The 56682-nt window shown below is 50.3% G+C and overlaps 1 protein-coding gene across 1 annotated transcript; it reads left to right on the top strand.

Moving 5' to 3' along the window:
• The first annotated feature begins 7310 nt into the window (after window positions 1-7310).
• On the top strand, window positions 7311-52448 carry CRKL (CRK like proto-oncogene, adaptor protein). The gene is made up of 3 exons (XM_038763257.1): window positions 7311-8081; window positions 32762-33218; window positions 51340-52448. The coding sequence occupies exons 1-3, from the start codon at window positions 7771-7773 to the stop codon at window positions 51472-51474; spliced, it is 903 nt and encodes a 300-aa protein (XP_038619185.1). The 5' UTR covers window positions 7311-7770; the 3' UTR covers window positions 51475-52448.
• Window positions 52449-56682: the final 4234 nt, after the last annotated feature.

The following is a 56682-nucleotide window of genomic DNA, read 5'->3' as shown; positions in this document are numbered from 1 at the left end:
TCCCCGTGAGGGACAGAGACTGCGACCAACCCGATGGGCTTGTGTGCACCCCAGCGCTTAGCACGGTCCCTGGCACGCAGTAAGCGCTTAACAAATACCGTGATTGTTATTGTCCGGAGAGCCAGCCCGATGAGCGCCCGGGGATTTCCGGTCCCTGGGGGAAGGTGAGTTGGGTATTCGTTCATTCAATCGTATTTATTGAGCGCCTACTGTGTGCAGAGCACTGTACTGAGCGCTTGGGAAGTACAAATCGGCAACGTATAGAGACGGTCCCTACCCAACAACGGGCTCACAGTCGAGAAGGGGGAGACAGCAGGACCCGACCGCTCCGGGTTCAGCCCGGCAAGTTCGGAATTGGCGCCTCTCGGGAGTTTGATCACTTCCCTCGGCCTTCGCAGGTGGCCTGCTTCAACCCGAGTACTGGCCAGTGGCCGTCAGTCCAACCGCTCCCGGCCGGCCACGGGGAGCCTGGGACCTGGAATACGAGGAGGACAACCCCCAGGACACCGTGGCCGACATCCGGAGCTTATCCGACCCGGACTGACCGCACCAGCGAGGGCCGAAGGTGACCACGGGGACGTAACGGACGCTCGTTCCCGCGTCGGAGACCGCACCGGGGCGAGACCGAAGGCGGGAGAGGCGTCGCGCTCCTCCCGGAGGTTACGGGACCACTTGGCTTTGAATAATCCACGAGCAGCTGGTATAAAAACTTCCCAAGCGCTTAGTACAGTGCTCTGCACATAGTAAGCGCTCAATAAATACGATTGATGATGATGATGATGATGATAAAAACGGCTCCTCTCACCATCTTGCCTCCCCGCGTGGGCTCGGGCCGGCCGCGTGAAATCCATCAGAGAGCAGATGAAGCGACGTTCGTTACCTAGAGGTAGGGGGAAGGACGAGCAGAAATAAATAAACGAGCAGATGCTGATGGGGGTGCCCTGTATTTTTATAATTACTACATTTTATTTTTAGAGAAGGGGGTCGGGTTTTTTTTTTGGAAAGGGACTTCGGCGGGCCCGGGCTCGGTTCCACAAAAAACATCCCGGCTTGGGTCATCGGTTGTCCATCTCTCCAGGAACAGGCTTCCATCGTAGCAGGCGAGAGGGGCCAGGACAACATTTGGATTTGACCACCCCCGAGATCCGACTGAGTCGGTGACCTTGGAAGGCCGGGGTTGACCCCCTCTTTCCACCCCCAATTTCCCCTCTTGGGAAGGGTGACCTGGGGGCCTTGTCACAGCAATCAATCAATCAATCAATCGTATTTATTGAGCACTTACTGTGTGCAGAGCACTGTACAGCAGCACCGTGCTGCACACAGTAAGCGCTCAATAAGTACGACTGAATGAATGACTCTTGGTGGAGAGTAATGGAGAGTCATCCGGCTGGCTGCCGATTTCAGATGTTCATCAGGGGCTGGGGGTTGTTTCTAAATGAAATAAAAGATTTCTCCGTCAGGATGTCATCGCATTCCTGCGCTGCCTGCTTCTTTTCTTCCCGCTAGATCGGAGGAAACTGAAATCAGTTGAAATCTCGCAGCCCGTATTACTGACTTGATTTTTTTTCCTCTGCTATAAAAGCCAGCTCTAGTTCATTCATTCATTCATTCAATCGTATTTATTGCGCGCTTACTGTGTGCAGAGCACTGTACTAAGCGCTTGGGAAGTCCAAGTTGGCAACATATAGAGACGGTCCCTACCCAACAGCGGGCTCACAGTCTAGAAGGGGGAGACAGAGAACAAAACAAAACATATTAACAAAATAAAATAATTAGAATAGACATGTACAAATAAAATAAATAGAGTAATAAATACGTATAAACATATATACATATATACAGGTGCTGTGGGGAGGGGTTAGAACTGGGTTCTAATTCCCTGGCGCATAATAAGTGTTTAACAAATACCACAATTATTAACTATCATCAATGGAATTATTTACTGAGTGTTGACCGAATGCAACACACTGTACTCAGTGTTTGGCCTTTGTTTTGCTTTGTTTTGTTGTCTGTCTCCCCCTTCTCGACTGTGAGCCCGCTGTTGGGTAGGGACCATCTCTATATGTTGCCGACTTGTACTTCCCGAGCACTTAGTACAGTGCTCTGCACACAGTAAGCGCTCAATAAATGAGATTGAATGAATGAATGAATTCCCGTCCACCTCTTACCTATTGGGTGACCTTGGGCAAGTCACTTCACTTTTCTGTGCCTCGGTTCCCTCATCTGTAAAATAAGGATTGAGACAGTGAGCCCCACATGGGACAGGGACTGTGTCCAACTCAATTTGCTTGGGTCCACCCTGGCGCTTGGTACAGTGCTTGGCACATAGTAAGCGCTTAACACATAACAGCATTGTTATCATTATTATTATTATCTTTAAAATGGGAATTAAACCCTCCTCCCTCAGATGTAGTCAGTGAGTGATTATTATTATTATTATCTTTAAAATGGGAATTAAACCCTCCTCCGTCAGATTTAGTCGGTGAGTGAGCCCCACACGAGACAGGGACTGTGTACAACCCGATTTGCTTGTATCCACCCCAGCGCCTAGAGCAGTGCCTGGCACGTAGTAAGCGCTTAACAAATACCATCATCATTATTATTATTACTATGGGTGACGGACTGCGTCCAACCCAATAAACCTGGGTCCGCTCCATTGCTTAGAACCGTGTTTCACACCCAGTAAGCACTTAACAAATATTCTAATTATTATCATTGTATTCACCTCAGCACAGTCCTTAGCGTAAGAGTAAGCGCTTAACACAGGTCACATTTATTTGTTCTGACGATTTTTTGTTCTGACATGTTTTGTGGTCCATCTCCTCCATCTAGACTGTGAGCCCGTTGTTGGGTAGGGACCGTCTCTATATATGTTGCCGACTTGTACTTCCCAAGCGCTTAGTACAGTGCTCTGCACACAGTGAGCGCTCAATAAATACGATTGATGATGATCAGACAGTCTGTTGAACTGTATGGACTGTGTCCAACCCAACTCTTCCCCTCCAGACTGTAAGCTCATTAGAGAAGCAGCGTGGCTTAGTGGAAAGAGCCCGGGCTTGGGAGTCAGAGGTCGTGGGTTCTAATCCTGGCTCCGCCACTTGTCGGCTGTGTGACTTTGGCCAAGAAACTTCACTTCTCTGGGCCTCAGTTCCCTCATCTGGAAAATGGGGATTGAGACTGTGAGCCCCATGTGGGACAACCTGATGACCTTGTATCTACATCAGCGCATAGAACAGTGCTTGGCGCATAGTAAGGACTTAACAAATGCCATCATTATTATTATTATTAGCAGGTTGTCCTACATGGGGCTCATAGTCTTAATCCCCATTATACAGATGAGGTAACTGAGGCCCAGAGAAGTGAAATGACTTGCCCAAAGTCACACAGCTGACAAGTGGCAGAGCGGGATGAGAACCCACCACCTCTGACTCCTAAACTCCCTTCAAGGCCCTAGTGGCTCAGTGGAAAAGAGCCCGGGCTTTGAAGTCAGAGGTCATGGGTTCAAATCCCCGCTCTGCCAACTGTCAGCTGTGTGACTTGGGCAAGTCACTTCTCTTCTCTGGGCCTCAGTTCCCTCATCTGTAAAATGGGGATTAAGACTCTGAGGTGGGACAACCTGATCACCTTGTAACCTCCCCAGCGCGTAGAACGGTGCTTTGCACATAGTAAGCGCTTAATGCCATCGTTATTATTATTACTGAGATTTCACCTCCTCCAGGAGGCCTTCCCAGACTGAGCCCCTTCCTTCCTCTCCCCCTCGCCCCCCTCCATCCCCCCTTCTTACCTCCTTCCCTTCCCCACAGCGCCTGTATATATGTATATATGTTTGTACATATTTATTACTCTATTTTACTTGTACATATCCATTCTATTTATTTTATTTTGTTAGTATGTTTGGTTTTGTTCTCTGTCTTCCCCTTTTAGACTGTGAGCCCACTGTTGGGTAGGGACAGTCTCTAGATGTTGCCAATTTGTACTTCCCAAGCGCTTAGTACAGTGCTCTGCACATAGTAAGCGCTCAATAAATACGATTGATGATGATGATGATGTTTGTACAGATTTATTACTCTATTTTACTTGTATATATTTACTATTCTATTTATTTTGTTAATATGTTTTGCTTTGTTGTCTGTCTCCCCCTTTTAGACTGTGAGCCCGCTGTTGGGTAGGGGCCGTCTCTGTTGCCAATTTGGACTTCCCAAGCGCTTAGTACAGTGCCCTGCGCACAGTAAGTGCTCAATAAATACGATTGGATGAATGTAGGAATAATTAAACCCGGGCTCTTTCCACTGAGCCACACTGCTTTTATGGAGGTAGGTAGGTTTTGGGGAGTTACTACTAAGCGCTTAGTACAGTGCTCTGCACACAGTAAGCGCTCAATAAATACGATTGATTGATTGATTGATTGAGGGAAGGCCTGCCCTTCGCCTCAGGCCACCATAACTCTGGCGCGCGGGGGCCGACGGGAGCCGACGAGGTCGCGCGCCCGCCCAGCGCATGCGCCCCCCTTCGGGGCGCGAGGGAGGAGAAGCGCCCGCTCTGCGCCTGCGCCCTCCCTCGGGGCGGGGGGGAAGGGAAGCCTCGGTTCTGCGCCTGCGCCGTCCATCGAGACAGGGAAGCGCCCGATCTGCGCCTGCGCCCTTCGACGGGGCAGGGAAGCGCCCGCACTGCGCCTGCGCCCTCCTTCGGTGCGGGCGGGAAGGGAAGCGTCCGCTCTGCGCCTGCGCCATCCCTCGAGGCAGGGAAACGCCCGCTCTGCGCCTGCGCCCTCCCTCGGGGCGGGCGGGAAGGGAAGCGTCCGCTCTGCGACTGCGCCCTCCCTCGGGGCAAGGAAACGCCCGCTCCGCGCTTGCGCCCTTCGTCGGGGGAGGGAAGAGCCCACTCTGCGCCTGCGCCCCTCTCCCAGGCGGGGGTGGAAGCGCCCGCTCTGCGCCTGCGCTCTCCCTCGGAGCAACGGGAAAGGGAAGCGCCCGCTCTGCGCCTGCGCCCTTCGTCGGGGCAGGAAGAGCCCGCTCTAAGCCTGCACCCTCCCTCGGGGCGGGCGGGAAGGGAAGCGCCCGCTCTAAGCCTGCGACCTTCGTCGGGGCAGGGAAGTGCCCACTCTGCGCCTGCGCTCTCCCTCGGGGCAAGAGGAAAGGGAAGCGCCCGCACTGCGCCCGCGCCATCCCTCGGGGCGGGCGGGAAGGGAAGTGCCCTCTCTGCGCCTGCGCCCTCCATCGGGGCAGGGGAAACGCCCGCTCTGCGCCTGCGCCTTCCTTCGGGGCGGGCGGGACGGAAAGCGCCCGCTCTGCGCTAGCGCCGTCCATCGGGGCAGGGAAACGCCCGCTCTGCGCTTGCGCCATCCATCGGGGCATGGAAGCGCCCGCTCTGCGCCTGCGCCCTCCTTCGGGGCGGGCGGGAAGGAAAGCGCCCGCACTGCGCCTGCGCCCTCCCTCGGGGAGGGCGGGAAGGGAAGCGTTCTCTCTGCGCTTGCGCCGTCCATCGGGACAGGGAAGCGCCCGCTCTGCGCCCTCCGTCGGGGCAGTGAAGCGTCCGCTCTGCGCCTGCGCCCTCCCTCGGGGCGGGCGGGAAGGAAATGATAATAATAATGTTGGCATTTGTTAAGCGCTTATTATGTGCAAAGCACTGTTCTAAGCGCTTGGGGGGATACAAAGTGATCAGGTTGTCCCACGTGGGGCTCACAGTCTTCATCCCCATTTTACAGATGAGGTAACAGGCTCAGAGAAGTTAAGGAAAGCGCCTGCTCTGCGCCTGCGCCCTCCCTCGGGGCGGGCGGGGAGGGAAGCGCCAACTTTCAGGTTGCGCCCTCCATAGGTGCAGGGAAGCGCCGGCGCTGCGACTGCGCCCTCCCTCGGGGAGGGCGGGAAGGGAAGCGTCCACTCTACGCTTGCGCCCTCCCTAGGGGCGGGCGGGAAGGAAAGCGCCCGTTCTGCGCTTGCGCCGTCCATCGGGGCGGGGAAGCGCCCGCTCTGCGCCTGCGCCCTCGGGGCAAGTGGAAAGGGAAGCGCCCGCACTGCGCCTGCGTCCTCCCCCGGGGCGGGCGGGAAGGGACGCGCCCGCTCTGCACATGCGCCGTCCATCGGGGCAGGGAAGCGGCCGTTCTGCGCCTGCGCCCCCCCTCGGGGCGGGCGGGAAGGGAAGCGACCGTTCTGCGCTTGCGCCGTCCATCGGGGCAGGGAAGCGCCCGCTCTGCGCCTGCGCCGTCCCTCAGGGCTAGGGGAAAGGGAAGCGCCCGCTCTGCGCCTGCGCCCTCCTTCGGGGCGGGCGGGAAGGGAAGCGCCCGCACTGCGCCTGCGCCGTCCCTCGGGGCGGGCGGGAAGGGAAGCGCCCACTCTGCGCTTGCGCCGTCCATCAGGGCGGGGAAGCGCCCGCTCTGCGCCTGCGCCGTCCCTCGGGGCGGGCGGGAAGGGAAGCGCCCGCTCTGCGCCTGCGCCCTCCCTCGGGGCAGGGAAACGCCCGCTCTGCGCCTGCGCCCTCCTTCGGGGCGAACGGGAACGAAGGCGCCCGCTCTGCGCTTGCGCCGTCTATCGGGGCAGGGAAGCGCCCGCTCTGCGCCTGCGCCCTCCCTCGGGACAAGGGGAAAGGGAAGCGCCCGCACTGCGCCTGCGCCGTCCTCCGGGCGGGGGGACGGGAAGGGAAGCGCCCGCTCTGCGCCTGCGCCCTCCCTCGGGGCAGGGAAACGCCAGCTCTGCGCTTGCGCCGTCTATCGGGGCACGGAAGCGCCCCTTCTGCGCCTGCGCCGTCCCTCGGGGCGGGCGGGAAGGGAAGCGCCCGCTCTGCGCCTGCGCCCTCCCAAGGGGCAGGGAAACGCCCGCTCTGCGCCTGCGCCCTCCTTCGGGGCGGGCGGGAACGAAAGCGCCAGCTCTGCGCTTGCGCCGTCTGTCGGGGCTGGGGAAACGCCCGCTCTGCGCCTGCGCCGTCCCTCAGGGCAAGGGGAAAGGGAAGCGCCCGCTCTGCGCCTGCGCCCTCCGTCGGGGCGGGCGGGAAGGGAAGCGCCCGCACTGCGCCCTCCCTCGGGGCGGGCGGGAAGGAAAGCGTCCACTCTGCGCTTGCGCCGCCCATCAGGGCAGGGAAGCGCCCGCTCTGCGCCTGCGCCCTCCGTCGGGGCGGGCGGGAAGGGAAGCGCCCGCACTGCGCCTGCGCCGTCCCTCGGGGCGGGCGGGAAGGGAAGCGCCCACTCTGCGCTTGCGCCGTCCATCAGGGCGGGGAAGCGCCCGCTCTGCGCCTGCGCCCTCCGTCGGGGCAGGGAAACGCCCGCTCTGCGCCTGCGCCTGCGCCCTCCTTCGGGGCGGGCGGGAACGAAAGCGCCCGCTCTGCGCTTGCGCTATCGGGGCAGGGACGCGCCCGCTCTGCGCCTGCGCCCTCCCTCGGGACAAGGGGAAAGGGAAGCGCCCGCACTGCTGCGCCTGCGCCGTCCTCCGGGCGGGGGGACGGGAAGGGAAGCGCCCGCTCTGCGCCTGCGCCCTCCCTCGGGGCAGGGAAACGCCAGCTCTGCGCTTGCGCCGTCTATCGGGGCAGGGAAGCGCCCGTTCTGCGCCTGCGCCGTCCCTCGGGGCGGGCGGGAAGGGAAGCGCCCGCTCTGCGCCTGCGCGGCGGGGGGAGCGGGCCGCCATTTTGTCGAGGCGCCTGAGGGAGCGGGGCGGCGCGGCCCTCAGCCCCGGCCGCCGCCCCTCCTCATCGTGGTGGTGGTGTTCCCCGGTGCGGACGATGCCCCGGTGCCGGTGACGGCAGCCCCGTCGTTCCCCTCCCTCCCCCGCCGCCGCCTCCGTCATGGCGTCGTCCCGGTTCGACTCGACGGACCGCGGGGCCTGGTACCTGGGTCCCGTGTCTCGGCAGGAGGCGCAGAGCCGGCTGCAGGGCCAGCGCCACGGCGTCTTCCTGGTCCGGGACTCGTCCACCTGCCCCGGGGACTACGTGCTGTCGGTGTCCGAGAACTCCAGGGTCTCCCACTACATCATCAACTCGCTGCCCAACCGCCGCTTCAAGATCGGCGACCAGGAGTTCGACCACCTGCCCGCCCTCCTCGACTTCTACAAGATCCACTACCTGGACACCACCACCCTCATCGAGCCGGCGCCCAGGTAACCGGCGTCGTCGTCACGGCATTTATTCAGCGCTTACTATAATAGTAATAATAATAATAATAATAATATCTATCAAGCGCTCACTATGTGCCAAGCGCTGTTCTGAGCGCCGGGGAGGTCACCGGGTGATGAGGTGGTCCCACTGGGACTCACAGTCTTCGTCCCCGTTTTACAGATGAGGGAACTGAGGCCCGGAGAATAATATTAATCATAATGACGGCATTTATTAAGCGCTTACTATGTGCAAAGCCACCCAGTCTTCATCCCCATTTTGCAGATGAGGGAACTGAGCCCCAGAGAATAATAATAATCATAATGACGGCCTTTATTAAGCGCTTACTATGTGCCAAGCGCCGTTCTAAACGCCGGGGAGGTCACCGGGTGATGAGGTGGTCCCACTGGGACTCACAGTCTTCATCCCCGTTTTACAGATGAGGGAACTGAGGCCCAGAGAATAATAATAATCATAATGACGGCATTTATTAAGCGCTTACTATGTGCCAAGCGCCGTTCTGAGCGCCGGGGAGGTCACCGGGTGATCAGGTTGTCCCACTGGGAGGACTCCTCACAGTCTTCATCCCCGTTTTACAGATGAGGGAACTGAGGCCCGGAGAATAATAATAATCATAATGACGGCATTGATTAAGCGCTTACTATGTGCCAAGCGCCGTTCTAAACGCCGGGGAGGTCACCTGGTGATCTGGTTGTTCCACTGGGACTCACAGTCTTCATCCCCGTTTTACAGATGAGGAAACTGAGGCCCAGAGAATAATAATAATCATAATGACGGCCTTTATTAAGCGCTTACTATGTGCCAAGCGCCGTTCTAAACGCCGGGGAGGTCACCGGGTGATCAGGTTGTCCCACTGGGAGGACTTCTCACAGTCTTCATCCCCGTTTTACAGATGAGGGAACTGAGCTCCAGAGAATAATATTAATCATAATGACGGCATTTATTAAGTGCTTACTATGTGCCAAGCACCGTTCTAAGCGCCGGGGAGGTTACAGAGTGATCAGGTTGTCCCACTGGGAGGACTCACAGTCTTCATCCCCGTTTTACAGATGAGGGAACTGAGCTCCAGAGAATAATATTAATCATAATGACGGCATTTATTAAGCGCTTACTATGTGCAAAGCCACCCAGTCTTCATCCCCATTTTGCAGATGAGGGAACTGAGCTCCAGAGAATAATATTAATCATAATGACGGCATTTATTAAGCGCTTACTATGTGCAAAGCCACCCAGTCTTCATCCCCATTTTGCAGATGAGGGAACTGAGCCCCAGAGAATAATATTAATCATAATGACGGCATTTATTAAGCGCTTACTATGTGCCAAGCACCGTTCTGAGCACCGGGGAGGTCACCGGGTGATCAGGTTGTCCCACTGGGACTCACAGTCTTCATCCCCGTTTTACAGATGAGCGACTGAGCCCCGGAGAATAATAATAATCATAATGACGGCATTGATTAAGCGCTCACTATGTGCCAAGCGCCGTTCTAAGCGCCGGGGAGGTCACCGGGTGATCAGGTCGTCCCACTGGGAGGACTCAGTCTTCATCCCCGTTTTACAGATGAGGAAACTGAGGCCCAGAGAATAATAATCATAATGACGACATTTATTAAGCGCTCACTATGTGCCAAGCGCCGTTCTAAACGCCGGGGAGGTCACCGGGTGATCAGGTTGTCCCACTGGGAGGACTCACAGTCTTCATCCCCGTTTTACAGATGAGGGAACTGAGCCCCGGAGAATAATAATAATCATAATGACGGCATTTATTAAGCGCTTACTATGTGCAAAGCCACCCAGTCTTCATCCCCATTTTGCAGATGAGGGAACTGAGGCCCGGAGAATAATAATAATCATAATGACGGCATTTATTAAGCGCATACTATGTGCAAAGCCATCCAGTCTTCATCCCCATTTTGCAGATGAGGGAACTGAGCCCCAGAGAAGAATAATAATCATAATGACGGCATTTATTAAGCGCTTACTATGTGCCAAGCGCCGTTCTAAGCGCCGGGGAGGTCACCGGGTGATCAGGTTGTCCCACTGGGACTCACAGTCTTCATCCCCGTTTTACAGATGAGCGACTGAGCCCCGGAGAATAATAATAATCATAATGACGGCATTGATTAAGCGCTCACTATGTGCCAAGCGCCGTTCTAAGCGCCGGGGAGGTCACCGGGTGATCAGGTCGTCCCACTGGGAGGACTCAGTCTTCATCCCCGTTTTACAGATGAGGAAACTGAGGCCCAGAGAATAATAATCATAATGACGACATTTATTAAGCGCTCACTATGTGCCAAGCGCCGTTCTAAACGCCGGGGAGGTCACCGGGTGATCAGGTTGTCCCACTGGGAGGACTCACAGTCTTCATCCCCGTTTTACAGATGAGGGAACTGAGCCCCGGAGAATAATAATAATCATAATGACGGCATTTATTAAGCGCTTACTATGTGCAAAGCCACCCAGTCTTCATCCCCATTTTGCAGATGAGGGAACTGAGGCCCGGAGAATAATAATAATCATAATGACGGCATTTATTAAGCGCATACTATGTGCAAAGCCATCCAGTCTTCATCCCCATTTTGCAGATGAGGGAACTGAGCCCCAGAGAAGAATAATAATCATAATGACGGCATTTATTAAGCGCTTACTATGTGCCAAGCGCCGTTCTAAGCGCCGGGGAGGTCACCGGGTGATCAGGTTGTCCCACTGGGAGGACTTCTCACAGTCTTGATCCCCGTTTTACAGATGAGGGAACTGAGGCTCGGAGAATAATAATAATAATAATGACGGCATTTATTAAGCGCTTACTATGTGCCAAGCGCCATTCTAAACGCCGGGGAGGTCACCGGGTGATCAGGTTGTCCCACTGGGACTCACAGTCTTCATCCCCGTTTTACAGATGAGGGAACTGAGCTCCAGAGAAGAAGAATAATCATAATGATGGCATTTATTAAGCGCTTACTATGTGCCAAGCACCGTTCTAAACGCCGGGGAGGTCACCGGGTGATCAGGTTGTCCCACTGGGACTCACAGTCTTCATCCCCATTTTATAGATGAGGGAACTGAACTCTAGAGAATAATAATAATCATAAGGACGGCATTTATTAAGCGCTATGTGCAAAGCCACCCAGTCTTCATCCCCATTTTGCAGATGAGGGAACTGAGCTCCAGAGAATAATAATAGTCATAATGACGGCATTTATTAAGCGCTTACTATGTGCCAAGCACCGTTCTGAGCACCGGGGAGGTCACCGGGTGATCATGTTGTCCCACTGGGAGGACTTACAGTCTTCACCCCCGTTTTACAGATGAGGGAACTGAGGCCCAGAGAATAATAATCATAATGACGGCATTTATTAAGCGCTTACTATGTGCCAAGCACCGTTCTAAGCGCCGGGGAGGTCACCGGGTTATCAGGTTGTCCCACTGGGAGGACTTACAATCTTCATCCCCGTTTTACAGATGAGGGAACTGAGCCCCAGAGAATAATAATCATAATGACAGCATTTATTAAGCGCTTACTATGTGCAAAGCCACCCAGTCTTCATCCCCATTTTGCAGATGAGGGAACTAAGCCCCGGAGAATAATAATAATGATGATGATGGCATTTATTAAGCGCTTACTATGTGCAAGCCACCCAGTCTTCATCCCCATTTTGCTGATGAGGGAACTGAGCCCCAGAGAATAATAATCATAATGACAGCATTTATTAAGCGCTTACTATGTGCAAAGCCACCCAGTCTTCATCCCCATTTTGCTGATGAGGGAACTGAGCCCCAGAGAGGAATAATCATAATGACGGCATTGATTAAGCGTTCACTATGTGCCAAGCCCCGTTCTAAGCGCTGGGGAGGTCACCGGGTGATCATGTTGTCTCACTGGGAGGACTCACAGTCTTCATCCCCGTTTTACAGATGAGGGAACTGAGGCACGGAGAATAATGAATAATGACGGCATTTATTAAGCGCTTACTATGTGCAAAGCACAGTTCTAAGCGCTGGGGAGGTTACAGAGTGATCAGGTTGTCCCACGGGGGGCGGGGGGGGGGTGCTCACAGTCTTCATCCCCATTTGACAGATGAGGTAACTGAGGCCCAGAGAAGTGAAGTGACTTGCCCAAAGTCACCAAGCTGACAATTGGCAGAGCTGGGGTTTGAACCTATGACCTCTGACTCCAAAGCCCGGGCTCTTTCCACTGAGCCACACTGCTTCTGTAGGTAATACCTAGGAGGTAACACCTCCTCCACGATGCCTTCCCTCACCGAGACCCCTTTTTCATTCATTCACTCATTCATTCCATTGTATTTATTGAGCGCTTACTGTGTGCAGAGCACTGGACTAAGCGCTTGGGAAGTCCAAGTTGACATCTAGAGATGGTCCCTACCCAACAGCGGGCTGTCCTTCCAAGAAAGCCTCCATTCATTAATTCATTCAGTTGTATTTACTGAGCGCTTACTGTGTGCAGAGCACTGTACTAAGTGCTTTGGAAGTCCAAGTTGGCAACATATAGAGATGGTCCCTACCCAACAGCGGGCTCACAGTCTAGAAGGGGGAGACAGACAACCAAACAAAACATATTAACAAAATAAAATAAATGGAATAAGTATGTACAAGTAAAATAAATACCCCTGGGAAGTGCAAGCTGGCAACATATAGAGACGGTCCCTACCCAACAGCGGGCTCACAGTCTGGAAAGGGGGGGGACAGGCAACCAAACAAAACATATTAATAAAATAAAATAGAATAAATATGTACAAATAAAATAAGTAAATAGAGTAATAAATATGTACAAACATATACATATATACAGGTGCTGTGGGGAGGGGAAGGAGGTGAGGGGGAGAGGAAGTAGGGGGCTCAATCTGGGCCCAGTCTTGTTAATAATAATAATAATGATGATGGCATTTATTAAGCGCTTACTACATGCAGAGCACCGTTCTAAGTGCTGGGGAGGTTAAGGTGATCAGGTTCTCCCACGGGGGGCTCACAGTCTTCATTCCCATTTTATAGATGAGATCACTGAGGCCCAGAGAAGTTGAGTGACCTGCCCGAAGTCACACAGCTGACAATTGGAAGAGTTGGGATTTGAACCCATGACTTCTGACTCCAAAGCCCAGGCTCTTTCCACTGAGCCACACTGCTTCTCCTCTCCTCTACCTTCCTCATCCATTCCATCGTATTTATCGAGCGCTTACTGTGTTCAGAGCACTGGACTATGCGCTTAACCCCTCCCCACAGCCCTTGCAGATATTGCTACAGATTTACTGCTCTATTTTGCTTCTCTTTATTTACTATTCTATTTATTTTGGTAATGATGTGCATATAACTATAATCAAACGCTCAGTACAGTGCTCTGCACACAGTAAGGGCCCAATCCATGCAATTGAATGAATGGAGGAGACCTCACCTCCTCCAGGAGGCCTTCCCACACCGAGCCCACTTTTTCCCCTCCTTCATTCATTCAATCGTATTTATTGAGTGCTTACTGTGTGCAAAGCACTGTACTAAGCACCTAACCCCCCCCAGCCCTTGTAGATATTTCTACAGATTTACTACTCTACTTCTACATATTTACTATTCTATTTATTTTGGTAATGATGTGCATATAGTTATAATCAAGCGCTTAGTACAGTGTTCTGCACACAGTAAGCACCCAATAAATCCGATTGAATGAATGGAGGAGACCTCACCTCTTCCACGATGCCTTCCCATACCGAGCACCCTTTTTCCTCTCCTCTACCTCCTTCCCCACAGCACTTGTAGATATTTCTAAGGTCTACTACTCTATTTTACTCCCCACAGCACCTGTACATATGTTTGTACAGATTTATTACTCTATTTTACTTGTGCATATTTACTGTTCTATTTATTTTGGTAATGGTGTGCATATAGTTATAATCAAGTGCCTAGTACAGTGCTCTGCACGGAGTAAGCGCCCAATAAATCCGATTGAATGAATGGAGGAGACCTCACCTCCTCCAGGAGGCCTTCCCACACTGAGACCCCTTTTTCCTCTCCTTTACCTCCTTCCCCTCCCCACAGCCCTTGTAGATATTTCTACAGATTTACTACTCTATTTATTTTACTTCTACGTATTTACTATCCTATTTATTTTGTTAATGATGTGCATATAGTTGTAATCAAGCGCTTAGTAAAGTGCTCTGCACACGGTAAGCACCCAATAAATCTGATTGAATCAATCAATCAATCGTATTTATTGAGCGCTTACTGTTGGATTCATGATTGAATGAATGGAGACCTCACCTCCTCCATGACGCTTTCCCACACCAAGCCCCCTTTTTCCCCTCCTCTACCCCCTTCACTCATTCAGTCGTATTTATTGAGCGCTTACTGTGTGCAGAGCATTGGACTAAGCGCTTAACTCCTCCCTACAGCCCTTGTAGATGTTTCTACAGATTTACTACTCTATTTTACTTCTACGTATTTACTATTCTATTTATTTTGGTAATGATGTGCATATAACTATAATCAAGCGCTTAGTCCAGTGCTCTGCACAGAGTAAGCGCCCAATAAATACTATGGAATGAATGGAGGAGACCTAACCTCCTCCACGACACCTTCCCACACCGAGACCCATTTTTCCCCTCCTCTACCTCCTTCCCCTCCCCACAGCACCTGTATATATGTTTGTACAGATTTATTACTCTGTTTTACTTGTGCATATTTACTATTCTATTTGGGTAATGATGTGCATATAGTTGTAATCAAGCACTTAATACAGTGCTCTGCATACAATAAGCGCCCAATAAATACGATTGAGTGAATGGAGGAGACCTCACCTCCTCCAGGAGGCCTTCCCACACCGAGCCCCCCTTTTCCTCTCCTCTGCCTCCTTCCCTTCCCCACAGCACTTGTAGATATTTGCACAGATTTACTACTCTGTTTTACTTGTACATATTTACTATTTTATTTACTCTGGTAGTGACGGGCATAGAGCTATAATTCTATTTGTTCTGACGATTTTGACACCTGTCTGCATGTTTTGTTTTGTTGTCTGTCTCCCCCTTCTAATAATAATAATAATAATAATGATGGCATTTATTAAACACTTACTATGTGCAAAGCACTGTTCTAAGTGTTGGAGAGGTTACAAGGTGATCAGGTTGTCCCACGGGGGGCTCACAGTCTTAATCCCCATTTTACAGATGAGGGAACTGAGGCCCAGAGAAGTGAAGTGACTTGCCCAAAGTCACCCAGCTGACAGTTGGCGGAGCTGGGATTTGAACCCATGACCTCTGACTCCAGAGCCCGGGCTCTTGCCACTGAACAGTGGCAGTGCTTGGCACACAGTAAGCGCTCAATAAATACGAATGAAAGAATTTCACTGGCCTGGAGAGTCACAGGTTGTGGGTTCTAATTGCGACCCTGCCACTTGTCACCTTGGTCGAGTCCCTTCACTTCTCTGGGCCTCAGTGACCTCAAGGGGATGAAGCCTGTGAGCCCCACAGGGAACAATCTCTTTACCTTATATCTACCCCAGCGCTTAGAACAGACCTCGGCACGTCGTAAGCGCTTAACAAATACCATCATCATAGTTATTTTATTTTATTAATGATATGTAAAGAGCCATGGCTCAGTGGAAAGAGCCCAGGCTTGGGAGTCAGAGGTCGTGGGTTCTAATCCCGACTCCACCACTTGTCAGCTGGGTGATTTTGGTCAAGTCATTTAAATTCTCTGGGCCTCAGTTCACTCGTCTGTAAAATGGGAATTAAGACTGTGAGCCCCACGTGGGACGACATGATAACCTCGTATCATCATTATTATTATTTTATTAATGATGTGTATAGAGCCACGGCTCAGTGGAAAGAGCCCGGGCTTAGGAGTCAGAGGTCGTGGGTTCTAATCCTGGCTCCGCCGCTTGTTAGCTGGGTGACTTCGGCTGAGTCCCTTCATTCATTCAATCATTTATTGAGCGCTTACTGTGTGCAGAGCACCGTACTAAGCGCTTGGGAAGTACAAGTCGGCAACAGAGTCGATCTCTTGGGGCCTCAGTTACCTCATCTGGAAAATGGGGATTAAGACTGTGAGTCCCACGGGAGACAACCTGATTACCTTGTATCTCCCTCAGCGCTTAGAACAGCGCCTGACACATACTAAGCGCTGAACAAATACCATTATTATTATTATTATTTACCCTGATGGTATTGACCGCTGTCTACTTGTTAATAATGATGTCATTTGTTAAGGCCTTACTATGTGGGAAGCACAGTTCTAAGGCCGGGTTGGGGGGAGATACAAGGTGATAAGGTTGTCATTCATTCATTCGTATTTATTGAGCACTCACTGTATGTAGAGCACTGGACCAAGCACTTGGGAAATACAAAATGGCAATAGATAGAGATGGTCCCTACCTAACAACGGGCTCACAGTCTAGAATTGTCCCACTTGGGGCCCACAGTTTCAATCCCCATTTTACAGATGAGGTTACTGAGGCCCAGAGAAGTTAAGTAACTTGCCCAAAGTCACACAGTTGACAAGCGGTGGAGCTGGGATTTGAACCCATGACGTCTGGCTCCCAAGCCCAGGCTCTTTTCCACTGAGCCACGCTGCTTTTCTACCCCCCAGGAAACTGAGGCTTGACGCCCCCAACCAAGGGGGCAGGGGACAGCCATAATAATAATAATAATAATGCTGGTATCTGTTAAGCACTTAACTATGCGCCAAGCACTGTTCTCAGTGTGGGGGGGAGATACAGGACATCAGGTTTTCCCACTTGGGGTTCACAGTTTTCATCCCCATTTTCAGCAGTAATAATGATAATAATAATAATGTTGGTATCTGCTAAGCTCTTACTATGTGCCAAGTATTGATCTCAGCGCTGGGGTGGATACAAGGTGATCAGGTTGCCCCACGTGGGTCTCACAGTCTTCCTCCCCATTTTCTAGATGAGGGAACTGAGGCCCAGAGAAGAGAAGTGGCTTGCCCAAGGTCACCCAGCTGACAAGTGGCAGAGCCAGGATTAGAACCCAGGACCAGCCCGGGCTCTTTCCACTAAGCCACGTGGTATTTACTCAGCGCCCTGGACGCTGTGGGGGTGATGTGGGGCTCATTGGAAAGAGCCCGGGCTGGGGAGTCATTCATTCATTCAGTCGTATTTATTGAGCACTTACTGTGTGCAGTGCACTGGACTAAGTGCTTGGAAAGTACAGTTCGGCTACATTCATTCATTCAGTCGTATTGAGCGCTTACTGTGTGCAGAGCACTGTACTAAGCGCTTAGGAAGTACAAGTCAGCAACATATAGAGATGATCCCTACCCAACAGCGGGCTCACATCTAGAGATGGTCCCCACCCAGCGGGTTCACAGTCTAGAAGGGGGAGACAGACAACAAAATAAAACAATAACATCAGCACCATCAAAATAGATGAATAGAATTATAGATATGTGTGCACATCATTAGTAAAATAAATAGAATAATAAATATGCACAAATGTACCCAAGTGGGGTGGGAAGGGGGGTGATGGGGAGGGGAGGAGGAGCAGAGGGAAAGGGGGGCCTCAGTCTGGTGTATATATATAATTCTATTTATTTTGATGGTATTGACTCCTGTCTGCTTGTTCTGTTTTGCTGTCTGTCTCCCCGTTCTAGATTGGGATCCCGTTGTTGGGTAGGGACCGTCTCCATCTGTTGCCAAATTGTACTTTCTGAGTGCCTAGCCAGTGCTTTGCACACAATAAGCGCTCGATAAATAGGACTGAATGAATGAATGAGGCTCGACCTGCCCGACCGAGGAGAGGGAGCGGGCGGTCGTACTTACCATCGTACTTACTAAACTGGACTCTGGAGAGGAAGATGCGTGGCTCAGTGGAAAGAGCCCAGGCTAGGGAATCAGAGTCGTGGGTTCTAATCCCGCCTCCGCCACTTGTCAGCTGTGTGACTTTGGGCCAGTCACTTCACTTCTCCGGGCCTCAGTGACCTCATCTGTAAAACGGGGATGAAGACTGTGAGCCCCATTTGGGACAACCTGTTGACTTTGTATCTACCCCAGCGCTTAGAACAGTGCTCGGCACATAGTGAGCGCTTAACAAATACCATCGTTATTATCAGTCGGTGGTGTTTACCTGAGCGCCTGCTACATTGCAGCGATGTCAACCCGATTTGCCTGTGTGCACCCCAGAGCTCAGTACAGTGCCTGGCACACGGTAAGCGACGGATACCAGTTATTGTTAGGTGGTGGGTACAGTTTGGTAGAATTGGTGGACACATTCCCTGCCCATAACGAGCTCGTCAGTAATAATAATAAATAATGATCAATCAATCAATCAATCAATCGTATTTATTGAGCGCTTACTATGTGCAGAGCACTGTACTAAGCGCTTGGGAAGTACAAATTGGTATCACATATGATGGCATGTGTTAAGCGCTTACTATGTGCCGAGCACTGTTCTAAGCACTAGGGTAGATTCAGGGTAATCAGGTTGTCCCACGTGGGACTCACAGTCTTCATCCCCATTTCACAGATGAGGTAACCGAGGTACAGAGAAGTGACTTGACCAGAGTCACACAGCAGATAAGCGGCGGAGCCGGAATTAGAACCCATGACCTCTGCCTCCCAAGCCTGGGCTCTTTCCTCTGAGCCACGCAGAGCGGATAGACCGCCCAGCCCCTGAGTGTCAAGAGGTGGAGACAGGCATTAATTAATATAAACAAAGACAGGTGTAGACATACGGTTTGTGGGCGGAGGGATGAAGCAAGGTATCCACTGAGCACCTGCTGGGTGCCCAGCGCTTGCGAGGGCAATGCCACAGAGTGGGCAGAAGGCCCTGCCCATTGTCTAGACGGGGAGACAACGTAAACATACACAAATGTAGACTTGAGGATGATGGGCAGAGAGTTCAAACAGTAGTATTTATTGAGCGCCTACTGGGGGCAGAGCTCTGGACCCAGCGCTTGGGAGAGGACAGTAATGATGGTATTAAGCACTTACTATGTGCAAAGCACTGACAGTGCTACAGATTTGGTAGACTGCCCTGTCACCAGGACCTATAGTCTAGAGGGGAAGACAGACAATATAAACAAATAAAAGACAGATAGGGACATAAGTGCCGTGGGGCTGATCGCATCTTTTAATAATAATAATAAGAAGAAGAAGAATGGTGTTTGTTAAGCACTTACTATGTGCCAAGCACTGTTCTTATTTTAATGCCATCATTATTTAACGCTCTTCTGCTCTCCCAGCCGCTAGCAGCGGTGCTTAGCGCCAAGTAGACGACAAAATACTTTTGATCAGAGGTCAACGATCCTGTTTATTAGCCCTTTTGGACTCTGCCTTCAGTAGGCGAGGAGAGGGCTTGGCTGTTTGCATGCAGCAGGAGCTCAAATATAATAGGTAGATTGGTAGCTCTTTCGTGTGTATATTTACTGGCTGTAGTGGACGCTCCCGGGTGCTTAGTACAGTGATCGGTGCTCTCTCTGCTGCAAGGAGCGGGTGTGTCCCTTCTCATATTTAGGGGGGTGGGTCAGGGCAGCCCTGAAACCCGGCTCACTGCTTAATAGTTCATCCCGAATCCTCAATCCTCTGCTTTGGGGGGGACCATATTTAGGGGTGCTTGGAGATCTGAGACATCTTTGTGATAACAGTAATAGTGATGGTATTTGTTAAGCGCCTACTATGTTGCCTCCTGGGCAGCCCACTGACTGTACTAAGTGCTTGGAGAGCACATCCAGGCTTTTAAAGTCTAACACCCCTCATAAACAATTGAGACAAGAAGGAAGAACTGGATTATTCTTTTTGCTGGTGAATGGGTGGGTTTGGGGTTGCTTTTTCCACCCTTTCCATCTAAAAGACAGGTGTGGTGTGGAATATTCATTCATTCAGTCGTATTTATTGAGCGCTGACTGTGTGCAGAGCACTGTACTAAGCGCTTGGGAAGTACGTGTTGGCACCATATGAAATATATATGGAATGTATCTATATATTATATATATAGATATAAAACATATGGAATATATGAAAGTACGGGAAACTAGGGGTGTATTGAACCCATTCAGCGGAGCTGCTTGAATCTGTTCCCTCATTAAAGAGGTCATTTTCTTCTGCGGCTCTTTTAAAAACAGATAATATTTAAGTGCTTACCCTGTGTGAAGCAGTGTTCTCAGTGCTGGGGTAGCTACAAGCTAGTCAGGTTGGACTCAGCCCCCCGAACCACATAGGATAGGTTTACAGTCTGTCAGAGGGAAGAGGACTTAATCCCCGTTTTCCAGATGAGAGGACTGAGGCACAGAGGAAGGGAAGTGACCTGCCCAGGGTCGCACAGCAGACAAGTGGCAGAACTGGGATTAACTGGGATTGAGAAGCAGCGTGGCTCAGTGGAAAGAGCCTGGGCTTTGGAATCAGAGGTCATGGGTTCAAATCCCGGCTCCGCCACTCGTCAGCTGTGTGACTTTGGGCAAGTCACTTAACTTCTCTGGGCCTCAGTTACCTCATCTGTAAAATGGGGATTAACACTGTGAGCCCCACGGGGGACAACCTGATCACCTTGTAAATTCCCCAGCGCTTAGAACAGTGCTCTGCACATAGTAAGCGCTTAATAAATGCCATTATTAATAAATGCCATTATTAAAACCCAGAGCCTCTGATTCCCAGGCCCCAGCTCTTTCCGCCAGACCGTGCTGCTTCATCTGCGTTTGTCGGCCGCCAATCGAGATGAATTTGCTCACAGACAAAAGAAGGGTTTCCCGAGTCAGTGCGTGCCAGTTGGCAGGTGAAAGCTTTTTATAAATATAAGGGGAAGCAAATATTGAGATTTGCAGATATGAAACTGCCGCGGTCTAATGGGGAAATAGCACAAACCACATGTCCATTTGGAATCAGCCTGGCTACAAGGCCTCCCGCGGACTCTCACTTGGGTGATTCGTTCTTCTTTCTCAAGCGCTTAGTACAGTGCTCTGCACACAGTAAGCGCTCAATAAATACGATTGATTGATTGAGTGATTGATTTTACTTGTACCTATCTATTCAAATCTACTTTATTTTGTTAGTATGTTTGGTTTTGTTCTGTGTCTCCCCCTTTTAGATTGTGAGCCCACTGTTGGGTAGGGACTGTCTCTATATGTTGCCAACTTGTACTTCCCAAGCGCTTAGTACAGTGCTCTGCACACAGTAAGCGCTCAGTAAATACAATTGATTGATTGATTTTACTTGTACCTATCCTATTTATTTTATTTTGTTAGTATGTTTGGTTTTGTTCTCTGTCTCCCCCTTCTAGACTGTGAGCCCACTTTTGGGTAGGGACCGTCTCTAGATGTTGCCAGCTTGGACTTCCCAAGCGCTTAGTACAGTGCTGTGCACACAGTAAGCGCTCAATAAATACGATTGATTGATTGATTGATTGATTTCTCAGTGGATTTTGTTAAGCATGTGCCAGGCACTGTTCTAAACCCTGGGGTAGATACAAGGTAATCGGGTGGGGCACAGACCCCGTCCCACATGGGGCTCACCGCCTTAATCCCCATTTTCCAGGTGAGGTAACGGAAGCACAGAGAAGTGAAGTGTCTTGCCCGAGGTCACACAGCAGACAAGTAGAGGAGACAGGATTGGGAGCAGGTCCGTCTCAGTCCCTGGCCTGTGCTCTATCCATTCGGCTATACTGCCTCTCTCTGTGGTTAATGTAAAGAGGGGGTGGGGACTGGTCAGTTGACTTCAAAAAGTGTGTGACTGGAAGAGGAAGAGGGCTGTGCTGCCTGATAAGGTACTCGCTTGCTGTGGACTGTGTGTTTCCCGTTTCTGTCTCCTTTTTAGTGTGATGGGGGGCGGGGAGGCTCCAAATCAGTGTAGTCGGCTTCCAGCTCAGAATAATTCACCTCGACACTCTCAACTGTCACGTTAACATCCTAATTCACTGAGGATTTTCTCTTACGCCCCTGCTGATGGAGCCTGCGACCTGGTTCTTGTTTTTAAGTGAAAGTGTTAATGATCCTTCGGTTTGTTGTAAAATAATGTGTCTTAGAGAGTCTCTGAGCACACCATCCTCAGAATCCAAAGTGGCCTGGTCCATGGCCTTAACTACTCAGTCCCTCTTCTTCAGGATACCGAAACTGAACAGGGTCTCACTGAAGAATTAAGGGGGGGAAACCTCCGGGGGAAATTTTTACCAGGAAAAATGGTGATTGAGCCTGCCTTCCTTGGTATAGGGCTTGGCACAAAGAAAATACTTAACAGGGATGGGGCCTAGTGGAAAGAGCATGGGCCTGGAAATCAGGTCCTGGGTTCATTCATTTATTCGGTCGTATTTATTGAGCGCTTACTGTGTGCAGAGCACTGTAATCCCTGCTTTGCCACTGGTCTGCTGTGGGACCTGCTGTTAGATTGTACCTCTTCCAAGCGCTTGGTACAGTGCTCTGCACACAGTAAGCGCTCAGGAAATACGATTGATTGATTTGATTGGTCCAGTTAGCAAAATGTCCCTCCTAATTTGACTGTGAGCCCCATGTGGGGCAGGTAACTGTGACCTGATTAACTTGTATCCACCTTAGTGCTTAGAACAGTGCTTGGCGCATATTGTCAAATACCGTAATATCTTCTTAACCACTCAAATCAAAAATGGTTGACGACGCCTGGCTTTCTTAGACGGCGAGATTTAGGATGTGAAAATTCTGATGGAATGACCTGTTTTTACAAAAATTCTGATGGAATGACCTCTTTTTAAGGGGCTCATCAGCAATGGTATTTGTTGAATGCTCACCATGTGCAGTGTACTGTACTGAGTACTTGGAAGAGTACAGATCAACAGAGTTGGTAGAAAGGTTCCCTGCCCACAACGAGCTTATAGTCTAGAGGGTGTAAAATCTATTGCCAGCAAGCCGGACCACATTCAGTCAAAATGTTTTCAAAATTAAGGTTGCAGATAATCAGGCACATCTCCTGGAGGCCTTCCCTGACTAAGCCCCCCACACCCTTGACACTTCTCCAATTCTATATTGCATCTCCCTTTGTTCTTCCCCTCTCCCATCCCCTCAGCACTTATGTACCTGTCTGTAATTTATTTATTTATATTAATGGTCGCCTGCCTTTCCTCCTTCCTCTTCCCCCCACCCAGGCTGTAAGTTCACTGTGTGCAGGGAATCTGTCCGTTTATTCTTGTATTGTACTCTTCGAAGCACTTAGCACAGAGCTCTGCACACAGTAATCGCTCAGTAAATAGGACTGAGTGAATGAAGTAATCAGGTGTTCACAAAAAGTGGGACGGGAGAACTGGAAAAGACTGAGTGAATCTGTGAAGGTCAAACGTAAGAGAACTAGCATCATACACCAGTCAAGACCTCTCAGCTCTACAGGTTCAACAACTTTTTTATTTTTCCCTTCCTCTTTTATATCCTCCTGGCTACTCACTCTTATTGTTATTATTGATCATCATCATAATAATAATTGTATTTAAGTGCTTATTTTGTGCCAAGCACTGTGCTAAGTGCTGGGGTAGATACAAGCACTTAGTACAGTGCTCTGCACACAGTAAGCGCTCAATAAATATGAATTATTTATTTTATGTTCCAGTGCTCCAACAGACCACATCTCCACCCTAAAACCCCTCCTAAAATTGCTTCTGCCAGAGGCCTTCTCCGACAAAGCCCTCATTACCCCCTCCTTGCCCTCCTTGAGTACAGTCATTCAGTCGTATTTGTTGAGCGCTTACTGTGTGCACAGCATTATACCGAGCGCTTCGAAAGTACAATTTGGCAATAGAGGCAATCCTTACCCAACAATGGGCTCACAGTCAGCGTGGCTTAGTGGAAAAGAGCCCGGGCTTTGGAGTCAGAGGTCATGGGTTCAAAACCCAGCTCTGGTACTTGTCAGCTGTGTGACTTTGGGCAAGTCACTTAGCTTCTCTGTGCCTCAGTTCCCTCATCTGTTAAATGGGGATGAAGACTGTGAGCCCCACGTGGGACAACCTGATCACCTTGTAACCTCCCCAGCGCTTAGAACAGTGCCTGGCACATAGTAAGCGCTTAATAAATGCCATCATTTATTATTATTAGAAGGGGGAGACAGACAACAAAACAACATCAATAACATCAGAATAGATCAATAGATGCCTCTGCACTTGCTTCACAGTCACCGCAGCTCCAGAGCCCTGGGGAAACCTATCTTTAAGCTCCCAGACTTACAGATTAAAATAAATCTGGGCATTATTTTAATGTCTATCACCCTCCTTCTCTCCTTGTGGGCAGGGATCGGGCCTACTAACTCTCTTCTATCGTACTTTCTCGGGCGCTTAGTACGGTGCCCTACATCCAATTCACATTCAGTGCCTGGCACATAGCACTTTAACAAATACCATTATTTTTAATAACTATAAATGCTAACCTTCTCACTGTTCCTCATTCTCGCCTATCTCTCACCACCAACCCGCAGCCCTTGTCCTTCCTCTGGCTTCCTCAAAGCCGACAATTACTCTCCCCACTCCCCCCACCAAAAGCTGTATTGAAGGCACATCTCCAAGAGGCCTTCCCAGACTAAACGTCCCTCTACCCCACCCATTCCTCTTCTCTCATTCCCTTCTGCTCGCCCTGACTTGCTCCCCGCTTTGTTCTTCCTCCCTTCCAGCCCCAAGGCACTTAGGTACATATCTGTCATTTATTTATTTTTATTGATGTCTGTCTTCCCCGACTATAAACTCGTTGTGGGCAGGGAGTGTGTCTTTATTGTACTCTCCCAAGCGCCTAGTACAGTGCACTGCCCCCAGTAGGCACTCAAGAAATATGATTTGATGCAATAATACGATATCATGATTGGTAGTTTGACCCGCCACGAAGAGGCTCCGGGCTAGAAGGGTAAAGGAATAAGGAGGGAGGGTGGGGCTCAGTAAATACCGTGGATTGCCTTTTCTTTACTAAGCAAGCCGCAGTGAGGGAGCTGAGTCAATCAGTCAATCAGTCAATCGTATTTATTGAGCGCTTACTGTGTGCAGAGCACTGTACCAAGCGCTTGGGAAGTACAAGTTGGCAACATATAGAGACAGTCCCTACCCAACAGTGGGCTCACAGTCTGGAAGTGGGGGGGAGTCGCTATCCTGAGGCCGAAGCTTTAGGAATCAGTCAGTGGTATTGGTGGAGCTCTTACTGTGTGCAGAGCACTGTACTAAGTGCTTGGGAGAACAATGCAAGAATATTAGTAGTTCCCTGCCCACAAAGTGTCTATAGTCTAGGAGGGAGGACAGGCTGACTAAATTAAGGAAGAGATGATGAATTCATTCATTGTCGTATTTATTGAGCGCTTACTGTGTGCAGAGCACTGTACTAAGCGCTTGGGAAGTACAAGGTGGCAGCATACAGAGACGGGTCCCTACCCAGCAGCGGGCTCACAGTCTAGAAGGGGGGAGACAGAGAACACAACAAAACATGTGGACAGGTGTTAAGTCATCACAACCAATAGAATTAAAGCTAGATGCACATCATTAACAAAATAAATAGAATAGTAAATATGTACAAGTAAAATAGAGTAATAAATCTGTACAAAAATATATATACAGGTGCTGTGGGGAAGGGAAGGAGGTAGGGCGGGAGGGATGGGGAGGTGGAGATACTGTTCTATTTATTTTGTTAATGATGTGCATCCAGCTCTTTCTATTTATTCTGATGACTTGACACCTGTCCGCATGTTTTGTTTTGTTGTCTGTCTCCCCCTTCTAGACTGTGAGCTCATTGTTGGGTAGGGACGGTCTCTAGATGTTGCCGAATTGTGCTTCCCAAGTGCTTAGTACAGTGCTCAGTCCCCATTTTTACAAATGAGGGAACTGAGGCACAGAGAAGTGAAGTGGCTTGCCCAAGGTCACACAGCAGGCAAGCGGCAGGGCTGGGATTCGAACCCATGACCTTCTGACTCCCTGGGGCACGCTCTGTGAGACTGTGAGCCCCACGAGGGGCAGGGACTGTGTCCAACCTGATTTGCTTGTATCGACCCCTGCGCGGAGTACCATGGTTGGCACACGGTTCTAGACTGTGAGCCCGTTGTTGGGTAGGGACCATCTCTATATGTTGCCGACTTGTACTTCCCAAGCGCTTAGTACAGTGCTCAGTAAATACGATTGAATGAGTGAATGGCACATAGTAAGTGCTTAACAAATATCATTATTATTATCAACCCAGTATAAAGAGCCGACGTCCTAAGCGGGTTGTTTCTTGCTCCTCCGTGCCTCAGGGAGGGAGAGCGTAGAGGTCACGGTTTGCGTCCCGCTTTTCCCCAAAAATTGGAACCGGGATCCTTATAGGTTATGGGAAGGTTATAGGTTATATAGGTTAGGTTAGGTTATAGGTTATGGGAAGCAGCGTGGCGCAGTGGAAAGATCACGGGCTTTGGAGTCAGAGGTCATAGGTTCAAATCCCGGCTCCGCCAGTTGTCAGCTGTGTGACTTTGGGCAAGTTACTTAACTTCTCTGGGCCTCAGTTCCCTCATCTGTAAAATGGGGATTAAGACTGTGAGCTCCACGTGGGACAACCTGATCACCTTGTAACCTTTCCAGCGCTTAGAACAGTGCTTTGCACATAGTAAGCGCTTAATAAATGCCATTATTATTATTATTATAGCGCCCCTGCACGTGCTTTTCCTTCATTCCAGTTTATTTGTGATTACCATTCTATAGACCGGGTGTAAATCCTGGAGTCGTACCACCTTCACTATTGCCTGACCAGGATTTGGAACAGAGGACCTTCGTAGGCACTTTCTAAGGAATCACTTCAATCATCCAAATGTCCATTGCAAGTAGAGAAAGAGGTCCTCTTTAGCAGGTATAGGTGGAAGACTTCCTAAATCTGGGTTAGGCAGTTTTCCCAGAACTCCTTTAAGCAACTCCCTCTTTCAAGGCTCGTGTCAATGTGCCTCCCACACACCCGCATCGACAAAACATCAGAGACGGCTCTTTTGCCTTTTTCATAGTGAACTAATATTGCAGTCAAGTCATGAAACCCGCGAACCAACTCCTTCGGAGGTTTCAGTTGTGCCAGCAATCCTGTTTCAAGATGCGTTTCCCTCGGCAGAACATTCAGCCGAGCCCTTTCCGGGGAGCTCCTGTGATGAAAGAGCGGGAGAAGCAGAGGAGCCGTTAGGCTAAAAATGGGAATGTGGGCCATTGAGTCGAAAAGAGATTCAGAAGCAGGGATGCTTCTGTTGCCAGCAGCCAACCACCAGGCCTAGAGATCAAAAGATGGGCAGGGCTGACATGCCAGGATAAAGAATCAACCCATCCATCGCCTGGCATAGAGAATAGAGCCCGAGCCTAGGAGTCAGAAGGTCTTGGGTTCTAATCCCGACTCTGTCACTTCCCCACTGTGCGACCTTGGGCAAATCATTTCACGTCTCTGGGCCTCAGTTCCCTCACCTGTAAAATGGGGGTTGAGACCGCGAGCCCCACGTGGGACAGGGACTGATTCCAACCCGATTTGCTTGTATCCACCCCAGCGCTTCGTACTGTGCCTTAACAAGTAGCATCATTATTATAATTATTGACTCTACAGTGTGCAGGACGCTGTACTAAATAAGTGTTGGTAGTAGGATCTGTGTCTTCAAGGAGTTTGTAATCTCGCAGGAGAGCCAGGCCTTGAAGGGATTAATTGCTAAGAGGAAGGAGAAGTGGATTGGTATATGAACTAGTGCTGGAATCGCTTCTAGTGAGAGATGGTGTTGGCAGAAAGAGCACTGTCCATCATATTGATTGCGCGCCTACTGTGTGCAGAGCACTGTACTAAACTTGGGAGAGTACAGTATAACAGATAAGTTCCCTGCCCACAATGAGTTTACAGTCTAGAAGGATTCGGGAATCCCAGCACCAGCCTGGAAATCAGGAGATCTAAACTCTAGTCCCAGCTGTGCCACAGCACTGATGTACATATCTGTAATTTATGTATTTATCTTAATATCTGAGTCCGTCCCCCCCCCCCCCCCCACACACACACACACAGAACTTGTAACTCGCCTCTACAGGGAATGTCAGTTTATTGTTTTATTGTATTCTCCTAGACACTTAGTCCAGTGCTGTGTACACAGTAAGATCTCAATAAATACTATTGAATGAATTAATCCATCAGTCCTTGCACACATCCCTATTTCTCCTTTTGCTCTAAGGGCTCTTTTGCAATAAAGGAGAATAAAAACACGGAAAGGTTTGGGAGATGGGAGGACCTGCATTACCTGGTGATGGGGAGAGCAGTAATCATGAGCTGGAGGCCAGTTCTGGGTCACAACTCCAGACTTGCTGGCCCTTTAACAATAATAATAATGATGGTACTTGTTAAGCTCTTACTCGTGGCATAGTGGAAAGAGCATGGGCTTGTGAGTCCGAGGTCAAAGGTTCTAATCCTGGCTCTGCCACTTGTCAGTTGTGTGACTTCCGCCAAGTCAGTTAACTTCTCTGCACCTCAGTTACCTCATCTAGAAAATGGGGATTAAGACTGGGAGTCCCACTTGGGACAACCTAATAATCTTGTATCTATCCTAGTGCTTAGAACAGTGCTTGGCATGTGGAAGACACTTAACAAATGCCATCATTATTAGAATTATTGTTATGTGCCAAGTGCTGTTCTTAGTGCTGGAGCAGATACAGGTCAGTCAGGTTGGACACAGTTGCTGTCCCCCAGGGGGCTCACAGTCTTAATCCCCATTTTACAGATGAGGTAACGGAGGCCGGGAGAAGTGAAATGACCTGACCAAGGTTGCACAGCAGATACATGGCAGAGCTGGGATTAAATCCCAGGTCCTTCGGACCCCCAGATCCATGATTAAGCAGCACTGTCATGCTGCTTGTCCTTTGGATGGTGTAGCTAGAGGAATAGATTCAGATTCCCTGTGAGGGGTGGGGAGGGTGAAGATCTATCTAGCCCTATATATGTATAGATCTATATGTATATATAGATAAAGTGGGGCCTAGGAAGGAAGGGAAAGACGCAGCCTGGCCTAGTGGGAAAAGCCTGGGCCTGGGCTTCAGAGAACCTGGGTGCTAATCCTGGCTTCGCCACTGGTCCTCTGGGTGACTTTGGGCAAGCCACTTCACTTCCCTCAGCCGCCTCATCTGGAAAATGGGGATTAAATCCTTCTCCCTCTTACTGAGACCGGGAGCCTCATATGGGACAGGAACTGTGACCGACCTGATTATCTTCTATCCACCCCAGTGCTTAGAACAGTGCTTGACACGTTGTAAGTGCTTAACAAATGCCATCGTTCTTATTGTAATTATTATATAGGCTTATTACATAAGTGTATATATCCATATATTAATATGCAGAAAAGGAATTAAGACAAGGAGAAGTTCTCTTTATCCTAAGTGGAATTCTTTGCTAATTACCTGGTGCTTGAAATGACCAAAACCTTGCAATTGACTTGGAATTGTACGTTCTGCGGAGGCCCTGCTTTGACCTAATTAGAAACAAGACTTTTAGTGGGCCTGTTTTTAAATAGGCCGTCCTCTACAGAGATTTTTCCCAGTTGACTCATTTTGTCCTTCCACAAGTTGTCCCATCGCCCTTGGGGCAGGACACCGTTGGAAGGCAGGGGAACATTCTCCGGACAGTTTTCCAGCGGAGCAGTCAGGGCGCTTCAAGAAGCAGCACGGCCTAGTGGATTGAGCCTGGACTTGGGAATCATTTATTCATTCAGTCATATTTACTGAGTGCTTACTGTGTGCAGAGCTCTGTACTAAATGCTTGAGAAAATACAGTATAACAGTAGACAGACACATTCCCTGCCCCACAGTGAGCTTACTGCGTTCTAATCCCGGCTACACCACTTGTCTGCTTTATGACCTTGGGTAAGCCACTTAACTTCTCTGTGCCTCGGTTACCTCATCTGTAAAATGGGGTTGAAGACGGTCAGCCCCACGTGGGACAGGGACTGTGTCCAATCTGATTATGTGGTATCTACCTCAGCGCTTAGAATAGTGCCTGGCACATCATAATGGCTTAATTGCCATTTTAAAAAGCGGAGTTCTCCAGGAGAACCGATTGTCCTGTTTTCCCGTTTCTCTCCCGTTTCCCCGGGAGAGAAAGGGGGAGGGCGCGGCGGGAAAACGGGGCCCATTTTTCTCCTCCCCGGTCTTGGGTACTGCTTCCCGCAGGACTGCCCTTGGCTGGGATGAAAGCGGGCACGGTGAGCCCGGCTTCGGGGGTGCCCGGGGCGGTGGTGATGGGGCAGTGACTCAGAGCGGCACACCCTCATAGTCGGGCAAAGGCAGGAGGAGGATCGTTGTAGAAAGCACAAAAATTTTAGGTGCGGGGCGAGATGGAGTTGGAAGGCCGGAGCGGAAATCCCCAAGGGAGAGGGCCGGAGTGGGAATTGAGAAGCAGCGTGGTCTAGTGGTGGCCTGGGAGACGGAAGGACCCGTATTGTAATTCCGGCTCCACCACTTGTCTGCAGTGTGACCTTGGGGAAGTCACTTCACTTCTCTGGGCCTCAGCTCCCTCATCTGTAAAATGGGGATTAAGACTGTGAGCCCCGTGTGGGACAGGGACTGTATCTGAACCTGATTAACTTGTATCCCCCTCAGCGCTCAGGCCTGGCATAGAGGAAGGGCTTAACAAAAACCCTTAAAAAAAAAAAAAAGAATTGAAATGACGCTGCTAACTAGTGTCTTGAAGGACAGGACAACAAAGTAAATGAGGATCAATCGTTATTTCTTATTTCTTGAAGGACAGGACAATGAAGTAAATGAAGATCAATCGTTAATACTTATTGAGGGCTTACTGTGTGCAGAGCACTTTGAGTAGACACAGTCCTTGCCCTCAAGAAGCTAGGGATGGGAGGAGACATACTAAAATAAATTACAGGCAGGGGGAAGGTGTAGAGTAGAAGGATATCTACTTAAGTCATATGTCGGGGGCGGGGGTCAAGTGCTTAGGTGCTGAGGCGGTGCAGGAGTGGTTGTGAAATAGAGTGGGGGGACGAGAGATTGAGCAGGAAAGTCAGAAGAGTTGGAAATCCCCTCTAGGCTGTAAGCTTGTTATGGGCAGGGAATGTGTCTGTTTATTGTTCTGTTGTCCTCTCCCAAGTGCTTGGTATTGTGTTCTGTGCACAGTAAGCGTTCAGTAAATACTCTCGAATGAGTGGGACTGGAACCTGAAAACATTTTGGTGAGTTGGGTGATCCATCTGAGGCTGAGGAAGAAGGGAGGGCAGAGTTGTGGGGGAGCAGTTAATGTCCAGGAGAGAGGGGTATGTGTTTATTCTATATTTGGTGGTGAAGGGACTTTTGGCAGTGGTGGTTTTATCTCAGCAAAGCATGCCCCGCTCAGCTGCCCCTGACAGAGAGCCGATTCGACCTCCAGGAATTTAAAGCAAAATCCAGCCCGGGGGCTCGGCCCAGGAAACATCCCAGACCTCAGCTGCACAGTGACCCCGGGCCCCGAATTTCACTCTTCCAGGCCTCAAATTGGGACGGAGCCCTCATTTCCCGGAGCCGGCGGCTTTCAGGTGGCCCGGTAATCCCATAAGGAGGGCAGACCCGGGCTCGTCTTGCACAGGCAGAAACTAGGGCAGGGAAGGCTAAATTGGACTCAAGGTGACTCAGCCAGGAGGAGCAGGCCCCGAGCCAGGCTCTGACCAGTGGGCTTTCTCATGTGGCAAGTCACTTCCCCCTCATGGCCCAGGTACCCAATCTTGGTAAAGTGCCAGGTAAGACTGCAAACTCCAGGGGCAGAGGGAATGTTTCTACCAATTCTGTTGTACCACGCTTTAGTACAGTGCTATGCACATAGTAAGACCTCAATAAACACCATTGACTGATGGTTTTATTCCAGGAACTTCTGTAGGACTCTGGGTGCAAGGGAACCCTGGGGTTAATGGCATTTTAAAAACCTCAATGAAACCAGGGCTCGAGACATCATCAGCTGTGCAGTGAGCGCCGTCGTCCCACGGGTTTTCACCCCACCTTCTGACTGGACTGCTGTGGGGGAATTAGGGAACATTGGTCTGACCAAGTGAGCCCATGCTGGTACGGCACAGTGAGGTGTCACAACACACATTTTCCAAGAACAGAATCTCTGCATTCTAGGTGACCTAGGAGTATTTATTAGTAGTAGTGGTAACGATGATGATGGTGATAAAGGTGGTATTTAAGGGCTTACTCTGTGCCAAGTACTGTACTGAGGACTGGGTAAGACCTAAGGTAATCGGGTTAGACACAGTCCCTGTCCCTCCTGGGGCATCAGGTCTAAGTAGGAGGGAGAATGGATATTTAATGTCCATTCGATAGATGAGAAAACTGACGTACTGATAAGTTAGGTGACCGGATCGAGGCCACACAAGAGGCAGAGCAGGGATTAGAACCCAGGTGCTTTGACTGCTGTACCTGTGTCGGTTCCACGCTGCACTCTGTGTGAGCACAGCACTGGGAATCAGTGGACTTGGGTTCTAATGCCGGCTCCTCTGCTTGCATGCTGCGCGACCTGGGGCATGTCACTTCACTTCCCTGGGCCTCGCTTCTCTCACCTATAAAATGGGGATGAAGACTGAGCCCCATGTGGGACCTGAGCTGTGTCCAACGTCGCATCTACCCTAAGGCTTAGTACAGTGCCTGGCACATATTATGCACTAAATAAATACCGTTTAAGGAAAACAAAAAAATAGATGGGGCCCATGCCCCAGGCTAGCCTGCCAGGAGCAGGGGAAGGAGGCTTAGTGGGTGCTTTTCCTTGCAAGTGACTTTCCTTCTCTTCCCATTCAGATATGCCACCCCGCCCATAGGCTCTTCCCCAGTACCCAGCCTGCCAGCTGGGGAAGACAGTCTGGAATACGTACGGACTCTTTATGACTTCCCCGGGAACGACGCCGAAGATCTCCCTTTCAAGAAGGGAGAGTTCCTCGTCATCATAGAGAAGCCGGAAGAACAGTGGTGGAGCGCCCGGAACAAGGACGGCCGTGTCGGGATGATCCCCGTTCCTTACGTGGAGAAGCTGGTTAAGCCGGGGAAGCACGGAAACAGGAATTCCAACAGCTACGGGATCCCGGAGCCAGCGCACGCCTACGCCCAGCCTCAGGCCACGACTCCTCTGCCCTCAGGGCCGGGCGCTCCCGGAGCCGTCATCACCCCTTTGCCATCCACCCAGAATGGACCTGTCTATGCCAAAGCAATTCAGAAAAGAGTACCGTGTGCTTACGACAAGACGGCCTTAGCCCTAGAGGTAAGCGTGACCGATGCTGGCTGTCCATCGGGCAAGTCCCCCTTGACACACATCCCTTCCTACTCCCCATCAAAGACAGTCCGCCAACAGTTGTCCTTCATGTACTAAGACGCTTCTGTCGGTAGAGTTGAGGCAACTTGGGCGCACGAGATGGCTGTCCTTTGTCGAGTTGTTACGTTTAACATTTGTGCGCCTGAAGCCGTTTTCTCTTTTACCTCCTTGGCTCTCATTTCTTCCGAAACTTTTTCTTGAAGTGAACTGCTCCATGAGAGCAGAGCGTTTACAGTCAGTGAGTCATATTAAGTGCTTACTATGTGCAGAGCACTGTGCTAAGTGGGAGAGGACAATGTAACAGTATACAGACTCATTCCCCACCCACAATGAGCTTACAGTCTCGAGAAAGCTGTTAGGCAGTAGAGGGGAGTGAAGACGCAAATAGGGCAAGATATCCTGGGTGCTGAGGTCTCGGACTCCCTCTGCTAATAGCCCATGGGGGCCTGCCTTGGGTTTTGGAAAGTTTTACTGGTTTTACTGTGGTCCTAAGTTCCCGTCTGAGGAATATCCGTCTGAATGCATCCCTCCGCTGGGATGCAGCGCTGTCTGAGGTTTCCTTAGACCGTTCTCTTTAGGTACTTCCCCTGCCCTTCCTGGCTTTGGGTTACCTGATTTCAGCTTTCTGTCCAGCCCCCTGTCTGGGTTGCCTGCTCATTCATTCATTCAATCGTATTTATTGCGCACTTACTGTGTGCAGAGCCCGGAACTAAGCTCTTGGGAGAGTAGAATATACCAACGAGCAGGCACGTTCCCTGCCCACAACGAGCTTACATTGTAGAGCCTGCCATCGCTCATTCTCATCCCATGGCCCACCCGGCTTCGATTCCAGGAGGCCGGCCGCATTCCAGAGCCGGAGCCGAACAGGAAACTGCCTTTGAGTCGCCAGCGAGGGCGGAGCCCCTGGCCCTGAGCAGAATCCATGGGCCACGGGAGTCAGGGCCAGGCCGGAAGCACAGCTTCCTTCTCCCGCCTCCCGTTCTGGGCTCTGTCCCCTGGATCCCACTGCCTTCTGAGTCACTTCCCCATTCAGCGTGACAAATTGAGGGAAGAGCTGACATTCAGCGGCCCCCAAAGATCACACAGGCCGGAGGGAAGAAGGCTTGCGTCTCAGATGCCTCCAGGAGTCAGGCGGGGCCTTTGGTAGAAAAGCAGAGAAAGGGAACAGAAGGGTGGGAGATCAGTCGGCCAGTCAGTGGTATTTATTGAGCTCTTACTAGGTGCAGAGCACTGTACTAAGCTCTTGGGAGAGGACAGTACATCAGAGTTTTAGCGGTCACGTTCCCCAATCACGAGCTGATAGTCTAGAGGGGGGAGACAGACGTTAATATGTGAGGCCCATCAGGCCTAAATCCAGAGACACGACCCATTTCCATGAAGCCCTTGTGGATAAGGTTGTGGTGGGCTGGGAATGTGTCTATTGTTATAGTGTACTCTCGCCAGCACTAAGTATAGTGCTGTGCACACAGTAAGCGCTCAATCAATGCGATTGAAAGAATCGAATGAATAGCTCTGTGTTTACTGCACTCCTAGGCTGAGAAGCAGCCACGGCTCCAAACTCCTTCACTTCCTATTTCTGTTTTCACCTGGCCCCGGATGGACCGCTCACCCATAGGACAGGTCAAGTTATGGCCCCCGACGTTTAGGTTTCTAAACGAGCACCCTATGGCAGCTTCACAACATCAATCTCTGGGGTGGTGCCCGGGAGACGGGAAGAAGCAGGAAAAGAACACTATGGGGACGGACTTAAACACGAGATGGGGGGTGCGGATTTAAGAGAGGTTGGTTGGGGTTGGGGGTTACACCATTGCCAGGAAGAGTCTGGGGGAGGGTCTGCAATCCATCATTCTTCTGACACCGTGAAAGGTGGCCACCTAATCGTGGAATCTGGCTGATTCATCCGCAGTTGAGGCCGTTTTGGATCCCACCAGAGTTCAGGAACCAGTCTCCCCCTTCATTTTTCACTTTTCTCCCGCAGGAGAACTGCTGTTGGTTCAAACAGTGTCCACGCTGGAGAGCCTGGCTTTTGGGCCAGTGAGCTGCCAGTGTTTATGCCGCATGATTACAGGGGAAGAGTAGATCAGTCGTCTTCCAACAAGCAAGCCGAAAATAAGGATCATATTTGGCTGGGTTCTAGTCCAAGAAATTGCATCTGTCAGAAAATGCTGTGTCACTCCCCAGGCCGTTGTGGGTACTTAGGTTCTTTTATCATTTGTATCTGGGTGTGTATGGAAATGTTTTCAGAAGCCCTGGATGTGGCTCTCAAATGAACAGTGTTCTGGTTTAACAAAACGGGATCGCTCACTCTCTCTCCTGGGAGTGTTGTAATTGGGTTCTCAAGAAAACGGTGAGGCGGTAGACGGAAACCAAGACCCAAATAGGACAAGATGTCCTGGTAGCCGGGGCCTTAGACTCCCATCTGACAGTACCCCCATGGGATTGTGGTGACTTCAGTGATCTCTCTTCCTTGGGTTTTGGAAAGTTTTACTTCTGTCCTAATTTCCTGTCTGAGGAGCATCCCTCTAAATGTAAATAATACTGAAAAACCAGGCCTGCGGCAAATGGTTTTCTCCCCCGGCCTCGGCTGGCTTCTTTCCGCTTCAGCTTGCCTCACAGCATGTCCCGGTGGAAAGAACACAGGGCCGGGAGTTGGAGGACCTAAGTTCTAATGCCGGCTCTGCCATTTACCGACTCTAGTCGCTTAAATTTGCTATACCTCAGTTTTCTCATCTGTAAAATGGGGTTAAAATACCCATTCTCCCTCCCCTTTTGACTGTGTACCTTATGTGGGCCAAGGACTGTATCTGCTTTGGCAGTGTGTCAACAACCCCAGTCAGTGCTTAACAGATATCCCAGTTATTGTTATTGTTGTGGTAGTTGTTATTATTACTACTACTGTTATTATTATCACTAGCAATTAGGCCTAGGCCGTGAAGGAGAACCAACCTCCCCAGAGCTGCCTAAAAATTGACACCTCTCAACTCTAGGTTATTCAAGAGAAGTGAGGGTAACCCGGAGGCCCAAGGTATAACTGTATAAGCTGTATAACTGCCTTTTCAAAAAAGTGGTATTTGTTAAGCCCTTACTCTGTTTCACGGACTGTACTAAGCACTTGGGGAGATGGAAAATATTCAGGTTGAGCTTGGTCCACATCCCGCTTGGGGCTCACAGTCTGAAACCCCATTTTACAGATGAGGGAACTAAGGCCCAGAGAAGTGAAGTGACTTGCCCAGGGTCACAGGGTGGACAGGTGGCGGAGCCTGGATCGGAACCCAGGACCTCTGACTCCCGGGCCTGTGCTCTCTCGATTAGGCTGTGCTGCTTTCCCGTATCTCTCCTTCTCCTCTGGCCGAGTTTTATCGGCTGCAAGGAGGTGGCATGGAGGAAGTATATGCATCCATGCAGCTGGCTGAGTAGTGGCCTTTCCTTGAGCCACCCGTCACAGGGAGGCTGACCCGCGGAAGAGAGCCGACCAGATCCCGCATCCTTGCCCGCCGACACTCCGAGTTCTTGCCTCCTTCCCTGACCAGGTCCAGCTAGTTCCGAGTGCCCAGTCTCCAGGGATCCTGGAGACTCCGATAGCCCACCTGACTTGCACAATCCATGTACGAATCTTAGGGTCCACCTGGGAAGAGAAGGAGGCCCCCCACAAGACTGAGTGGCCCTAAAGAGAGTAAATCCCATATCCCACCTTCCCTCTAACCAGTATTTGTCGAAGGATGGGGCGGGCCTGAGTGGGCCAGGAAAGGAGGCATGGAATCGGAACGCGTCGGGAGACGGGTACAATCCGTCTGCCAAATCAGCCTTTTCATTTTGGTCAGGGGGGCCGGGAGGAGGGGTCCCATGAGAGACTTCGGGGTTCTGAGCCAAACAGGAGAGGCAAACACGGACGCGGAGCCCTTTGCTTCTGCTCAGGCCAATCCTTCTCGAGCGTCGCTCAGCTTAGGGACTCCGGGTGGGAGCGTTTCTGGGCCCTCTCCTCCAGGAAGCCCCCCAGTAAGGCTCTAGGCACCCGGATCACCACAGTTGAAGGTTGGGAGGAGCAGCCTCCCCCTAAAGCCATCCCAGTCATACCCCTCCACTGAGGCTACGGAGGAATTAAGAGTAGCCAAGGGCATTTTTGTGGCGGGCGTTGCTCCGGTTAGACAGGCAAGGGGGCACGCTTTGACAGCTAGAGATGCTGGGTTTTCAGTCAGTCCTATTTATTGAGCGCTTACTGTGTGCAGAGCACTGTACTAAGCACTTGGGAGGGTACATTCCCTGCCCACAGTGAGCTTATGTTCTAGAGAGGAAGACATGTTAATATAAGTAAAATAAATTGTGCTTATGTACAGAAGGTCCTTGGGGCTGGGATTGGGATTGAATGAAGGGAGCAAGTCAGGGTGGCATAGAAGGGAAAGGAAGAGAAGGAAAAGAGGGTTTAGCTTGGGAAGGCCTCATGGCGGAGGTGTGCCCTCAATAAGGCTTTGAAGGATCGGAGGGGAGAAATTATCATTCATGGCATGGCTTCATTAGGTGAAGCCTTAATCTGGCGGCGGCGACTCCTCAACCCAAAGAGGTCATGGTTTGGCCGGGGCGGGCACTGTTTGGTTTCAAAAGCCGAATCCGATGAAATTTTCAGTCCTCGTGAACGGAATAAGTAAGGAACACCTACCGGGGGAATCAGAAACCAAAGACGTTTTTCTGTGCGGGAGCAGATCCTCCCAAATATAGATTATGAATTTATTCCATTGCAGAAGTCGCCTAGTGCATCAGGAGCTATTATTAGATGACATTTATAAACTCGTGTGTTGTATCGACTCCGCTTCGGATCCTGCTGAATGGATGGCTGCAGCTGGCTGCCAGAAATGAGCAGGAGCTTGCTTGAATTTGCATGTGTGGTTATAGGAACTATTTTTTTTTTATGGTATTTAAGAACTGTTCTAAGCACCGTGACGGATACATATCAGTCAGGTGGGACACAGTAGGAGGGAGAACAGGGATTGTACCCCAGTTTTACAGTTGAGGAAACGGGGGCACAGGCTTTCCCAAGGTCCCACAGCAGGCAAGTGATAGAAATGGGATTAGAACACAGGTCCTCTCCCAGGCCCTGCCTCTTTCCACTAGGCCACCTGCTTCCTATTTTATCTTAATCCCAGCAAGAACAGCAGACAGCACCCCTGGTTTGAAAAGCCAGCATATCCATGTTAGCTGGGGAAAGGGAAACTGTAAAGGCATGTTCAGCCTCTAATCTGGAACACTGACGGTTGGAAATCTTTCGAATTTCAAATGTGCGCTTGCCCCAAGCGTCTGCCTTTATCCCTTCAAGTGTTCCTACTGGAAAGCAGCCTCGAATGTTATGAAGGAAGTTTTTTAATCTCTGTGATGGTTAAAGTCTCAGTTACGGCGAAAAGGCAGAGTTGGAGTGGGGAGAGAGACCCTTGAGTCTCAGGTGGCCCTGGGCAGATGAAAAGACTGTAAGCTCATTATGGACTGGGACTGGGTCTGTTTATTGTTCTATTGTACTCTCATAAGCGCTTAGTACAGTGATCTGCACGCAGTAAGCACTCAGTAAACAACATTGAATGAATGATTGAACTCACTTGCAGGGAGAGAGAAGGCAGGGACAGACTCTAGGAAGCGCTCCCAGAAAGACACAAAGAGGGACGTACCCTCAGAGAACTTGCAAGCGGCATTAATCTGTCTGTCTTGCCCCCCCCCACCCCAGGACTGTGAGCTCATTGTGGGCAGTGATTGTCGCTTTTTATTGTATTGTACTTTCCCGAGTGCTTAGTACAGTGCTCTGTACATAGTAAACGCCTAATAAATACGATTGAATGAATTAATAATTTTTTTTAAAGTCTGAAGACAATTTAGATTATTTGCCAGTTCAGGCTGTCCGGAGGCCTCTCCCCGCCCCCCAGCCGAATTAGCGAGGCTCAGCTGAAACCCGTCTGGGAGGAAGTGGGATGTCAGGAACTTGTTCTGAAACGAGTCAGAGAGAGAGTTTGGCCAGATGAGACCGGAAGGGGGGTACTGATAGAGGGCTCAGCTCCCCAGGGGGAGGGTTGGCTGGGGGGTGGTTAGGGGAAAGTTATCAAACAGCTCCGGCATCGCTGGCTTTTCCTGACCGGGCTGGAGTAGGCCCACTGCCCGGGGTGCGAATCCCCATTCACGGCAGCTTACCAAATTGAGTAAGGCCAGAGGCAGGCTGCTGGTTAACGACAATAATAGTGGTGTGTTAAGCATTCATCGTGTGCTAAGCAGTCAGGATTGTGGAGAGATGCAAGATATTCAAGTTGGACACAGCTCCTGCCCCGCAGGGGACTCACGGTCTAAGCAGGAGGGAGAACCAGACCTTCATTCCCCTTTTGAAAGATGAGGAGAAGTCATCCGGCCAAGGTCACCCAACAGACAGTAAGAACTCTGGTGATATTGCAGGTGCCCACGGGGGCCTCACAGGTGGCAGGAAGGCTTAGGCCAGGGGCCACATCATCCCAGAGCTCTTTGGCCACTCAGCCCATTCCTCAGTCGAGTAAAGCACCCTGCTGATACTGGCTGCCGACAGGTCAGACCAGCTCCCCTCCGCCCTGTAGACTGTAAGCTCGTTGGGGGCAGGGAATGAGTCTTTTTCTTGTATTATACCCTCCCAAGCACTTAGTACAGTGCTGTACACACAGCGCTTAATGAACGCGAGTAACATTGAGTGGCTGCCTGGGAACAGGTGGGAAAGGGCCCATTGGGGAGCTGCAGGCGGAGGTATAAATAAGGCACGGAAAAATAATAATAATAATTGTGGTATTTAAGCGCTTACTATGTGCCAAGCACTCTGCTAAGCACTGGGGTGGATCGGGTTGGACAAAGTCCCTGTCCCACGAGGGGCTCACAGTCTAAATCCCCACTTCACAGATGAGGTAACGGAGGCACAGAGAAGTAAAATGACTTGCCCAGGGTCACTCAGCAGACAAGTAGCGGAGCCAGGATCAGGACCTTCTGATTCCCAGGCCCATGCTCTATCCACTGTGCCATACTGCTTCTAAATTCAGCAGCCATGATGAGGCAAAAATGAACCCCATGATTGTAAGACTCCCGATTGTTTAAAATAGCATGCGTGTGGGAGAGGCTAATTTTAATCCCCTTTTGGTTTTTCCAGGTTGGGACTCATTCTCGTTGACCAGATTAATTTTCAATGTCAGCGAGAATCAGAATGTGGTAGCCCCTCCTGAGCACCGCTCTTAGCAGCCGGACTCTTCGATTTGTACTTCCCAAGCGCTTAGTACAGTGCTCTGCACACAGTAAGCACTCAATAAAGATGACTGAATGAATGACTCTAGCCAGGGAAAGAAGGATAGATCAAGGCAGAGGACTTGCAGGGAAAATCAGCAAGAGAGGAGTCATCTGTTTTTGTGTGTGTGTGTGTGTGTGTGTGTGTCCCACCTCCAGTGTCAGAGGTCAATTTGGATTCCATTGTGGAAGGAAGCTTAGTACAGTGCTCTGCACATAGTAAGCGCTCAATAAATACGATTGATGACAAAGGAAGAATCTTCTTCAGCCAGCCTAGTTTAGCTAGACTACTGAGGCTTATCTTATCTAATGCTTTTGAGTCGCGTCTGACCTGTAGCGACTATGTGGACGCCTCTCTTCCAGAACCCCCCCACCTCCATCTGCAATCCTTCTGGTACCGTATTCATAGAGTTTTCTTGGTAAAAAAAAATATGGAAGTGGTTTACCATCGCCTCCTTCCACGCAGTAAACCTGAGTCTCCGCCCTCGACTCTCCCACGCCGCTGCTGCCCAGCACAGGTGAGTTAGTTACCAAGTGTTTACTTGGTGCTCCCTGGGTGTGGTGTTCAGTCAGTAAGCTATTAATAAATGGTGTGACAAGATACTGTGCAGCACCAAGGCCTGGTGGAAAGAGCCCGAGTCTGAGAGTCAGAAGACCCTGGTTCGATTTCCAGCTCCCCTGCTTGTCTGCTGTGTGACCCTGGGCAAGTCACTTCACTTCTCTGGACTTCAGTTACCTCCTCTGTAAAATGAGGATTGATTGAGCCCCGTGTGTGATGAGGGACTGTGTCCAACCTGATTAGCTTGTATTAAAGAAGTGCTTGACACTTAGTAAATGCTTAACAAATGCCATTGCTATTCTTGCTATCATTATTATTATTCCTGTTCTCCACCAGGCTCGCAGTCTCCAGGAGAAGGGAGGGCAGGTGTTTTATTCCCTTTAGGAAACCGAGGTTCAGCAGTAGTAGTAGTAGTAGCAGCATTTAATGAGGACCCTTTGGAGGGCAATGCACCATTCTAAGCATTTGGAAATTACAAAATGAAATGACATGTTCCCTACCCGCAGGAGCTTATGCGCTGAACAAGGAAGTTGGGCGTGCACATATTTAGAGTCATCAAAATAATTAATTTTGAAGTCACGTTGTATAGTGGAAAAATAATAATAATGGCATTTATTAAGCACCTACCCTGTGCAAAGCACTGTTCTAAGCGCTGGGGAGGTTACAAGGTGATCAGGTTGTCCCTCGGGGGGCTCACAGTCTTAATCCCCATTTTACAGATGAGGGAACTGAGGCCCAGAAAAGTTAAGTGACTTGCCCAGAATCACACAGCTGGTGGAGGCGGGATTTGAACTCATGACCTCTGACTCCAAAGCCCGTGCTCTTTCCACTGAGCCACGCTGCTTCTCAGGCTTGGGAGTCAGGGGATTTAGGTTCTAATCCCAGCCCCGCCACTTAACTTCTCTGGGCTTCAGTTTCCTCATCTGTGAAATGGGGAGTCAATACCTGTTCTCCCTCCTACTTAGAATGTGGGCCCCATGTGGGACCTGATCATCTTTTATCTACCGCAACGCTTAGTCCAGTGTTTGGTACTTCCCAAGCTCTTAGTACAGTGCTCTGCACACAGTAAGCGCTCAATAAATACGATTGAATGAATGGTACATAATAAGCGCTTAACAAATAACATAATCTTTACATCGATTGGGTGACGTGCCCCCCCCACACACACACACGTTCACACACGCTCTTCACACCTACACCACACAACCACAACCAACCCTTCCCCGACCCGAGGGCATGGGTGTTACTTTACAGGGCCAATGTAAGGGCCTACCCACTATTTCAATCCAAATTCAAGTGTCCAGAGCTCTGTGAGTAAACTTCTTGAATCTATATTACAAGTCACCCAGTTTATAAGTTTTCTGAGCCAAATACAATAGGAAACGGGAATAAGTTGAATTTAGATTTTGTTTTCATACCAGAACAGTCCCAGGCTGTGGGCTTCCAAGGTCAGGCCTTGCCATGAGACAGGAGAGAAGCGAAAGGGTCCGTTCCGCGATAGTAGCGAATGGGCAGATCCCCAATATCGTTTTTAAGAAACCCAGCCAGTAGTGTTCTGGTCTGGTCAGTCCAATTTGCCCCTCTGCTTGACTTAATAATAATCATCATCATCATCAATCGTATTTATTGAGCACTTACTATGTGCAGAGCACTGTACTAAGCGCTTGGGAAGTACAAATTGGCAACATGTGGAGACAGTCCCTACCCAACAGTGGGCTCACAGTGTAAAAGGGGGAGACAGAGAACAAAACCAAACATACTAACAAAATAAAATAAATAGAATAGATATGGACAAGTAAAATAAATAAATAGAGTAATAAATATGTACAAACAATAATAATAATTATGGTACTTGTTAAATACTCACTATGTGCCAAGCACTGGGGTAGATACAAGTTAGGCAAACTGGACACAGTCCCTGTCCCTCGTGGGACTCACACTCTTAACCCCCTTTTTGCAGATGAGGTAACTGAGGCCCAGAAAAGTGAAGTGACTTCCCCACAGTCACACAGCAGCCACGTGGCAGAGCAGGGATTCTCTTGTTTAGTGCTTTCCAAGTGCCAAACACTGTACTAAACGCTGGGGTAGATTCAATGCAAGCAGCCCGGTCCCTTCTCCACGTGGGGCTCACCATTCATTCATTCATTCAGTCGTATTTATTAAGTGTTTACTGTGTGCAGAGCACTGTACTAAAGCATTTGGGCGAGCACAGTACAGCAGCATATCCATATAAGAGGGGGAACAGGTTTCAGACCCCTCATTTTTACAGATGAGGAAATGGAGGCCCTGAGAAATGAAGAGATTTGTGAAAGTCACAGAGGAGGCGAGCGGCAGAGCCATGATTAGAACCCAGGGTCCCTGACTTGTGGGCCTGCGCTGCTTTCATTAGACAGATCACGCCGCTTCTGGGGTTTAGCTCTCCTACCGTCGATATTTGTGGAGGACCTCAGTACCCCCCAATCCACCTCCCGGAGAGGGGTTCGGCCCCAAAGACTCCGACACACGTCTGGACTTGAGCGGGGCTCGGGTTGGGGCCAAATTAGAGGGTTTTAATCCTTCCCTAACAAGGCCCTAGAGCGCATAGTGGGCATAGCTCGGATGCTTCGATACCTCGTCATTCGGGTGGGGTGAGTCAACGCTTCCTCAGGAGTGACCGACGAGAGGAGGGCCAGCCGAGGTGTGCGCTTCAAGGAATATTCCAGAAATATCAGGCAGCCCCCTGGGTCTGAAATGTTTCCTCACTTTTTTTTATTTTTACAGCCCCTTTGGGGCAGAGCCTGCGCAATTTCTTCTGCAGAATTAATGGATCGTTTCAAGAGCTGTGAGCTCGGTTGGTTTTCAGGAGATGCTCAGATCGTGAGAGGTGGCTAGCAGTGGCCGCAGCACCCTGAAGAGAGGTTCCCCGGCCTCTCCTAGCGGATAGGACTTTTAGACTGTGAGCCCACTTTTGGGTAGGGACTGTCTCTATATGTTGCCAATTTGTACTTCCCAAGTGCTTAGTACAGTGCTCTGCACATAGCGCTCAATAAATACGATTGATGATGATGATACGATTGATGTTGATGATGATGATGATAGAGCCTGGGCCTGGGATTCAGGAGAACCTGGATTCTCAACCCAGCTCCACCACGTCTGCTTTGTGACCTTCGGCAAGTCACGTCCCTTCTCTTGACCTCAGTTACCTCATCTGTGAGATGGGAACGAAGACTGGGAGCTCCATGGAGGACAGGGAGTGTGTCCAACCTGATTAACTTGTATCGACGCCAGGACTTAGTACAGTGGCTGGCACATTGATAGGACTTATCGACCACCGTAAAAAAACGTGTCGTAGACTTTTTTGCAGTTCTAAAACTGGGGATCTAGGCCCTAAAGTGAGTTGTTTTGCAGTGGGTTTTCTGCTCTTTGATGGTTTTAACTTTTTCTGGATGAAAGGAAAGTCATAAAAGCAGCATAGTGTAGTGGATAGAGCATGGGCCTGGGCATCAGAAGGCCGTGGGTTCAAATCCCAGCTCTGCCACTTCTCTCCTGCGTGACCATGGGCAAGTCCCTTCACTTCTCTGTGCCTCAGTTACCTCATCTGTAAAATGGGGATTGAGACTGTGAGCCCCACGTGGGATAGGGACTGTTTCCAACCCGATTTGCTTGTGTCCACCCCCACGCTCAGTACAGTGCTTGGTGGAGAGTAAGCGCTTAACAAATACCACCGTTATTATTATTATCCAGTGCTTAGAACAGTGCCCTGCTCCTTGGCAGTGCTTGACATCTAGTAAGTGCGTAACAAATACCATCATTAATTGTTGTTGCAGTTCCTAATGAGTCCATTTTAAACCCGGAATGCCCTTGAAGTCCAAGCTCTGGAAATTCCTGGCTCAGAGGTGCCCAGGAAAATCGACTGGGCATCTGGTCATCCTCTCTCTTTACCAAGGCTTCGATCTCCGAGTTGCCGTCTGGTGGAGCTGGAGAAGAGGAAACAGGAGGGTGAAGGCTTGAGGAAGTCGGGACATTAAGAAACGAGAAAGACAGTGAAAAAATTAAAGTTAAAACTTAAAGTAGAGCCCTTTGCGGAGTTGTTCCCCGGGTGGTATCAAGGAGGCAGTAACCAGTGGAGATTTGAGGGCTTCAGTGAGCTCAGTAGATTTCGCTTCAAGTCAGGAATCTGATTTTCTTTCTAAGTAAGGGTTCAGGTGAGGAGCAACGTGGTGTAGTGGAAAGATCACAGACCCGGGAGTCCAGAAGGACTTTGGTTCTAGTCCCGGCTCGGCCACTTGTCTGCTGTGTGACTTTGGGCAAGTTGCTTTGCTTCTCTGGGCCTCATTTACCTCCTCTGTAACTTGGGGATTATGACTGTGATCACTGTGTGAGACATGGACTCTGTCCACCCTGATTAATTTGGGTCTATCCCAGAGTTTAGAGCAGTGCCTTGCACATAGTAAGCATTTAACAAACAGCATTAGAAAAAATGTTGTTGGGTCGGGGCTAGTTTTTTTTGTCCAGTCTCCAGGCCCCGACTAGAAGCCGACCAGGTTTTTATTCGTTCCTGGCAGCCGGTGGCCGTGTTTGGAGGTTGCTGGCAGGGCCTCCATCAGTGGGCACAGAACATGGAAACTCTTGCTTCCGTAACTACAGGAGCCGTTTGCTCCAGGGCACAGCGTGGGACTGATGGGCCGGACCGCAGGCAAGGGGCATCGGGGCCAATCTCTGGATCGCAAAATCAATCCATCATTCGATCCAGTTGTATTTATTGAGTGCTTACTGGGTCCAGGGCACCGTATTCAACCCTAGGGAGAGGACAACAGAACAGAGTTGGTGGACACATTCCCCTCCCTCAACAAGCAAAAGCCAGGAGTCCCTTTCTGTGTTGGACTACGGGAAATCTCAGCTCCAGTTAAAGCGGGACAGGCCGGCAGCATTTCCTCAAACTAAATCACAACGAGGAGCCGGCCCGCACGGTGGACTGTAAGCTCGTTGGGGGCAGGGAATGTGTCTGTTGGTTGTTGTATTGTCTGCCAAGCGCTTAGTACAGTGTTCTGCATACAGTGAGCGCTCAGTAAGTACAATTGACCAGGATGGCTCCACCTCCTCTCCACTTCACCCCCACCCCACCAACAATCCTCTCTCTGCCAGTTGACCTTAGAGGGAGGGCTTGGGTGGGTACATTTTTCATATTCGACTAACCGCTACGCTATTTCTTGCACGCATAGTAGGTGATAAGCCCTGGGGCAACCCCAAGATGAGCAGCTGACAGCATCCTGTCATCGAGGGGGTGCAGGGAAAGGGGCAGAGGCATCGTCGATGCTACAGCGATTTGCTCCCCCGCAGAGTTGATAAATAACCACAAGTGGATCTTGGCTGAAAAGAAAAAATAAATACACACAAGCTCACACTGCAGAGCAGACCCTCCATCAGTCAGCGGTGTTGATTGGGTGCGTCTTCGGTGCAGAGCACTACACTAAGCGCTTGGAAAAGTATGATAGAGTTGGTAGGGACAGTTCCTACCCACAGGGAGTTTACGGTCTACAGGGGAGCTAGTGGTCTACGGGGTTTGGGTGGGGCAGGGGAACAGTGTTGCTCTAGCAATTTGCTTCCCCCTCCAAAGTTGAAAAATGACCACAAGTGCATCTTGATTAGAGCCTCTTTAATTTAAAAAACAAAAAAAACCAGCCTACATAGGTGCATACGTGCAGTGTGGATGGCCATTCAATCCATCGTGGTATTTACTGAGCACCTGTTATATGCAGAGTACTGTACTAAGCTCTTGGGGAACGACAATGCAATAGGTACAGACGATCCCAGCCCACAAGGAAGCTTGCAGTTACCACACGAACCTGCTCAAGAGAGGGAATGAGAGAGAGAGGGCCCACCTCTCCCTCCCTCCATCACTGCAGTGATAAGTGGGGTGAGGAACTATCTTGGGGTGCCCGGAGGAGAAATGAGCAGGACGGACTTCTGCCCCTGCAGGGTCTTTCTGAGCCTCGGCTGCGTTTCTACCCTGAATATTTGGTTACTGAGCATTGGTTTTATAGCAAAACAGTTTATGCCACAAGTTTTGGTTTTTACAGCTGGATTGAACAGTCCTATGGATTCCTCCTCCACCTCCTTTTATTTTGCTTACTTCCTTTCCCCACTTTAACGGAAGAGGAAGGGTGGGCCTGTGAGAAATGAGATGAAACCCTTCCAGTCATTTTGATTGAGTAGCTCAGTAGGCGAGGAGTTGGAAGCTGGTCGTGACGGTGTGGTTTGGCATTTTGGGGGAGTAGAGCTAGCCTTTTAGCACACCTGTTGGAGAGTTGGCTGCAGAGCCATTAAGCTGAAGTACGGGACTTGGTGTGTAACCTCAAAGGAAGCAGCGTGGCCTCGTGAAAAGAGCCCAGGCCTGAAGGAGTCAGCGGACCTCGCTTCTAATCCTGGCTCTGCCATTTGCCTGCTTTGTGACCTTGGGCAAGCCTCTTAACTTTTCTGCGCCTCAGTTTCCTCAACTGTAAAATGGGGATTCAATCCTATTCCCTCCCACTTAAGACTTTGAGCCCCACAGGCAAGGACTATGTCCACCCTGATCAACTTGTATCTACCCCAGCGTTTAGAGCGGTGCTTCACACAAAGTAAGCGCTTAACGAATACTATAGGTTTCCCAAAAAGGGGTGTGTGGGGGCGTGGGAAGTCAAGATGCCCTCCCGGAAGACTGACATTTAGGGAAGAGATGATGTAAGTGGAATTGTGAGGGGATTTGCCTGTTTTTAGACTGTGAGCCCAATGTTGGGTAGGGACTGTCTCTATATGTTGCCAATTTGTACTTCCCAAGCACTTAGTACAGTGCTCTGCACATAGTAAGCACTCAATAAATATGATTGATTGGGAGGGGAATTTTTTTTAATGATATTTAAGTGCATACTATGTTCCTGATACTGTACTAAATGCTGGGGAAGATACAGAATAATCAGGTGGACACAGTCTATGTCTCACATGGGGCTCGCAGTGTTAATGTAAGCTTGTTATGGACGGGGGACAGTTCTGCTGATTCTGTTGTATCGTATTCCCCCAAATGCATGGTACAGTGCTCTGCACGTAGTAAGTACTCAAAAAATACAATTGATTAATCCCCATTGTACAGATGAGGTAGCTGAGGCACAGAGAAGTGAAGTGACTTGCCCGAGGCCACATAGGCAAGTGACAGGGCTAGAATTCGAACCCAGGTCTTCTGACGCCCAGCCCCGGGCTCTTTCCACTAGGCCACACGACCCTCACTGGGCACTGCTCCATTTGTTGTGAGGCTCGCCCCCTTGTAGACCTAGAGTTTCCTCCGGTTCAGGAATGTTTGCTCTCTGCCAGGTGACTGTAAGCCCACTGTGGGCAGGGGATGCGTCTGTTTATTGTAGTAATAATAATAATAATAATAATAGTGGTATTTGTTAAGCGCTTATTAAGTGTGAAGCACTGTTCTAAGCCCTGGGGGATTCGAGGTGATCAGGTTGTCCCAAGTCTGTTCTAAGCCCTGGGGGGGATGCAAGTTGATCAGGTTGTCCCACTCACAGTCTGTGGGCTCACAGTCTTAATCCCCATTTTACAGATGAGGGAACTGAGGCCCAGAGAAGTTAAGTGACTTGCCCAAAGTCACACAGCTGACAAGTGGCAGAGTTGAGATTAGAACCCGTGACCTGACTCCCAAGCCCATGCTCTTTCCACTGAGCCGCACTGTTTCTCTGTATTCTTCCAAGTGCTTAGTACAGTGCTCTGCACACAGTAAGTGCTCAATTAATACGATTGACAGACTGAGGGGGAGGCCCACCCCCAGCCACATCCCGGCCGCCGATCAAGTGGAAAACCCATCGCGGAAGAGCCGTGGGTCCCGGGGGCTGGAGGGGAGACCCCGAAAACCTGGGCGAGAAGAAGTAGGAGGGGTGGCGGTGTGGACTGAAAGCCCACCCGGTGCCACGCTCTGCCCCCAGAGCTTGGGAGAGTACAAGACGAAGAAGTGACATGTTTCCTGCCCACACCGAGCTTACAGCGTAAGCCACCGAGCTGGGGAATCTCACCGTAGTCATTCCCGCCCCCGGAGGCCGCAGCCTCTCTCCTCTCCCTCCCCACCCCCCGGACAAGGGCCTTCCTGGCCTTCTCAGTTGTTTTCCTTTTTGGGCCGCCCAAATGATCTGGGATCCGTGCCATCAATTGTCCGGGGCCCAGAGCCGACAGAGTGCCGGGCGGGATTCCTGCACGTGCTGCCCACCGAGCTTTCACCCCAGCCCAGTGATTAAGCAGATGAACCTTGAACTCTCCAGTTGTAACCTCCTTCCTCGTGCCTGGAAGCCACTTCCAGGGGGAAGGAAGCTTTAGTAGTTAGGTCAGAGGTTCGCTTCACAAGGTGCTCTGCATATTTTCTAAACCTCCTCAACGGAAGAATTGTCCTAACTGGGCTTTGAGCCTGGTGGTCTGAAGGTGTTCGTTCCTCCCCGGGACCCTGTAAAGGGACTGTCCGTCCTCCTGGGTCCTTTTAGATGAGTGCTTGGCACGTAGTAAGCGCTTAACAAATACCATCATTATTATTTCAGTATTATTTCAGCAAATTATTCTCGGGCTGAGCGGGTCGAGGGGACCCAGATTGTGGGTAAGGGGAAGACAGATCCTTCGCGAGTCTTGCCTCGCTGTGGCCCGCAGCCATTGGCAAGCTATTTCCGCTGCTCTGGAAACCCGGCATCCCGACCTCCCACCACCCCGGGAGTTGGTGAGGTCCCAAACGGAGGAGCCCAGCCTGCCTGGGTCATTTTCAGGTTGACCCAGGAGCACTGAACTCGATTCTTCCAAGTACCAGATGGACCCAGGTGAAACTCCCTCTGCACCCGGCAGCCCAGCCCGGAAAGACTGACTTGCTCAGAGTAGGCCCGTACCTTCAGGTGAAAATGAATAACCTTGCCCTCACTAGTGTCTGTAGAGGATAATTATAGTTTCTGTAATGCCATGATAAAATAATGACTTTGGGTAATAAAGCAAGCAGAAACTCACAGTGGTAGAGTTGGCCTTCTGAGGAGCCTCTCCCTCCCCACCCTCAGAAATCAGAGCCTTGCTCATCAGGCGGCAGAAAAGATCTCTGTTTTTTAGGGAAAGCTTGGGTCCCAAAAATATCAGGGATTTGCAAGATGTCTCTCCAGACACTGTAGACACGGAACGACACCAGAATCTAAAACCAGGGGCGAGGCCGTGAGTCCTTTCCTGCCAAGTGACTGATGTCAATTCCCTCTTGGCCAGATCCATTGGACTTTGAACTTTAATCTTCCAGGAGGACCCAAGCAGCTAAGTAATGCTTGTTTATTGTACCGTGAGAGCACGTGAGTAGAGATGAGAGAAAGGGGCACTGTGAGAGCCAGAAGGGGCCTGTTTTTTCCGGGTCGGCCATTGAAGGAGACGTGGAAACGGTGCCTGGGAAACCGGGCTGCAGATCGCGTGAGCAAATGAAAGGGGTGCGGGAATTCCGTTCATCTGAGATGGGCGGGAAGAGAGCCTAAGGAAGACAGAACCTGCACCGGGAAGGTCGGCCATGTCTGTTGGTTATTTCTGCGCTGCTTACGCAGTTGGGTCTGTACCCTCTAATCACCTGATATTCACCTCAGCCCCTCAGCATTCAAGTCCGTAAACGTAACTTATTTTAAAGTCTGTCTCCCTTGCTAGACCGTAAGCTCCTGTGGGCAGGGAATGTGTCTAACAACTCTTTTTTTTTTTCCAATCTAGTATTCGTTAAGCTCTTACTATATGCCTGGCACTGTACTAAGTACTGGGATAGATAGCAAATCAGGTTGGACACGGCCCATGCATAGGTCTCACAGATGAGGACCTGAGGTCCAGAGAAGCCAAGTGACCTGCCCAAGCTAAGGGAGCAAACAAGTGGCTGAGCCAGGATTAGAACCCAGGTCCTTCTGACTCCAGGTCTTGAACTCAATCCACTAGGACCACATTATTCTCTCCCAAGTGGACTAGTAAAGTGCCGTGCACCCAGTGAGTGCCCAGTAAGTGCCATTGATTGATTATTTGGAGGTGGGTTTAAAAAGTGCTCAGTAAGTGCCATTGATTGATTATTTGGAAGTGGGTTTAAATGTAGGCCAGAGGGGAGACGCCTTCCGACGGCCACAACGGGATCTTGCCCGCTGTCCGTTGCTTGGATTGGAGATGGGAGGAGGGGGCCTGCTGATGGTCCGAAGCCGGGAGGTCCCGGCTTCTTGGCAACAAACGGAGTGACAGACCGTCTTCTTTCCCTCCTTGCAGGTCGGCGACATCGTGAAAGTGACGAGGATGAATATCAACGGCCAGTGGGAAGGAGAGGTGAACGGCCGGAAAGGGCTGTTCCCCTTTACCCACGTCAAAATCATCGACCCCCAGAACCCCGACGAGACCGAGTGACGAGCCCCACGACCCAGCGCAGACCGCCGCCGCTCTTCCCGCTTTATTTTTCTGGCTCTCTTTTAGCAACCTCGGAGATGGCGTAGCCTGCCGACCAGCGCTCTCTGCCTCCCGGCAGCCCTCGTGTGCCTCCCCGGAATACCCACGCCCAGCCTCTTCCTGACACGCAGATCCCATCTGCTGGATCGGTTCATCCAGGAGGGAACCGCCGCTTCACCCGTTAAGGATCCTGAGCTGGAAAATACTGGCGAAAGCACGCAAGTGGAAAGGAGGTGGAGGGGAAAGAAGATTTTTGAGCTCGGATACCGTCTGGCCGGTTCTGTCACGTTGGGTCGGAAAGAACTGAAACTTTTGGAATTGACAGCCAAACCTTATATCTGCCCTGTTGGGTCATCTTGTTTTGCCTTTTGGTTAGGAGCGAGAGAGGAAGAGAGAGAGAGGGATTGGAGAAAGGGGAGAGTCACGTCCTAGAGAAATGGAATCTGAATAATCGGGGTATTTGGGAGATTTCAAGCTTCTGTCATTGGAAGAAATGGATCCGAAACAAGCTGGGTTTTGGGTGACAAAGCCCTCTGCTTGCCTCCCAGCCCTGACTGGTGAAGCGGGTGTGAATCACGTGTAGCAAAATAACTGGTTGAAGCTGAGACCTTTATTTATACGAAGGCCCAGTCCTCGTAAACGGTAGCCTCCGTGGCTCTATGCGCCTACAAAGTCCAGGTGACTATTGAATGCAAGCCTCTGACCGGCCATTTTAGAAAACTTGCCCAGCTTTGGTAGCTGGAAGCGGGGGAGCTTTTAAAACACCTCGAATCTGATGGCTTCGGGGACCGGGCTTAGAGAAGCTCGGCTGCTGCTTCTCCGGTACCCGTCAAGCCCGGGGCGGGGAGGGCGGCGGAGACACTTTTCCAAGTGAGATTTAAGAATTATTGTTCCTAGAAGCCTCGTGTTGAATTAAAGTTATTTTAATAAGTGAACAGTCTTTTTTTTCCCCCACCCCATCCCCTTCTTCCCTCTCTGTGGGGGTAAGAGTTGATCAGACCCCAGCAAGCGGAGTTTAGGCAGTTGAGGTCTCAACAGTACATCGACCAAACGCTGACGGATGGTTGCCCCGAGCCCGTAAACCTTTGCCATTTTAACCGTGTATGTTTGGTTCTGTTCTCAACTCGGGATCTCCAGCTACTTAAAACCTCCTCGTGCGGTCTCGGAGCAAAACGTTCCGGGGACTGCCGACGGCGGGAGCCACTAAGGTGGCCAAACCGGTTTTCCAGACTAACTTAACTGTGACGTGGCACGGCGTGGGTGAGAGATGGGCGTCAGGGTGGGGCCGCCCCGCGGGCTGCCTTGGCACTCAGCCGCCGAGCCAGAAGAGGCCTTGTCCCCGCCCAGAGGCGCCCAAACCTACGTTGAGCCGCACGACCCCGGCCGTACTACTGAGAAATACCACGTAGGAACACCGCAACCGCACCAAGCTCGTCGCTCCGAGGAGGCTGAGCCGACCAGCGGCGCGATCCGCAATTAGACAATTCCGTCTCTCTTCGAAAGAACTACTGTAGCACCGTGAATTTACCAACACACTTCACCGACCCCTTCCCTCCAGTAAAAAAAAAGTAGTCGTGACCTCTCCGTGGATCCAGGCAATCGTCGGCCCTACCCTGACTCGGTCGAAGAGCGTGCCGCCTCACGGGAACCCAAGTCTTTCGGGTTTCCCCTCCGTCCTGCCGCCCCCGGGTTTCTTGGGGGTCGCGGTCGAGGAAGGCCTCCGCAGATAGGGTCGCGCCAGGGTGGCCCGCTGCCCGAAAACTCTGCGCCGACCAAATCGGCCGGCACCCGCCGGGTGACGTGGGCGAGGGGAGTCCTGACAAGTCAGCGAGTCAGGGAGTGGCGTTAAAACCGGGCGGCTCGGAGGCTGGGGATAGGGTGGGAAGCTGGTGGTTCTCTCAGGAATCTATGCAAAAATCTCGAGTGCTCTCAAGGCGATCGCAAGAGCACTGGACGGGATGAGAGGAAGCCCGAGGAATTTAAAATTCCTTAGACAATGAAAGGATTGATTGAGTAAGCTCCAATCAGCGGCCTCTCCCCTCTGTAGCGCAGTGCTTGGCTATTTCTGTCCTCTTCTGCGAGGGGCCGGGGAGAGGGTCTTGGTCGTCATCCAAAAACGGATTTTAAGGCGGGTAGCAGCCCGAGTAGATTCTCAAGCAGAACGGTAAATCGGGAAAAGACCGCTGAGACGGCTTTAAGAGAAGAAGGCGATGCCAATCTGACAGAGTTTGCATTTGAAGCGTTTTCCCTTTGGAGTTGTTCGTTCTTGCTGCTTGCTTCCACCCATGCCTTGTCGATGTTGCTTAAAAGACTCTGCGGGCATCTTGCGTTTCGGCTTCACTGTCACCGGAGACTTCTATGGCGGGGGGGTGGGGGGGGAAGGTGAAAACGCTCAATCTGGGGCACGAAAGTTTATTTATCATGGACGATTGTCGTCAATCAGTGCACTGTTAAAAAGGGTGTTTTGTTCCACACTTGGTTGAAAATATCATTACTGGTTTTAAGCGTGCTTTAAATGTCTCCTGACAATAGGAGGGCAAGGTTTCTTGCTAGGGGCGGGAGGGGGTGGCGGGGAGGGAGGGGGTAGACGCCTTCCATTCTCTATTATTTTGAAGACTCTTAAGGCCCCAGCGGTCCTTGGAGTTAAAAAAATAAATAAATAAAGTTCCTCTAATCAGTGCTCGTATCTCACTGGAGCCACGCTAATGTTTAATTTCCAATTGTTTACAAGGCAGGCGGACCTAAAGGACAAGGGAATGAGTCTTGGGTCATTTGATCAGAGGAACCGGGACTTTTTATTTTTGTAAAGGGGCGAGATGCAGTTTTGTGCTATTGTCATGTGCCTGTAACGTAATCTTCGTTTTTCGTTCTTTGGTTTTTTTTAAAAAAGAAAAATCAACCGGAGGAATACCCTGGGAATGAGTTGGCCTGTCCTGTTTTAGGACAACACGGTTTTCGAGGCTCAGCGGGGCAGGCGGCGGGCCTGTCCGGAACCCGTAGGCGCCGGGTCGGGTTGGTTTTGTGTGTTTGGCTGTCTCCTCGTAGGCTTGTGTCCCAGAGCAGTAAAAAGAATTGGGCTGGCGGGGAAGGGTGGCTTAGAGAGACGGTCTTCAGTGTATCTTCATAAAACAGCTCCCAACCTCCACAAACCCGACAGCAACTCTCACGAGTAACTTAGAGACCGTGAACTTCAGGCAATAATATTTTACATGTAAGCTTTTAAAATTATTTTTGGGGGGGGGGGGGATCATAGCTTGTTTTATTTTTTGTGCTATGAAATTAACAGTATTAAATGACTTATATTCTTAGAATACATTCAGTGTCTTTCTTACAGATTAATGCCTTTTTATTTTCATACTCCATCTTACTCCGTATTACCGGTCCCAGCCTCAAAGCCAGTGTTTTCAGTGGCCTGTTTGTACACGGTCTAAATAAAACTTGCATCAACGTGCAGCATCAACTTGTTTTCTTTAGCTTTCAGCCTCTCGGCAGTGTCGGCCCGTGGGTCAGTTTCCTTGACCTCTTTCTTCCGGACTCACTCCCTCCAGAAGGAGCGATGGATGACACCTGAATGTGGAGAAAAGGGTCTCTACGGGACCCGCCTTCCAGCACTGATCTGGTTTCAGTAATCTAGTGAAGCTTCCCCTAATTAAGGACCTGCTGTGTGCTAAACTCTGGGGTAGATGAGTCGATCAGTGGTATTTATCGAGCACTTGCGCTGTGCAGAGCACTGAACTAAGTGCTCGGGAGAGTACGGTGTAACAGAGTTGGCAGGTACGGTCCCTTGCTACAACAATCTTACAGTCTGGATTCAAAATAAAAAGCTGGGACACGGTCCCTGTCCCTCACGGGGCTCACTGTCGGAGGGATAATAATAATAATGGCATTTATTAAGCGCTTACTATGTGCAAAGCACGGTTCTAAGCGCTGGGGAGTTACAAGGTGATCAGGTTGTCCCACTTGGGGGCTCACAGTCTTAATCCCCATTTTACAGATGAGGTCACTGAGGCACAGAGAAGTCAAGCGGCTTGCCCAAAGTCACACAGCTGACAATTGGAGCCGGGAGGGATCTCATCCTTGTTTTACAGATGAGGAAGCCAGAGGCCCATTGAAGCTGTGACCTCGTTATTATTACTGTAAGCGCTTACTTTGTGCCAAGCACTGGGATTGATACTAGTTAATCAGGTTGGACACGGTCCCTGTACCGTATAGGGCTCCCAGGCGAAGTAGGAGGGAGAACAGGTATTTAATCCCCATTTTACAGTTGAGGAAACTGAAGCCCAGAGACGTGAAGTCACTTGCCCAAGGTCACCAAACCAGCGGTTGTCAGGATTAGAACCCAGGTCCTCCGGGACCTTTCCACTAGGTCATGCTGCTTGTTGGGTAGGGACTGTCTATATGTTGCCAATTTGTACTTCCCAAGCGTTTAGTACAGTGCTCTGCACATAGTAAGCGCTCAATAAATATGATTGATTAATTAGTTGATTCCCAAAGTAACCCAGCCGGTCTGAGGTAAAGCTGGGATTTAGAAGCCAGATCTCCTGACTGCCGCTGACTCCCAGAATTTAAATTCCCTTAAAGCTACTTGCAGTTGGTTACCTCATCTGTAAAATGGGGATTAAGACCGTGAGCCCCATGTGGGACAGCCTGATTACCTTGTATCCCCCCCCGGCTCTTAGAACAGTGCTTGGCACATAGTAAGCGCTTAACAAGTGCTATCATTATTATTATTACCCGATTGAGTCTAAGGCTGCCTAAAGCCGAGACATATCAATAATCTGTGTCCATCTAACCCAGCAGTCTTCCTTTTTTTCAAATGCTATTTGTTAAACGCTTCCCGTGTGCCAGGCACTGTGCTAAACTCGGAGGTAGCTACGAGGTAATCAGGTTGGACGCGTCCCACGTAAGGTTCGTGGTCTTCATCCCCATTTTGCAGGTGAGGTAACTGAGGCCCAGAGAGGCAAAGTGACTTGGTCATACATTAGACAAGTAGGGGAGCTGGGATTAGAACCCAGGACTTTTTTGACTCCCAGACTCCAATAGGCCCCACTGCCTCTGAGACCATCTATATGATGCCAACTTGTGCTTCCCAAGTGCTTAGTACAGTGCTCTGCACACAGTAAGCGCTCAATAAATACGATTGAATGAATGAATGAGGCACCGAGGAAC

Source organism: Tachyglossus aculeatus, chromosome 21, assembly GCF_015852505.1.
Source record: "Tachyglossus aculeatus isolate mTacAcu1 chromosome 21, mTacAcu1.pri, whole genome shotgun sequence".
Lineage (NCBI taxonomy): Eukaryota > Metazoa > Chordata > Mammalia > Monotremata > Tachyglossidae > Tachyglossus > Tachyglossus aculeatus.
The sequence above is the reverse complement of the archived record's forward strand: the minus strand, read 5'-3'. Positions and strand labels throughout refer to the sequence as shown.

Excerpts from the sequence above, each read along its gene's own strand:
- CRKL (XM_038763257.1), top strand. The coding sequence starts at position 7,771 with ATGGCGTCGTCCCGGTTCGACTCGACGGACCGCGGGGCCTGGTACCTG. Across the intron at positions 8,082-32,761 it reads CTCATCGAGCCGGCGCCCAG|ATATGCCACCCCGCCCATAG; the intron begins GTAACCGGCGTC and ends CTTCCCATTCAG. Across the intron at positions 33,219-51,339 it reads AGACGGCCTTAGCCCTAGAG|GTCGGCGACATCGTGAAAGT; the intron begins GTAAGCGTGACC and ends CCCTCCTTGCAG.